The sequence below is a fragment of the Rhinoderma darwinii genome, chromosome 10 (assembly GCF_050947455.1).
Source record: "Rhinoderma darwinii isolate aRhiDar2 chromosome 10, aRhiDar2.hap1, whole genome shotgun sequence".
NCBI lineage: Eukaryota > Metazoa > Chordata > Amphibia > Anura > Rhinodermatidae > Rhinoderma > Rhinoderma darwinii.
The window spans coordinates 44,532,759-44,590,419 of record NC_134696.1 but is presented as its reverse complement, the minus strand read 5'-3'; the positions used below and the strand labels follow the sequence as shown (position 1 = coordinate 44,590,419).

At 40.7% G+C, this 57,661-nt stretch overlaps 3 protein-coding genes across 3 annotated transcripts; all 3 read left to right on the top strand.

Moving 5' to 3' along the window:
* Positions 1 to 3,656: 3,656 nt before the first annotated feature.
* LOC142662005 (uncharacterized) lies at positions 3,657 to 7,568 on the top strand. Its single transcript, XM_075839804.1, has 4 exons — positions 3,657 to 3,754; positions 3,870 to 3,966; positions 4,965 to 5,091; positions 5,912 to 7,568. Exons 2-4 carry the CDS (start codon positions 3,924 to 3,926, stop codon positions 6,837 to 6,839), a joined length of 1,098 nt encoding a protein of 365 aa, XP_075695919.1. The 5' UTR covers positions 3,657 to 3,754; positions 3,870 to 3,923; the 3' UTR covers positions 6,840 to 7,568.
* A 14,665-nt stretch (positions 7,569 to 22,233) lies between these two features.
* LOC142662004 (uncharacterized) lies at positions 22,234 to 26,958 on the top strand. The gene is made up of 4 exons (XM_075839803.1): positions 22,234 to 22,336; positions 22,591 to 22,682; positions 23,348 to 23,474; positions 25,564 to 26,958. The coding sequence occupies exons 2-4, from the start codon at positions 22,634 to 22,636 to the stop codon at positions 26,489 to 26,491; spliced, it is 1,104 nt and encodes a 367-aa protein (XP_075695918.1). The 5' UTR covers positions 22,234 to 22,336; positions 22,591 to 22,633; the 3' UTR covers positions 26,492 to 26,958.
* A 3,531-nt stretch (positions 26,959 to 30,489) lies between these two features.
* On the top strand, positions 30,490 to 35,889 carry LOC142662003 (uncharacterized). The gene is made up of 4 exons (XM_075839802.1): positions 30,490 to 30,591; positions 30,783 to 30,882; positions 32,577 to 32,703; positions 34,824 to 35,889. Exons 2-4 carry the CDS (start codon positions 30,837 to 30,839, stop codon positions 35,749 to 35,751), a joined length of 1,101 nt encoding a protein of 366 aa, XP_075695917.1. The 5' UTR covers positions 30,490 to 30,591; positions 30,783 to 30,836; the 3' UTR covers positions 35,752 to 35,889.
* Positions 35,890 to 57,661: the final 21,772 nt, after the last annotated feature.

Here is a 57,661-nt window from a genome sequence, read left to right as displayed (position 1 = left end):
AGGGGGGCGCTGTGTGGTGCCATCTACAGAGGGCCATTTTTCCATCTGCTGAAAATTCTATCTTGAAATGCTAACATATTTTTTGCCACAATAATGTGTTTACTAATAAGTCCTAAATGCTAGTATTGTTATTTGCATGTTCTTAAATAGATATAGAATTAATCTACATAAAAAAATAAGTGAATCTGTTAATAAATTGTATTACCTATCTTGTGCTGATCCTGAGTTACAGCCCATATTATAGACCAGAGCTGCATTCACAACTCTGCAGGCTACGGAGATGAAATCTGAGACCATTCATTGCTCACTTAGGCCTGATTCACATGAACGAGTCTGTTTTGCGTCAGCAAAAAATGGACCGTATTTAATGCCTTTTAGTTCCATGTGCCATCAGTGTGCGTTTCGTGGGGCATCAGTTTTTAATGTCAGTGTTGGTGCACATTTTTTATTTCATTTTTTTCTCAGCATTTCTTTAGCAACTGGTGCGTGAAACCCGGACAGCACATGGATGATTTTCACGCACCCATAGATTTCAATGGGTGAAATGGTCCGCAAAACGGACCAGGATATTACATACATTGAGTTTCACGCAACAGAAACATGCTGCGTTAAAAATCACGGATGTCTGAATACACCCATTGAATAGCATAGGTCCGCGTGCTGTCCGTTTTTTTAACACAGCACATGGACGTATACAATGTTCGTCTGAATAAGGCCTTACAGTCTGTAAAGAGAATTCTCTGGTCATTTGAAGCCAGACAGGCTTGTTAACTATTTCATGCAGTAACCAGCAGAACTTGGATTATAATACAGGCTATTTCAGCTCTAGCATTTACAAAGTTGCTTTCTATGATGATTTATTCTGTGTGTACATTTTTGCGGTGTGTAAATTTTAAAATTATGCTGAAAGAAGGATATTTTCTTTAGCATTTTCATGTTGGCAATATCTCAGGAGAATTCTTTAACCCCCTTCCTGTCAAGTGCAGTAATACAACGTCACAGTTACAGGGTCATTCCTACGAACCTCCGTACTATTACAGCACAGTTGTGCCCGCACAATCACTAGTAGATGTTGGCTGTCAATAGCAACTGTGGCACCCAAGCAGTTTAACAGAGTGAGGGGAACACTCTGTCAGCACATCAGCACCTCTGCGACATGATAGTGGGGTGATAATGAGTTGCTATGGTAGTGGGGTCATAACAAAAGCTTCTAATGCTTTATATACCTATAATTCCATACCAGTTAATGCATCTTTGTCAGGCAAAAATGTTTTTGAAAACAATTTCCCCAAAGCATTATAAATGCGATCACGTGATCACAGCTTCAAGTCCCCTAGTGGACTAATTTTATTTTGTAAAAGTAGTGAAACCTAAAACAAAATACATACTTGGTATTACCATAACTGTAATGACCCATAGAATAAAGTTAACATATTATACTGTATATACTGCATGGCAAATGTTGTGAATAATAATAATAAAAAAAAACTATGACAAATTAACTATTTTATCCCATTCCTCCCATACCAACCAAAGAAGGAAAACAAGAAATGATGAAAAGACGAAAAAAATCTTTGCGTCCTGAAAACCCAATATAGGCCGTATCCTTAAAGAGGCTCTGTCACCACATTATAAGTGTCCTATCTCCTACATAAGGAGATTGGCGCTATAATGTAGGTGACAGCAGTGCTTTTTATTTAAAAAAACGATCTATTTTCACCAAGTTATGACCTATATTAGCTATATGCTAATGACTTTCTTAATGCACAACTGGGCGTGTTTTTACTTTTGACCAAGTGGGCGTTGTGGAGAGAAGTGTATGACGCTGACCAATCAGCGTCATACACTTTTCTCCATTCATGTAATCAGCACATAGCGATCCTGCGTTGTTCACTATGTGCTGATTACATGAATGGAGTATGTGCTGTCTTATACTAACACATTAACGATACTGAAGTGTTTAGACAGTGAATAGACATTCCACGGGATGTCTATTCACAAATCTCTGCACTTCGTTAACGTTTCTGTGGTAGTTAAAGCAGAGGAAGCATAATCAGGTGATGACAGGTTACAACGAGATTACGCATCCTCTGCTGTAACTACCACAGACAGAGTAACGAAGTGCAGAGATTGTGAATAGACATCCTGTGCAATGTCTATTCACTGTCTAAACACTTCAGTATCGTTAATGTGTTAGTATAAGACAGCACATAGCGATCTAAAAGGATCCCTATGCGCTAACTCATGAATGAAGAGGATTGTATGACGCTGATTGGTCGGCGTCATACACTCCTCTGTACAACGCCCACTTGGTCTAAAGTAAAAACACGCCCACTTGGGCATTAAGCAGCTCATTAGCATAAATCTAAAATCGCTAATAAAGTGGTGAAAACCTACATTATAGCGCCGTAGGAGATAGGGCACTTATAATGTGGTGACAGAGCCTCTTTAAGGGGTTGAAGAAATAGAAATGTTTGTTATCGGATTCAGGTTTTGTTTATATTATACCATTACAATAGTGGGTATAGACAACTCGTAAATCATTCATGCCTCATCTCTCTTGTGCTTTTCTGTGGAAGAAAGAGACCGGAAAGCATGCGAGCAGGACCATGAGACATATGATTGGCACATACAACCTGCTCTAAATTTATCATTGTTGTCACTATGACAGATATATCAGGATGCTGCCGATTGTTCTGTTCCCTATTTTCGAAAACTGGAGAAGAAAACAGCTTGTCCCCATGCCACCAATGGCAATGGCCATTGTCAAATGGACAAGGCCTGAAGTCTTAATTTAGATGACTTTTCCATATGTCCTTTTAGGGTCTATTGATTGAGATCATGGTCGGGGTTCTTTGCTTGGGTAACCCTTCTATGTTCCCCAGCAGAAAGTCGCTAATAGGAATGTGTGCCATGTAATCCTACATTTTCCCTGCAGAGCAGCCAGAGGTTTACCCAGTTTCTGATCAGCGTCATTCTGAGAAGGGGTTATCTAGTTGTATTACAGGGCTAAATCAAGACTAGTTATATCAGATATTATCATTATACTTATACCATGAAGTCATCAAATCAAAGTTCCATTATTGTGATAAATAGAAAGGGTTAAAAATTGGTTAAATATTCCTGTGTCGACCAGCTAAGATCTAGCCCTTACAGAGATTCGCTTAGTTCCAGGGATTGTTGATTTACCACATATTCTTGAAAATGCGAAATGAAGGTCAAAATGTGATTCTATGTATTTTGGTAGAACAAAATGTACAAGTTTAAGTTTTTTTGTTGTTATCTGAACCATTCTCTTGGTAAACAGTAAAGAAGATTCGGACTGACTGTGAACATAAATTGACATTACATTTTGCTCAAAGGAGATTGGCCTGAATTGTACCAGTTGTTATTGTGAATGTACCGAGATGTGACACGGAATAACCTTTAACTCATAGACAAAGAGCTTTTGTGATGGTTGTTACTTGTTATTTTTCTGTCAGCAACTGAGCAGTTTTTGAACAAAAACCAAATAATGCGCCCCCTCCCCCTCATCCATCATCACGACTATGACTCAGTGTCCAGGATTTACTGATCTAATCAAACTTCCAGCATCACTCTAAAAACAAGGACACGTCAGGAATTCCACGTTGTAAAGCTGATCTAAAGTCCAGAACACTGCCTTGAAGCACCGCCACAATATAGGGAGATAGTCTAATATAAAGGGCAGCTTGTAGTTTCAACACCTCATCATCATCAAACTCCAGAAGATCAGGTAAGGAGACCGGACAATAGAAGGGACAGCAAATATGGAAGGGGATTGAGTGGCATTAATTGTATATCTTAACAAAACCCGCTCAGTTCTCCTAACGATAACTTTTATTTGACAGATTTATAACTCTGCGGATCGAACAACTTGTTTTTGACCCATCCAGTGACTCAACATGTTGGTGAGAGTAGCATTGCTCGCTCTGGTCTTGTGCACAGGTCAGTATTGGTTGTGTTGTTCTAGATGATCTGTAGCTGTCTAATGAAAGAACAAGAATATTTGAGTGTCCTCGACAATATACAAAATTGAAAGCTACGTATGTCACTTAATGCTGCCCATTGGTAGCCATATAAATTCTCATATAAGTTTAATTAACATTCATAATGTTCTACTCACATCTCACTTTATCTCTACCTTATTATAAATATTATCATACGGTTTGTAATTATTTTTAATGTTTTTTTGTTTTTTTCTAAGTTAATTAGTACATCATTCTCCAGCTATTTCCTATGTCACTTCTGTTAGACAGGTATCATGCCATACGGCAAAAGACTCAAAATCTGTACTGTTGCTTATGCTGTGCAATTTGTGAGGTCGCTAATACACGCTAGTCAGATATCTGAAGAAACTAAAATGAAATGGAAAAAAGAACACGGCGCCACATAGTGCAAAGTAAAAGCCAGGTAGAACAAAGGACCACGATAGATGTGACAATTACGCTCACCTTGTGTAGTGGACACCAATAGGTGTCATAAAGGCATGGAAAGCTGCAGCCAGGTCCAAAACACAGCCGGTTCGGTGTTGAAACGCGTAGCCTGTTTGACAATAAAATCCTTTATCTAGATGTTTGCCTAAGTCTTCATATTGCTCACTTCCATATAGCAGCGCCGGTGGTCCCAATTTTTCTACGTTAATCATCCCCAGATATCTGAAGAGGAAGAGATTTTGGTGGTAGATGGATGGCAGGAAATAAGCATTATAATTGCTATAGAATTTTGTTTTGCAGGAATTTTTTTTAGAATATTCAAATAATTTGTATAAAAAAAATGATTATGCTTTACCAGCAGAATAACTAAAAATCCTATAGGGCTATGTATGCTCACTGCACATAGTTATGCTCCCACAAAAACTGACACACTGAAAGTAAAAAAAAAAAAAAAGGCCATTACTTTGCCTTGAGGTCTCTTTCTAATAGTCTTATATTTTTTATTCTTAGGATCCCAGGCTGATATCAGCTCTGACCAAATAACCAATGATTTCTGGAATTACTTGACCCAGATGACCAGTGGTACGAAGGATAAAGTGGAGCAGATACAGCAGTCGGACATCAGCAAACAGCTAAAGTAAGTGGGCAGTGTGGCCGCTTGCCTAATGGGTATGAATTAAAGTTATTAGAGTATTAGGAAACACTATTAAAGGGGTTGTCTCATGAAGGCAACCCCTTTTACAATTGAAGACAGCTTGGCAATGGGGGATCGTGTGCCCGGCCCTACATGTAGTATGACATGCCGGCCATTCAAATAAATAGCCGATCATGTAATAAATGGACAGTCTGGGTCCACTAGCTCTAATAGAGCATATGGACAGGGATTGTCTTAGATCTACCCTTCCTTACAGACTTTTATGATGAAAAAGAGGATTGGATCCTGGTACAGAGGAGAGGGAATGTTTCAAAACATACAGGAGAGCAGATCCCCCGAACGTGATGTACCAGAAGCCAAACCATAAACACAGTTGTTATTTTCAACCTATAACATCTATCTGGCTATCTATCTATCTATCTATCTATCTATCTATCTATCTATCTATCTATCTTAGTAAAGCCCATGTCATACTTTAAATTTGCACTGGGCAAAACTATAGATTACGTTCAAATATAGTTATTGGATACTGTAGATATAAAAATCGTTCTTATGTATGACTATTATCCAATTCATGCCCTTTTAAAAATATTTAAAAAAAATTGTGGATTTCTACATATAAGTGTAGTTTCCTTTATTTTTTTTCGATTTTCAAATTTTGATAAGGACAACAGATCTGGAAAAGTCAAACACTAAGAATGTTACCCAGTCTCAAGATGTCATACATGCCCATCTAATGGGTACATTGCTACTACTAATGTTGATCTTTTTGTAGTCACTAAATCCTTTTCTTCCTTTACAGTGTTCTTATTGAAGAAAACCTGAAGAGTGTAAATCTTTATGCAGGAGAACTACAGCAACAGCTTATTCCCTTTGCAAAGCAGATACATGAGCAACTAACTCAGGATTCAGAAAAGTTGAGGGAACAAATAAGAAAGGAATTGGAGACGTTGAAGGTCAAGTTGTCTCCATATGCAGATGAGGTGCACAAACAACTGAGCAGGAATGTAGAGGAGCTTCAGATAAAACTTGCACCATATGCAGAGCAGCTACGAACCCAGCTGGATAAAAACACCCAGATGATAAGCGAGCAGCTAAAATCTGTAACCAAGGACCTAGAAGCCAAGATCAGAGATAATGCAGACCGCGTACAGACATCACTGACTCCATATTCCCAAGAGCTCAAGGCTACAATAGACGACAATGTGGATCAGCTGAGAAAGCAAATTAAACCCATCACTGAAAAAGTCAAAGATAATGTTGATCAACAACTGCAAGAGCTATATAAAAGCCTGACCCCCTATGCAGAAGATGTGCAAGATGAGTTGCGCAAGCAGATTAAGACCATGGACTTTCAGATGAGGAAGAATGTTGAGCAGATGGAAAGCAAGATCTTGGAGTTCACTGGGCAACTGAAAGAACAACTCTACCCCTATGCCGATGACCTAAGAAGCAAGCTAAATGGAGATGTGACAAATGTCAAGCAGACATTGGAGCCATACCTTACTGAGATGAACCAGAAGATGGACCAAAAAGTAGAGGAGTTTAAAGACACAATGAGCCCTTATGTTGATGCCCTCAACAAAGCACTTGTGCAGAGAGTGGAAGACATGAAGAAGAAGTTGGGAGAATACACTGTGAGTGTACAGGATCAAGCGGAGTATTTAGAGAAAGATGTTCGAGACAAGATCCAAGATTTCATCAATAAAGGCGTTTCGACGGAAAACTAGATTTTTAATACATTGACTTTATGCGGGAAGAACGACATCACGCAAAATAACAACAACCAATTGGACATGGACTTTCAAAACTGACTTAACAATGCAGCGTAAAGCTATAACATTCGGTCTTTACATGTTGTACAAAAAGCCTGTAGTGGTGACTAGTTGACATAATTCTTCACTCATATTGTATTTTTTGTCTTGTGTCTTGTGCATATAAAATGCATAGACTCACTTTAGCTTTTTCTGAAGCACAACAACTAGTATAATAGTAAAGGTAGAAAGGTCCACGGCATAGAATTTTCATTTATTGTTACGGAAAAACAGGTAAAAGCAGTAAGGCTTGAGCTCCACATCTATACTGCTCTTACCTGTTTTGCCGCAATAATAAATGAAAATTCCACTGAATGGTGAGTGCCGTGGACCTTTCTACCTTTACTATTGTACCTATACTTATCTCATCCTACCACTGAGCACCGCCTGTTGTGGATCTAATTGAATCCATTTAGACTCATGTGGTCGTTTGATTGCTGAGACTCATAGTGCTTCATAGTGATCTTTTTCTTATCTTGGACATTTACAACAACCAGTATGTTTCCTATATTTTACTAACAATGTTGGAATGTGTTGTCTTCTATGGTAGTGTGCGATATTATTTTCTATTTTATCTCAAACTGTTTAATCTCAGCACTTTTAGTTTTACTTCTGTAAAATAAAATGCAACAGAGCAATGCACAATGTGTTGTGTTATGAATGATTCTGAAATAATAGTTTAATTTACTGACATCTTGCCACAATATCCATAGATGAGCAAAACTAATTTTTTTTTGATAATATCTAGAGCCTTAACCCATTCCCGTATAATAAAAACTTTGTGGTAAGCAGGTCATTCCCGCTAACCACTCTTCTATCACGACACAGTGATGTGCAAGCCATAGTTAGGGAGTGTCGGCGGTTATATACTTTAGGGTTATTTTACATTCCATGGTCAATAGCGATCTTTGCACATAAGGGTTTTGACAGGGGAGGGGCTTACTAAATGGTAAACAGAGTAGGAAAAAATCCCCAAAAACAATAGTGAAATTGCTATTTTTTCAGTCTCCGACCCCCCAATTATTTTTATAAAAGCCCAAATATGGTGCCATTAAAAACAAAAAGTCCTGCAGAAAAACAAGCCCTCATGACGCTACATCGATGGGAAAAAAAAGTTATGACTCTCAGAGTGTAGCAATGCAAAAAAAAAAAAAAAAAATGGATGCTTTCTAAATTGACCATGTCCTTAAGTGGCAAAAGTGAATGTCCACCTCTAAAAACAATTTACCAGTTTACGTATAAAGGGGCTTTAAAGAGGCGTTTATGGCATATCCACAGAACTAAAGTGTATTTTGAAAATTTGTCAGCTGGGAATCGGTGAACATGCGTCACCAGACCCCCATTCTACCGATAGGTTAAGGTTCCAGTCATTTATGGCATATCCTGTAGATATGAAATAAATGGCCAACATGGAAATACCCTTTTAATTATCTTATACTGATCATGAGTTACATATTTTATTATTATTTTTCACAAGTGAGGTCACAATTCTAAAGGCTTCAGAGCTGAAATGTCCCAGTATTACTTTTTCACACGATAAGGAGAAGATTTAATACAGTGTAAACTTAGTCAAGGAAGTCAGAAGATACGCCAAATTTATTATAGTGGCACATGTTTTAGGATAAATTTGACGCGTTTAATTAGACATTTTAGAAACTTTTCCTTATAACCCCTCTTGGTTGGCTTAGTTGACGCCAGTGTTTTGCAGCAAAATTGTGGCACACGGGGGTGCATTTTTTTTCTTATTCAAAGTTTTTATTGAGTTTCAATACACAAAGTTACAAGACATAGTGGAGGGAAGGCCTCCACACAATAAACAGACGAACAACAAACAAGGTCAAGGACCAAAGCAAAAAACAACAAAAACAAAGATCAAAAATGTGCATCACAACTCCATACAAAGGACATTGTTCAGTATATGTCAGCAGCATGAATGAGCCAAGAAACAAAACATCAGAACATACATTGAGGCCACTGAATTCAAGCGGAGAAGGAGAGGCACATTACCCTAGACAGGGAAAGAGAAAGAATAGAAAAAGGCCCCAAGAGAGGGAGGAATAGAGGGGAGGGAAAAGGACATGGGGATCCTGGATTCCTGTTCCGGGGCTTTATGAGTGAAAACAGCAGCGAGCCAGCACCACAGTACACTTCACAGGGGCATAGGCCGACTCAGGTTACCGCCGTGAGGTAAGAAGAGGAAGAAAGGAACACTATCCATGGAGACCATGTAGACGTGTATTTTACCACAGCTGCCGGGGAGTGAGCCACCAGGTGTTCCATTCGCTGTATCAAGGCAACCTCCCGAAACCACTCATCTAATGTTGGGGGTATTGCCGTTTTCCACGGAGGTGCATTTTAAGCCACATCCCTTTCTGTTAAACCCCACCTTATCCGTTAAGCCGTGTCTAAAACAATTAATAAATATGGTGCACATCATGTATGCCAGAATACTGGCTCAATTTGAATAGTAAATCTCCTCCAATATCTACACTGAACACTGTGTTGAATGACAACAAGAGGTTACTACAGCCCTGCACTGTAATACAAGCTGTAATATATGTGACGTATGCCACTGTATGGCATCGGTCAGAGGTATACGTTAACCATTTCCTGCACCTTTACGTAACTGCACGTCAAGGTGAGCAGTAACTTTGCGCACCTTGACGTGCATTTAGGTCTGTACTTTAACAGTTAACAGTTAACCCGCTGCGCGGTGCTACACCGCAGCGGCGGTTAACTGTGCAGGGTGTCTACCCTGCATTCCCTGTTGCCGATCAGCGGCCCATCGCCGCTGATTTCGGAAGTTACCTGGGAGAACCCGATTAATATTTGTTTTCAGTGGCACAAACTGGGCCCAACATATTGTGCACTAAAATGGCATATCAGTGGAAAATTTTCATTTTCATTCCGCACCATCCACTGCGCATTAACCACTTTGCGCACCACAACTTAATAGCACGTCGTGGTGCGAGGGTGATGTATGGAGCGGGCTCACACTCTGAGCCTGTGCCATACGCTGCGTGTGTCAGCTGTATATTACAGCTGACACCCGAGACTAACGGACAGGAACAGCGATCGCGCTGATACAGGAGCCTGTAAAAATTACAATATACTGCAATACATTAGTATTGCAGTGTATTGTACCAGCGATCTAATGATCTCTGGTTCAAGTCCCCTAGGGGGACTAATAAAATGTGTAAAAAAAAAAAGTAAATAAAGTTATTAGTGAAAAAATGTCTAAAAGAAAACCCTTTTCCCATTTTTTCGCTAAAGTAATGTCAAAAATAAAAAAAATACACAAAATTGGTATCACTGCTCCTGTAAAAGCCTGAACTATTACAATATACCATTATTTAACTCGCATGGTGAACGCCGTAAATAATAAAGAATTTAAAATGTTTTTTGGTCACCTTGGCTCCAACATTTTTTTAATAAAAAGTGCTCAAAAAGTCGTACGTACCAAAAAATGGTACCAATGAAAACTACAGCTCGTCCCGCATAAAATAAGCCCTCACACCGCTCAATCGACCAAAAAATTAAAAAAAAGTTATGCCTTTCAGAATGTGGTGAAACAAAACAGTTTTTTTTTTAAATAAAAAATGTTTACTTTGTAAAAGTAGTCAAATATAAAAAAAAACTATATAAATTTGGTATCACCAAATTCACGGTGAAAGCAGTAAAAACAAAACTCAAAAAACTAAGGAGGAATAACAATTTTTTCCAATTTCAGCTGGCAAAGAATTTTATTTTCAGTATCCCTGTACATTAAATGGTACTTTAAATGGTGTAAATAGAAAATACAACTCCACCCGCAAGAAATAAGCCCTCACACCGCTCTATTGACGGAAAAATAAAAAAAGTTATGGCTCTTGGAAGGTGGGAAGTGAAAAACGAAAATAAAAAAGCAAGAAATGGATTAGTCCAGAAAGGGTTAATTCATTTCTAATAAAAAATACATTTATGACCACATGTGGGCTATTGCCGTACTCGGGAGAAATTGCTTTACAGATGTTGGGGTGCTTTTTCCTCCTTTGTGAAAATGAAAAAATGCAACATTTTAGTGAAAATAATGTTGATATTCATTTTCATGGCCTAATTCTAATAAATTCTGCAAAAGACTTGTGGGGCCTAAATGCTCACTATACCCCTAGATAGATTCCTTAAGGGGTGTACTTTCCCAAATGGGGTCACTTTGGGGGCTTTCCCCTGTTTTGGTCCCTCAGGGGATTTGCAAATACGACATGACACCCGAAAACCATTTCAGCTAAATTTGAGCTCCAAAAGCCAAATAGAGCTCCTTCCCTTCTAAGCCCTGCTGTGGGTCCAAACAGCAGTTTATTACCACATATGGATATTGCCGTAATCGGGAGAAATTGCTGGGGTGTTTTTTCTCCTATATGCCTTGTAAAAATTTAAAATTTCTACTTTTTTTTTTTTTTTAGAAGTATAGTAGATTTTCATCTTCACAGACGAATTCAAATACATTTAGCAAAAAAACTGTGGGGTCAAAATGCTAACTATGACCCTAGATAAATTCCTTGAGGGGTGTAGTTTCCAAAATGGGGTCACTTTTGGGGTGTTTCCACTGTTTTGGTTCCTCCAGTTCATTGCAAATGCGACATGGCACTGAAAACGATTCCAGCAAAATCAGCGCTCCAAAATCCAAATGACGCTCCTTCTCTTCTGAACCCTGCTGTTGGTCCAATCAGCGGTTTATTACCACATATGGGGTATTGCCGTAATCGGGATAAATAGCTTTACAAATGCTGGGGTGTTTTTTCTCCTTTATTCCTTGTAAAAATTAAAAATTTCTATGTTTTTTCAGAAAAAAGTTGATTTTCATCTTCACAGACTAAGGGCTTATTCAGACGAACGTGATATACTTCCGTGCAACACGCATGATTTTCACGCGCCTCGCACGGACCTATATTAGTCTATTGGCCCATGCAGACAGTCCGTGATTTTTACGCAGCGTGAGTCCGCTGTGTAAAACTCACGAAATGCCATATATTTGTGCGTTTTTCGCGCATCACGCACCCATTGAAGTCAATGGGTGCGTGAAAATCCACTTCCAGGGACGCGCGTGATTTGAGCAACAGCAGTCAAAAGTATGAATGAGAACAGAAAAGCACCACGTGCTTTTCTGTTTACAAACAGAGTGTTATGATGATGTCGACTGCGCGAAAAGCACGCAGCCGCGCACCATATGATCATGACACACATAGCTGTTAAGTGCCCTTTGCGCATGCAAAACGGCGCGTTTTTTGCGTGCGCAATACGCACGCGCTGGTGTGAATCCGGCCTAATTCAAATACATTTATCAAAAAAACTGTGAGGTCAAAAGCCTAACTATACCCCTAGATAAATTAATTGAGGGTGTAGTTTACAAAATGGGGTCACTTTTGTTTTTATTTTTTACTGTTTTGGCACCACAAGACCTCTTCAAACCTGACATGGTGCCTAAAATATATTTTAAAATAAAGGATGCCCCAAAATTCACTAGGTTCTCTTTTGCTTCTGAGGCCTGTGTTTCAGTGTATTACCACACTAGAGACACATGTGGGATATTTCTAAAAACTTCAGAATCTGGGCAATAAATATTGAGTTGCATTTCTCGTGTAAAACCTTCTGTGTTACAGAAAAAAACTGTATTACAAATGAATTTTGGCAAAAAAAAAAATGAAATTTGTAAATTTCCCCTCTACTTTGCTTTAATTCCTGAGAAACGGCTAAAGGGTTAAAACACTTTCTGAATGCTGTTTTGGATACTGTGAGGGGTGCAGTTTTAAAAATGGGGTGATTTATGGGGACTTCTTAATATATAAGGCCCTCAAAGCCACTTCAGAACTGAACTGGTCACTGAAAAATTAGCCCTTTGAAATTTTCTTGAAAATATAAGAAATTGCTGCTATAGTTCTAAGCCTTGTAACGTCCTGGAAAAATAAAAGAATGATCAAAAAACTATGCAAACATAAAGTACACATATGGGATATATGAAATAGTAACTATTTTGTGTAATATTACTGTCTGTCTTATAAGAAGATACATTTAAATTTAGAAAAATGCTAATTTTTGCAAATGTTCTCTAAATTTTGGTGTTTTTCACATATAAATATTCATTTGATTGACCAATTTTTTTTTTTACTAACATAAAGTACAATGTGTGGGAGTAGGGGGAAAATGTAAAAATGTGCATAATTGTATTTTCTTTATTCCTTACTTGTATGGAATTTTATATTGTATTGAATAAAAAAAATAAAAAATAAAAGTACAATGTGTCACGAGAAAACAATTTTAGAATCACTTGGATAGGTAAAAGCATTCTCAAGTTATTACTAAATAAGGTAACACGTCAGATTTGAAAAAATCGTCTTTGTCCTCAAGGCCAAAACAGGCTCAGTCCTGAAGAGGTTAAAGGCTATGTACACCTTTGAAAAAAAATATCCCTCGTAGGATGCGCCCTCAACTAAAACCTACTATGCATATGCAACATGAGGAATTTCGCTCTAAATATGAGCAATTATCCAATAGATATGCCCTTCTGTTAAATATGGATGTTCTACAAAGGGATCTTATCAAATTAAAAAACAAGGTACAAGAGTTGGAGAATACGCTGCAGACATTAATATCTATTGATGAATTTGGATTACACATGGATAAATTGCATGCCACATTGACCAAAGCAAGGTTGGAGACGGAAGATACCAAGAAGAGAACGTGGTATAGAGATCAACTTGATTATAAAACAGGCCAAGTCTATACATGGGATAACTCCAGTGAACGTATTTAGGGACCACCAAGAAGGGATCACAGAGCACGAGATTTAAATAAGAACTTAAACAGTTAAAGTCGACATCAGGAACAGGGTCAGAACCACTATTCAAATCAGGATGATTTTTTAGGAATCAGCAATATGGAAACTATAAAAGAAAGACCACTAGGAGAGCAAGACATAAAAGACATCGAGGAAGGAACAACCCATTCACAGAAACAACAGTGTCAATTAAGTCAGAAGACTATATACAACAGTCAAAAAAAGAACCCATTGAAACTGTGGTAAATATCTCCTCTCATACATTATCTGACTTTCAATTACAGCTTTTGGCTAGAGGCCTTACATTTTGTCTGAGCCAACGGATTGATTGGTTCCAGTTGGAACTTGATCTGTATAATTTTATCAGATCTATTATACTAAAGGTTTGGTTTAATTCTCAACCATGTGAAAACGTATTAGAGGTTGAGCCTAAAAATATCTGTTTAAAGAGTTTTGGTTTATTTAATAGGAGTAGTTTTTAACCTTCTATTATATCACACTCTATTGAGACATATATTGAATTGGTTAAAAAAGATTTGCTTGAATTACGAACGCAGACCCAGGATAATAGTTAGAGACATCCAAATATTACTACATCTGAGATGCTGGCACTTGATGAGTTGGTCCATAACCACAACCTCACTATAAAACCCGCTGATAAAGGGGGTGCGGTCGTGGTTGTGGACACTAATACATACATGTCTGAGGCATATAGACAATTGAGCGACACTTATGTATATAGATGACTAAATCATGATCCTAGATGGGATATAGAAAAGAGGATTAAAATGGTTTTGACTCAAGCCTTTGATGAGGGTGTTATTGATTCTGCATTACAAACTTTCCCTGTTATTGAACATCCAAATACTCCTTGCCTTTATTTGCTTCTCAAGATACATAAGGGTCTGGTGAATCCACCAGGCCGCCCTATTGTATCTGGGAGCGGCTCTTTATTGAGTAACATTTCTATATTTGTGGACAGAGCACTAAGACACTTTGTTATAGGGATTAAGTCATAAATCAGAGACGCCTCAGATTTTTAATATAAATTAAAACAGGTGACACCTCCTCCGGGGTCACTTTTAGTATCTTTTGATGTGGTGTCTCTTTACATGTCTATTGGACACGATAGGGGTATGGAGGCAGTTTGATGTAAACTCAAGGAATCAGATTATAAAGCCCCATGCTGTGAGTTCATCATCACTTTATTGGATCTTATTTTGACATCTAATTACTTTATTTTTGATGAGAAGTTTTATATTCAACAGAAAGGTATGGCTATGGGGTCTAACATGGCCCCTACTTATGCTAATATTTTTATGGATATGATTGAGGAGATGTTCGTCTATGTATCCCACCACTTCACTCATGTCTTAGGGTGGTGGCGGTACATAGACAACATCTTTCTCATTTGGACAGATATTGAAACTTCTTTAGAGTCATTCCATCTGTTTCTGTATTTGATTGATAAGAATTTTTGGATGCTACTGTAATGTTGGATGGGAGTACATTGACCACTGAGTTGTACACAAAAGATACTGACCGGAATACACTTTTAAGATTTAAGAGTTGTCACCCAAAGAACATGATACGATCTTTGCCATATAGCCAGATGATGAGAGCAAAACGTATTGTTGATGACCCGACTGATTTGGAACTTATGATCTCCAATTTCTTACAGTGGGGGTATCCTAGACAGTTGTTGCATGCCCATAAGGTAAAAATTAATAATATCCCTAGGGAGTCATTATTTACTACATCAAAGCATGGGAGAAAAAAAACTGATTCCCTTCATCTCCACTTAAACTTAGTGGTAATTTTTCAAAAATTTTGAATAGACATTGGCCAATAATCAAGAACAGCTATAAACACATAGGTGAATTGAACAGTCCGCCACTTATGTTTTATAGACGAACCCGTAGTTTACGTGATAAACTAGTGAAAACAAGGGTAGGCAAGACACCAATCAGTGGTAAACAAACTCTACTTAGATCGTTAAAACCAGGTAACTTTCCATGCCACAAATGTATCAATTGTGTTCTTATGTGTAGGGATAATGTATTTGAACACCCCGTAACGCATAAACAATATAACATCAGACACTACTTGACCTGCGACTCAGACTGGGTTATCTATGTACTATGTACTTGCCACCTACTGTATGTGGTGAAACCACGTGTGATTTTAAAACCAGATTAAATAATCACCGATACTAAATTAGAAAATAGAAACGTGCTTTGCCCGTGGCAAAACATTTTGCAGAACAGGATCATACAGAGAAAGACTTAAAGAGGCTCTGTCACCACATTATAAGTGCCCTATCTTGTACATAATGTGATTGGCGCTGTAATGTAGATTACAGCAGTGTTTTTTATTTAGAAAAACGATCATTGAATGCAGACTTAAAGTCACTTTTTGCACAAAGCTAGTGAAAGCTTTCTGCAGATAGACTACATAATAATTTCTCCGAGAGAGATGTCCCTGTGTGCTCCCCACTGCATTGTGTCGAAATGACATTGTCCCTGGCTACATTCCCCAGAGAAAGTTGGACAAAACAGGCAGGTGACATACTGGATGCACGACAGCAATACTCCAATTGTGTGGCTTCTCACCTCCAGGCTCTTGAGGTGCCACATGACAGAGCTTGACAGTACACGTATAGTAAGTTGGTGGGGGTGAGCAGCAAAGAAGGTGGAAATTATTGAAGGACTACCGAAGAAAAGGGTGAGGAATAAACAAATAAAAAAGATGTACCAGCAGTAGTCAGCAACTGCAGACTCACCAGCTCTGCGCCCTGCCCCATACTGGTTGTGTTATACCTACAGGAAGACCTGGATGAACAGGCTAAAGGGACAGCAAAATGGCAGATGAGGTTTAATGTTGACAAGCGTAATGTTACACACTTTGAGGCAACAAATATTCTCTGAATGGATCACTATTGGGTGAGTCTACAATGAAGAAGAATTTGGGTGTAATTATCAATAGTAAACTAAAATATAGCATGCAATGCCAGTCTGCTCCATGCAAAGCTAACAAGATACTGTGTTGTTTTAAGAATCACACGGCATCTTGAATAATCAGTCCAGTTTTGGGCACCAGTCTGTAAAAACAATTTAAGGCTGGGTTCACACAAAGTTTTCTGCAGGCGGAAAATCTGCCTCAAAGTTCTGTTTGGAAGTTTGAGGCAGATTGTCCTCTGCCTGCACTCCAATTTTCGCTGCGCTTTTTTGCCCGCGGCCATTGCGCGCCGTGGGCATAAACCACCGCGAAATACGCTTTCTCTGCCTCACATTGATTTCAATGGGAAGTAAAAGACGTAACCGCGCAAATATATGGCATGTCCCTTCTTTCTCCCGCGAGAGAAAACCGCCTCCGCCTCCCATTGAAATCAATGGAAGGCATTTTCGGCCGTTTTTGGCGACTTTTGCGGCGCGGTTTTCACGTCAAAAAACTTGTCAAAAAACTCTGTGTGAACCCAGCCAAAGACAGCTGGAGGCAGTTAAAAAAAAAGGACAACCAAATTAATATTAGGAATGAAATGTCTCAGTTATGAAGACGGATTGTCAAAACTAAATTTATTTACCTTAGAAAAAGCTGGAGGGATTATATGAAATCTTTATATAAATATGCAGATGGCTCCTTTCAAAACCAATGTGATAAGTTATTATCTCTGGCGGACCCTACAGAGTACATGGGGTTACTATTGGCGGATAATGCAAGTACAATTTTATTATAAAGTTTGAAAGCATTACTTGACTGTCAGAACTGTAAATCTAAGTAACATGTTCCCACAGGATTTGTGTGGATAGATTTAAGAAAGGGTCAGACATCGTTCTTGAGAAGCACAATATACAGGTATACTGGTATTAATGTACAATGTTGATCCAGGGATCTGTCCAATAGCCAATAGGAATCTTGAAGGTTTTTTTCCCCACTTTATAGCAAATTGAACTTTGCCATTCAGTGGTGGGTTTTTTTGCCTTCCGCTGGATCCACCGGGTTTCTGTAAGTATAAAAAGTTGAACTTGATGGACTTAAAGCTTGTTTTAACCCTCTAACTACACTTTTAAAGGCACGACTCCAAATTGAAGGGTCAATGTGTGGAAAAATATATCTATGTTGACAGGATCCAATACATAAAGATAATCATAGGAACAGTATTCTGTGCAGGATTGTGAACAAAATTAAAGGAGTTGTCTGGTCATGGGGCAGTTTCTCCTACTGATGACCTATCCACATGATAGGTCATCAGTATATGATCGGTGGGGGTCCAACACCCGGACCACGCACCAACACTGATCATCTGATGCGACTGCCTCCAGCACCGGGACTTATACAGTTTTCAGTGCCGGAAGCTGAAGGTTTCTGTACACTGTGTAGCGGCCATGCTGCAGTACTGCAGCTCTGCTCCTTCACTTAGATAGGTCATCAGTATGAAAAACCGTCCCATGACCAGACAACCCCTTTAATTAGAAAAGTATACTATTACACAGTTTTTCCCGATGACAACAATATGTTCCTTGTATGTATTGTCAATTTAAATGAATATATGAAAACAACAATATGTGAAGGAGTGTGCAATGTGGTGCAGTGCTACAGATAAAGCATATTAAAGGTAAAAGTACAGATACTTGGAAGAAGTGTACACGAGCAGGTTAAAGAGCAATTCCAGTCACGATTGACAACAACATCAATTTTGCAGTAAACATTCCTAGGGTAAGTGGTAAGTGGACATTATTACATATAAATTCTGCTTAAAACCTTTGTTCTGATTAAAGGTTACTGCCAGACAGCAAGTGTTTCATTTCTCTAAAGCGTCACCACTTTACATGGTGCCCATTGTGTTCAACTAAGTACACCGGTTAACAGTTTTTTGGAATAGAGAATGATGCACCTGCTTTAAAAATTTGGTGCGAGCTAAAACAAAAACTAAAAACTGAGCCAGGATTAGAACATGCAAAAAATTGTGCCCATTGTGTGATCCAAATCTGCTTAAAAAACACAGCAAATTTTTATAAATGTTCCCCAATGTTTTAAGACATCACTTTAACCAGGGGCAGACACACACAGCACAGGGTCCTATTCAAGAACACCATATGGGCCCATAGCTCTCCAATAGCTCATCATAAAGGACTTCCTTAATTCTCTTTAACACTCCACCAGTAATTGAGAGCGATGAAATTCATTAGCTAATTCCATTACATGCAACATAATAGACAGGAGGCAGCTGCTTTAAGGCCCGCTAATTTAGAGTACTAGGCCCCTGTGCAGCTGCACAGGATGCACATATGATTAGTCTGACCCAGACTTAAACCCTTGGGCCCTATTTAATGGCCGTTAAATAAGACCACAAATGGGGCTATTCACACGGACAATTTTTTGATGGCACGGTAAACCGGGCCGTCAAAATATGGAACATGTCCTATTATGGGTCGTTCTCAGCACTCTGGCCGGGGATTCCACTTCAGGAAAGACCCTGATGTCACCATTCATATATTGATAGTGAGGTTAGGGGCTTCTCCTGGAGCGAAATCCCCGGCCATAGCATCAGTGGGATTTTGATCCATCACAGGGGCTCCCACTAGGAGTGGAAGATTCTGGAAGATTCTGCTTCTGGAGGAGCCATGACGGCAGTGTAAGCACCCAGCAGCTAAGTGGGCCCCCCATGGTTAGCGGACCCCGGCACTTGCCCGGGTTTGTCGGGTGGTGACGCCGGCCCTGGCCCCGTTTATTTAGTGCCACACAACCCCCCCTTACCAAATTCTGCAATTCTTCGATGTCTAACGCTACTGGCAAAAATTCTCCTCCTCCACACATGCACTTCGCGCTGTGAGGAGGAGGGAACGAGCAGCAGAAAACGCGGCTGCCACTCGGATCGCATCCAAGTGACGTCCGTGTTTTACACTGCCCCATAGAGTTCTACTGGAGCCGTGTGGCCGTGAAAACAGCCCAAAATAGGGCATGTTCGATTTTTTGACGGCCCGTAAAACAGGCTGTCAAAAACTCGGCTGTGTGAATAGCCCCATTGGGGTGAACAGTTTTTAATGAAGCCAAGTTTCCCTGTTGTGTGAATAGGGCCTTAATCTTTTTATCTAGAGACTGAACATTTATTTCCCTACTACACATGTTGCTTTTCTTTTTATATCTTTTATATAGGGGTAAAAAAAGACTGACTATAAAAGCATTGCACAAGGGGCCATGGAAAGATAGCCCATATATACCCCCTCTGTCACATGCAGTTCTGATTAAAGACAAAAACAAAAACGAGATAAAACTAAATGTGTTTTTCTAGCTCACATGTAATATAAACATGATGGTTGGTAAGGAGCCCATGATCTTTTTTGACCAGGGCTTAGAACACTAACAGCCCATCCCTTGAGTGAACATAGACAGTGGTGTAGCTACAGGGGATGCGGAGGTACCAGTTGCACCCAGACCCTTCACTTTATACGAAGACACCAGTATTATAAATGGCACATGGTAGATGGATGTCTCTGTTACAGATTTTACATTAGGGCCCAGGAGTATCAAGTTACTCCTCTGTACAGTATAAATGGACCAAAGCCACAAATCACAACCTAGTACCAATTATTTATCTCATGTTGGTCTTAGATTACCAGGATTCTGTACAACATGTATGACACACTAGAGGAAATCCTACCAGTCAATCAGTAATGATGATTTGGGGGTCAGAAGACAGCACATACACAGTGCAATATGGGTCGTCAGGGTCACATAATTAAACATGGCCACTATTCATCCTCTTCATACTACATTATTCATTCAACAAGCTGGTATTAACTTCTCGGTTTTACAGGTATGACCAGCTTTATCTTCTTATGGTGATCATTGCTTTCACAGTGTTATTCAGTAACATGCTCCGTATTCCCCAACAGCCATGTACCTGAGAACAGATATGCCAGTCTTAGTAAAATCCCTTGTGTGACCTCAGAGATAAAGTGGTTTTGTTCCCCTTAGTAACCCGAGTTTAGCTTTTATTTACTAAAGTGCACCGGGAAAATAGTGAACTGTGATCTCTGATTGGTTGCTGTGTTTTCACACTTAAGACCTTATGTTTTTATGAAGGCCTAATTGAAAATAATTTTTAAAAATTCAAATATACTGTATTCTTACCTTTTTCAACATCCACCTTTATACACAGACCATTAATATGTGTATAAAGTATATAAACTAATAGTAATTTATGTATTACCATGACAAACTGCAGGATAGGATGAAAGGAAACTTGTACATTCACCCAGGGCTTAGCTAGGGGGCAGCTGACAGGCATGTGCCTTGGTAGCTGGGTTTCAGTGTGGGCAACAAGTCACTTTGCCCTGGCTAGGTACCAAAAACGCTGCATCTGTGAATCGCAGTTGACGTACTCACAGCCCCTCTTTAGTGGTAATGGTTGTTCCATGTTTTCGGGCAGCTCTCTTGCCTAGCAATTGCTCTCTCACCGATAGTTTCCGCCCTGGCTTCTGTCTCTCTACGGCCCGGTAACTCACTCCTAAGACACTGGACCGACAGTTTACGCCAGGCGACCAACTGGACATGGCAGCTCTTACTCTTTTATGGTTCCACTCTTTTCGACTCTACTATGGTACCAAAAACAGCCACTTTTCTTTTTCAATTCTAAACTCCAACTTAAACTGAGATGTCGTGTCAGCCTATTACGTTAATTTCAAAACCCCCTTTGCCATCACAGTGCCCTCTGGGGAATAAGAACATAATATGACATCATACACATTTAAGGAGAAACAATATTTTATAATATTGGGACCCTCGAGTCTTCCGCATCAGTTTTCTGTGTATTTCTAGCAGAACCGTTAACACACATAGCAGACAACAACTAAGTACAATCTCGAATGTGCGACAGGATAAATTAAGTGTCATATGCCCCGGACACACCTCACAACTGCATTCTAAATCTCTGTACCAGGTGAGGGGAAGCCTAACTACGCCTCTGCATCTGCCTTTAAAAAATAAATTAATTAAAATACGAATTACTTCAAGCTGCCTTTCCAAACTGCCCGCTCTTCAAAACATATTATTAACAAAGACCATAACAGCAGCCAGACCTTTCTAACAAAAGTTTTTGCAAAGTTAGCTTTTTGATTGAACAAAACAGCTGTGACACAAAACTTTTGAGACAAAGCAAATAGGTTATGGCCCCAACCACAACCCAGTAGACCTAAAATGATGACCTAAAATGATGCTTCTTTTGACTCATAGTTACTTAACCTTAAGCCTGTGATTTTGCTGGAGTCCACATACGACCTTCAATAGCCATAAAATTCTAAGTTCACAATCTTTTGTGGTGGTTCGGATAATTTCACTGTCAGCAGCACTTACGGATTAAGAACACAAGCTCAGCACTCTTCTATTTCATCATGATTGTGACTCAGATCATTACTCACTGAGCTTTCAAAACTTCTAACATCACTTTAAATACAGAGACACGTCACAAACTCCACATTGAAAATCTGATCTAAAGTCCATAAAGCTGCCTGGAACAAAGCCAAAGTAGAGATGCTCCAATATAAAGGGCAGGCTGTGGCATCAACTTCATCCTCAGACCCTAACAACAAGGCATCAGGTAAGGAGCAATCTCATCCTCTCTTCTTGAAGAAGCAGACAGGCAGAACTTTCATATTTATGAGAAGATCATAGAGAGATACAGACTGTATTCATATGTGTCATGCACAAGTCTCCTCAGCTGTTGGGAAACTACAACTTCCAGCATGCCATGAGCCTTAGGGAGATCCACCTGTTACAGATTTTGTATGTCTTCTTCTACAGGTATATATGCAACAGTATAATTTTCTAAACATAATTCTTTTGTTGATACAGATTTTCACCACTGAGACAAGGTTGACCTATCCAAAGACTCAACATGCTGGGGAAAGTCGTAGCATTGGCACTAGTTGTGTGTGCAATCACAGGTCAGTAAATGTCTAAATGAATAGTATCAGAACAGAGGCGTAACTTGAAGCTCCTGGGCCACTAAGCCAAAACTGTATGTTATGTGGCAGAGGGGCCTTTGGGCACCTCAGTTTCAAGGACCTGGTTGGGACTGCTACGTCTACACTCCCTATAGCTACGACCTTGTAGCTGAAAACTGATGGGTGAATATCATAAAATTGATATTGAAAAAAGAAAACGGTGAACCAAATATGCAGTAGCCAAAAAAGACAATTATGAAGAAAACCATAAGAACCCTCAGAACTATAGTATCTTAACATATCCCTGGAATATGGTAGCGTGATGAGGCCATAGCTTTCTCATGTAACTGTTCATTTCCTTTCTGTGATTTTTCTATAGTCCTGCCTTTGTTTGCTGGTTTAGTTCTTTGTAATATACAATATATTTAATACAACAGATCCCGTTCTTATGTTCTCTCCATATGGTCTGAACAGGTTTTTTTTTTTAAATGTCCTATACCAAGTAGGTATAAATACATGTAAGGAAGTCAGTATTTTGCTTATTTATATACTTGTATATAGCAGTGCATGTAGTTACCGTACTTCTCAAAGAATTTAAAAAAATATCAAATTGATATAAACTCTATATGATGAATAAACTACAACTTTCTGATATATTTTCTTAGGATCCAAAGCTGAGGTCAGCACCGACCAGATAACTGATGCCTTCTGGAATTTCTTCACGCAACTGAGCGGCAATACTAAAGACAAAGTGGAGCAGATACAGCAGTCTGACATCAGCAAACAGCTAAAGTAAGTGGCCAAAATACCTATTAAATTGTAATCACTATAGACTGAATGGACTGTTTGTAATCACCGATCTAGTACATATTTTATTACTGTTCTAGAAATATTAGACAGTTGAAAACAAACTTAAAAGGGGTTGCCTCATGAAGACAACGACTGTCCATAAGCCCTATAAGGGCATATGTCTTATAGGGGTCCCCCACTCGGAATTCCCTTCTAGGAGCAAGAATGGAGAGCCACTCTGTAAGAGCAGCCCCCACTCTGGCTGACCCGGCCCATCCATGTATTATATGGAAGGCCGTGATGTAGTGCTATATTTTTCCTGCAGGGGTCGTGCAGGGGAAATATCTAGCTGGAAGCAGCTTCCTCTGCGGCCATCCAAGCTATTTGACGGGGTTAGAGAAGCTGGACCCATGAGAACCCATTTAGGGAAAGTGATTTTTTTTGCTTTCATTAAACAATGGAGTCTGTTATACTGAACCCCAAAATCAACGGTTTGATAAACAAGCTTTCTTACAGCCTTGAGATACAATTACATGTATAACCAACATGCTGCCAGCTGACCAGTTCTCCTTGAGACATATGATAGAGATCTTAGCTTAAACGTCAAATCTGTGTTTATATGCATTTATATGTGACTCATTATCTATTGATTTTTTTTAATTGTTTTTCAGTAACTTCATTTACTTCCCTGGTTTCTTTTTATCATATATACTATGGCCCTCATTAATCAAAACTGATTTACAGAAAAACTAGCCTTGATACCTATTTCCCCCAATCACAGTGCGCCTCTTATTTTTCCCGAGACTTTTGAGAAATTAAAGCTGTATTGTGATTGGTTGCTAAGAACAATGTTAGTTTTTCTGTTAGAAAGTTTTGATAAAAGCTACCAATATCTTCCAGCTTATTTGTACATTGATATTGTCTAGCATTTTTTTTTCTCCTTTTCTATCTCATAATGTTACTGGTTAATTTTGATATTCTTGTTTTGGCTCTACACGGGTATCCATCAACCTATGTTTATGCTCTCTGGAGGATTTCTTTCAATCAATTTTACTCTTTTTATATATATATTTATATATATATATTCTTCATTTTGAGTTTATACTTGTTATATATTTTTTATCTTTGTTGTTTTTTATCTTCTTTTTCTTCTTAAACATATTTTCACTATCTTTCTTAAAGAGGTCCTCTTTGGACATTTCCTTTTTTGTTAGAAGGGTCCTTAGTGACTCAGCAAAAAACTTCTTTAGATCTCCATTTTCTAGTAGAGATCTGGTGGTATTACATGCTATACTATTGAAAAGCTGGGGGTGCTTAGAAATACATCATGTCAATAGCGGAGCCAGATTATAGGAAGGGCAAAGGGGGCAGTAGCCCAGGACAGAGCCTCCACCACACAGGGTCTTAAAACCTTCCAGTTCCCAACAGTGTTTCCCAGACAAGAACAATGAAAAGGTTTTAAATGTACCCTCATGATTGTAAAAGTTTTAATATGTGGCAGAAGAGGTGAATAAGCAGTTTTTACTAATCGATATTACTAAGGATTGGAGGTCATTTCTCTTTGCTCAAAGCTCCAATTCCCCATCGGCCTGCACTGCTACATATGTGCATATTTATTGACACAGAATAAAAATACTGGAAGTTATTGGTTGTGATGCAGGTGCTATCCGTTCACACAGCCGTGGAGTTAAATTATAAAATTATGGCTGCCTGCATCCACCACTAGGGAGAGCTCTGAAGACAGATTTATACAACTCCTAACAAGCTCAATAATAAATCACTTTTCAATAAACTTCTAAGCGCCTACTAGTGGTGACTACTGGCTGCCAGAATTTCATAACTTATATTCTCTATGGTAGTGTGAAAGGAAGCAAGAGGAGGTTTGGAGCTCCGTAACAAAACAAAAAAGAAAATAGATGTATAAAACTATTTAATTAAGTTAATCATCATAAAATTATGGACCTTTTTAGAAAAAAAAGGTACGCTTTAAATCTAGAAAAAAAATATAGCAATGTCTACAATATTTTAATGCATTTGACAGGAATATTATTTATTTTAGAGGTCATTTCTTATATTTTATTTCCTTCCACAGTGTTCTAATTGATGAAAATCTGAAGAACATCAATCTTTATGCAGGAGAACTGCAGCAACAACTTGTTCCCTTTGCCAAGCAGATACATGACCAACTAACACAAGACCCAGAAAAGTTAAAGGAACAAATAAGACAGGAGCTGGAGAAGTTGAAGGTCAAGCTGTCCCCATATACTGATGAGGTACAACAGCAGCTGAGTAAGAATGCAGAGGAGCTACGGATAAAACTTGCTCCCTATGCTGAGGAGCTTCGAGCCCAGCTGGATAAAAACACTGAGATAGTCACTGAGCAGCTGAAGTCTGTAACCAAGGACCTAGAAGCCAAGATCAGAGACAATGCAGACCGCGTACAGGTATCACTGACCCCATATTCCCAGGAACTCAAGGCTACAATTGACGACAATGTGGAACAGCTGAGAAAGCAACTTAAACCCATCACTGAAAAAGTCAAAGATAACGTTGATCAACAACTGCAAGAGTTATATAAAAGCCTGACCCCCTATGCAGAGGAAGTACAGGAAGAACTGCGTAACCAGATTAAGACCATGGATTTTCAGATGAAGAAGAATGTTGAGCAGATGGAGACCAAAATCATGGAGTTCACTGGGCAGCTGAAAGAACAACTCTACCCCTATGTCAATGACCTAAGAAGCAAGCTAAATGGAGATATGACAAATGTCAAGCAGACATTGGAGCCATACCTTACTGAGATGAATCAGCAGATGGACCAAAAGATTGTAGCGTTCAAAGAAACAATGACCCCCTATGCAGATGCCCTCAACAAAGCACTTGTGCAGAGAGTGGAAGACATGAAGAAGAAGTTGGGAGAATACACTGTGAGTGTACAGGATCAAGCGGAGTATTTGGAGAAAGATGTTCGAGACAAGATCCAAGATTTCATCAACAAGGGTGTTTCGACTGAAAACTGATACTTCATCAGACCTGAAAAACAATGCCACCTGCTATGATAACACTCAATGTTATAAACTAGTGCTAGTATGTTAATATTAGTAGTGCTGTTCTCCTATTACATTTCTCGAGCTTGCGTTATACTTATACATTCTTAAAATAAGTTTACACAGTTACAAGCTGAAGGTTTTTTCTGACCATAGGATATTCTTTGTCTCTACTTTGTTGTTTAAAATACTGTCAGTGGTCATAATCTAACTTATATCACCTTTGTAGTTCCAATAGCAAGATTTCCCTTTTAATGAGCCCTAGAATTGTACATGTATTCTGCCTGCACCAAAGCTGAACATCAGACATGCGTTATGTTACCTGTATCATTGTATTATTGCAAAGTTACATTTTACATTTCATTTTTCCATCATTTCTAAACATTAAATTTGTGACTGCACTATTTGCATTCTGTTCAATAAAATATAACTCAGCAATACATGTTATGTCCTGACTTGCCTAAAGTGTACCTAACTATGCTCCTGATTCCTCCCCCTGCTCACTGCTCCCTTCTCCATAGACTTGTATGCAGTGTGCCTCCTTTCTAACTCACTCTGTCTCTCTCTGCTCCCTCCTCCTGCTTCCCCCTCCCCTCCCCATAGACCTATATGGGCAGGCAGCAAACAGACACCCCTACCTTCTGCAGCCTGTCAATTATGCTATGTAACCAGGGACAGACAACAGAGAGTTGGATAGCAGATTACAGGAAGAGAGACACCCAGTGGCAGTAACATTACACAGAATTTGCATGGATGAAACAACTGAATTTTAACAATAAGTAAATTACAACGTTGATCTATATCAGGTATACTATTAGATCAGCATAAGTTGTTTGAAAAGTTAGTGTCTATTTATGTAATCAGAGTTCAGTTATGGCCATACAGTAAAACAGAGTGTTTCAATGTTTTGCTTTCAACTCTATCTATAGTTCAAAATGTTCACTAAATATACACCTGGTCTGACCAAGCGTAGACAGCCCAGATGTTTTTTGACATAGAAAATATTGCATGGGCTTAAATTAGGCCACTTTTCCAACTACAAACTGTCAGACACATGGAAAACAGGCAAAAAATAGCACCAAGATAATATCTCAATATGGTGCACAGCCCGTAGTCTTTTCTTATAAATTTTTCATCAAATATTAGGATTAAGATTAAGAGGTTTGATGCATATTTTTGGATAAAACTTTCCTGTAATTGTGTATACAATGTCTTGAGCCTAGAAGTTTATATAAGAGCCATATAGCTGCCTATACAAATTAGATTAATGTCAGCAGATACCATCATAATCTGAGGAATCTGCCCACAATGTAGTGAGTATAGGGGCTTCCTGACGGAAGATGTCGGGGGAAATGATAATTGTTGGATATCGACCATGCCTAATCCTTCGTTCTGCCTGAAGATAAACCACTGTCAGAGATATCTGTCATAGGTTGTCTCGCTCTCCCCACTGAAATAGACATATTGTTGGCTGATCCGAGTGTATATGTTTACGGTCTGGTTGGGGAGATAGGTGTTGGTGGAACAAGCTCGTACGACTAACAGATATCTTAGGTGTATGGCTAACTTATTTCGATTATGAGAATCTTTTAGGAAGGATAAAGCTTTTATAATTTCCCACTATCCATAAAAAAGAAACTGGTCATCACTTCTAAGATGGACAAAGACATTAGATATGTGTTGGTAGATCCAGATAATTTTGATAAGATCTGTAGACAATCTAATGTCTATTCTGGGCCATAAAATGGCTTGATCCTCCAATATATATCTCATGTCTTTAGCCAACTTTAAGGAATAACACTGTGTAATCCGTGTGAGACTCTAGTGGATCTTATGAATCTGCATGAGTTTAAATAGGAAAACCGCACCTACAAAGCTCAATATTTCTCCTATTAAAGTAAAAACGTAATTACAAATGACATACAAAATTTTATTTACTAATGGTAAGAAATAAGTTATAGGTTTTGTACAATAAGAGTTGATCTTAAACACAGATAAAGATGTTAACCTGGTTTAAGAAAAAAAAATCCTATTCAATATGGGCACAGCAATAACAATGTTTTATATATATATATATATATATATATATATATATATATATATATATATATATATATAAAAATTCATTATATGGTACATCTTCTTGTAGGTAGGGATACAATATAGCAAAAAAGCATAAAATGCCGATTATTGTTTCAAAAAGGGGATTAATATTATTATAGAAATATAATCATGTATTTCATTGTATGTAACATACCTAAAGTAGACTTTGCCCAGCAACTTGTGTCTTGCCTGTTGGCTTCTTCTTTACGAGCTGATATGGTTTACTTAGTGCAAAGCCACATTTCTCTGCGCTAAACTGAGGACCAGTTGAGCCTTGAGCTGAAGACCTGAGTAATCTGAGACTGACTGGTTGCCACCTGACATCCCATTTTAGAATGCTGTAGCTGTACCCACCAACCAGTCTTTCTCAAATAACGCTGCTCAGCTGAAAACTGAATTATGACCATGCAAGAAAAGAAGTGGAAAAAAAATCAAAACAGCTTGGCATGTCATTAATCATCTCAGCCTGTCCTATTAATTCGATATTTTAAAAATATTTCAGAATTCTTGCCCAACTCTTAGTTTTGCTATATACAAATAATGTTAAAGCACAATGTTAAGACTATGGATATAAATTATAAACAAGGGTTCCCATAGCAAAGCATTGTACAAGACCCTTTACAAATCAGCCAATTGACCCTTCAAGTGTCTACTTGCTTATTTTTATTCTCTGGTGGGCTGCGGTATATCCAACTCCTAGTGACTTGGCCTGATGAAGACGATAGTCCAGCGTCGAAACGCGTAGGCTATTTCATTGCCTATTTAAATCATTATTTTAATCAAAAACCCAATAAATCCCTTTTATTACCTCCTTGTCTGGACTTGCATTTGATGTTAGCAGCGCTGTACTTTGGTTCACAAGTTTTCTCCTTATATATATCAGAAGTTTGGATTGGTAGGGGTCCGGGTGCTGAGACCCCCACCTCCGCTGAAACGATGGTGTAGAAGAACTCAGCTGAGCACCCTGCATCATTGACTGCGATCGGCACTCGGCACTCTCCCTGTCAGGTTGAAGACATCCCACATACACATTCTATGAGAGCCATCTTCAAACTTCTGATATGTCTCTATGACATATAAAAAAGTTGATGAAAGTAGTTACTCTTTAGTTACTCTTTAACCATTTGGTCCACGGTAAGACGAGGGAGGGCCAGGAGTACCCTGAACATGGAGACACCACACGATGTAAGGTACTCAGCTAACCAACTGGTTGGATGTCAAACATTTTCCTTAATCTCCAATGAAGGCCAAGCCCACTTGCCGAACCTTTAAGAACTACTCAACTTTACAACCACTCAATCTGCCCTTGTCTAAGAATGTTTTAACCCCAGAGCAAATATTAGTTTTTTTTTAGACGAATCAAGAAAACCTGATGAATAGATACTCTGTATCCTCGTGAATATAGGGCGTTATAACAAATTGTATTCCCGAGCAGTGGTATGATAATGCCAACTTAATGGTTTGATACGTCTTGTTCCAGTTTCCACAATGATTTTACTAAAAGGAAATAACATTATAGTAATCTTGACCCACTTAGCACTTTCCCATAGCTAACATATGCAAATCATCCAAATAAAATAACAGCTCATTGGACTCACAATTAATTAGCCTAAATTGTATCCTTTAAGCCTGTTATTGTGTATAAGCCCAGATACGACCTGCAATAACCCGTTACTCAAACACCACAAGCATTTGTGATGGGGACTACTTGTTATTTCACTGCAACTACTGAATAAAACCACTAAGCGGTCTTCTCCTCCTTCATGATTATCACTCAGAGACAAGACCTCACAAAGCTCTTCAAACTTCCAACATCACTCTGAAAAGAGGGACACATTAATTATTCCACATTGTAAAGCTGACCTACAGCGCACAAAGCTGCCCTGGAGCATAGCCAAAGTTAGAAATGAACCCATATAAAGGACTGCTTTACATCGACTTTAATACCGACCCAAACACCAGAGGATCAGGTAAGGAGCAATCTCATCTCCAACTGCAATAGTTACAAGAACTAGACAGGGATGAAAACCAAATGTATAGAGAACTATTATTAATAAATATAATCATCACCATGATAAGAAATAGTTTATGTTTCAGTAATGTGATTTTGACGATAGAGCCTTTCAGCAGATATGTCTAACATGATTCCTTTTTTGTACAGACTTACATCATCAAGAATTTTTAGGATTTCCGTTGACCCATCCTGTGACTCAAAATGTTGGTGAAAGTGTTTGTACTCGTATCAGCTGTGTGCATAACAGGTCAGCATATTTCTAGAATAAAACCAATAACAGGTCTGTGGCAAGGGTTAAAAAAATAAAAGTATAAAATAAGTATAAAAGTCTAAAGATATTTTTGAGAAATTGCAAACACCAGAAATGTAATGCGTAGCACTTTTATCCATCTTTAAAGGCATTCTCTGAGTCTTGATGACCTATGCCTGTGTAAACAATGAAGGAGCCACAGGAGTGGTGTGGACCTTTCATTTGCACTGATTGGCGGAGGTATAGGATAGGCCATCAATGTTTAAAGGGGTTGTCCTATTTCAGCAAATTAATGTTATTTTTTTGTATATAGAAAATGCGTTACATTTTCCAATATAATCTCTGTATTAATTGTTAACATTTTTAAAGATCTCTGCTTGCTGACATTCAGTAGGAACATTTGTTGTTTACTTCCAATAGATAAAATTCTGTCCATGGTCATGTGATGGACACACAGGTGCTGGGATCGTTAGAAGACACAACTCTGATACACATACTGTAACGATCCCAGCACCTGTGTGTCCATCACATGACCATGGACAGAAATTTATTGACTGAAAGTAAGCAATGAACGTTCCTACTGAGTAACAACAAGCAGAGACCTTGAAAACTGTGATAGTTAATACATAAAATATATTGGAATATTGTATAACTTTTTTATTTATACAAAAAGTAATATTAATTTGCTGAAAGTGGAATAATTCAGAGAGCTCCGTTAACTGTTCATTTCCTGCCCGTCTCTGTCGTTAATAACCATGCTTTAAACCCAACTGCTTCCTGCATTATATGTTGAACTTTGCCTCATTAGTGTCCAGCAGAATCAACAGAATGGTAAAGTAGAAATAAAGTATAGAGAGGAAAGCACGGAAAAATATTTCTCCGTCGTTTTTTCATATCTAAATATATTTAATTCATAGAAAAAAGTAGTATCAAAAGAACATACTATTGATCAAAAATGTACAGCAAAAAGTGATATCACCCATTGTGCCATAGTCCGTTCAGAGAATCCGGTTCGATTTCTTCAGTTTGCAGGACTTTTTGCTGTACATTTTTGATCAAGAGTATGTTTTGATACTACTTTTTTCTATGAATGAAATATATTTTGATAATTAAAAACGTTGGAGAAATATTTTTCCGTGCTTTCTTCTTTAGACTACGTTAATCAGAGACACAGGAGGGGTCTCTTATAGCACGCTGCACCCATTTGCCCATTTAAACAAGGTCTACAAATGATATTGCTTAATGTGTATAATGTTTAATGAATATAAGATTCCTGAGAATTTTCCTATAACCGGTCATTTGTTGTCTCCATTAAGTTATGTGTGTGTAATATGTATATCTGACTTTGGCAAAGGGGCTGTTTGCCTTCTGACAACTTCTTTTTAATTTCCCTGTCATAGCATGTTTAGCAAACAGAAGAGAACCAGAATTTACGATCCTTCTGCATTACTTATAGATTAGGGAACATAAAAGATGCACAATGTACATGTTTATTGATGTTCATTGGTACCCTGAGGGGATCCCCACCACAAACAGCTAATCCGGGGCATTTCAGTAGCTGGACAATCCCCCCCCAGTCGACTGAGGTTGGGGTTGTCCAAAGTGAACCACATGAAATTGGAATAAATAAAACATACAGTTGACAGTTTTGGGCTTTTAGATTCGTTTTAATATAATGTGTTCTCTGTTAGGATATCAAGCTGATGTCAGCACTGACCAGATAACTGACATTTTCTGGAATTACCTCACGGAGCTGACCAGTGGTACTAAGGACAACGCGGACAACTTTCAGCAATCGGACATCAGTAAACAGCTGAAGTAAGTGGGCAGTGATCAAAACACCATCCCTAACATACAGAATTGGTATATCATAGATCATGGGTGGATGGACTTCTGTGGCATGCCAGCTACTTTTTGTGAAGTCTAAACAGTGTTTCAGTCACAGATGCCCCATAACAGTAGGGGCTACAAAAAGTTCTCATACCTCAGTGTTTGCCACAGGTGCCCCTCATAAAAGTGTGTCAGCCATACTGTAGATGTCCGCAAAACAGATCACCAGCCAAGGATTTTACTTACAAAAGTGTGCCAGCCACAGATTCCCGTAAGAACGCCCGTTACTGTTATGTTATGAGACATATCAGAAGATCATTTTGACCACATTTCCCATTTCATTTATTAATATCCAATGAATATTGTAATGTCAGGGTAGGGAGACGGACAGGTGAGCCCTAATCTACCCACCACTCAGTCCCTGCCTACTTGCACAGTCCGTCCTAGGCGACAGGGCGTACAACTGGGCGACGGTCCCCACGCTCACTATGTGCACGACAAACAAAACAGACAAGGGAACACAGAAGCAAGGGAAGAGGGGAAGTTGCCCACGGAAACACCGTGAGCAACAGAGTAGTGAACGAGCCGAGTCAAACCAGGAGAGTACGCGGTAACAAAAGCAGAACAGGAGAATAGTCAGTTAAGCAGGGTCAATATGAAGCAGAGGTCAATGGTAATAGCAGGAACAGCAGAGCCAGGAAATACAAGAATCACAGGCAAAGGACAGGAAGCAAATGAAGGTATTCATAGACCAAGGGCGAGAGCTAGAACCGTGTGGCCAGGCTGTGATAGGTTCTCCCACTCCTCAACCTCCCAGCCTGAGTGGTAGCAGATGGAGTCACTCTATCAGACCTAGGAACAGATGCAGACTGATTAATCACGGGCGTCGACACAGAAGCTGTGTCAGGCAAATCCTTTACAAATATATTGCATCACATCGACATTCATGTAAAAGGTATTTCTGTCTTTCTAAAAATAAAGTTTGATTTTATTTTGATGTTCAATTTTATTTTGATGTTGAAGCTCAGTTTTTAAGCTTTTAGCTATTATATTTAAGGATTTAAGTATTATGAACAATTCCCTAACACAGAGTTGGCCTTTATCAGATTTACTCGTTTTCTAAGAAGGAGCTATTCAGTTTTTTTGTTTCTTGTTTTTTTTGGGGGGGGGGCATCCTATTCAAGTCCTGCATGCACCGTCAGCTGAACATAGACATTGCTTCTGGCAAGCTGTATTCTGTGACTGGACCTCTCGCAGTGCTTGCCACAGTGTGTTAATGGGCAACAGCCTCTGCAAACACGCCGGTCATGAAATACATGTTGCATGAAATACATGTTGCTTTAAGTATGTAAGGCAGTCAGAGGCACAATTTAAAGCTCCAATGCCCTAAATCAAAAGCTACAATGCCCCCCCCCCAACTACCATGTGTTATTTGGGCACTCTCAGGCACTAGGGTCGGGTGTGACTGCTACCTTTGAAGACAGTAAGCTACACTCCTGTAGACAGTGTAAGGCCAGATGTGGCGTATTTGCTGTGGATTTGCGGTACAAATTTCACACTGCAAATCCGCAGCAATTTACAGTACAATACAAGTGGGTGAGGTTTTCAGAACACCATACACATCTAGTGGGAAAATCAGCATGGAAATCAGTGCATGGTGCAATTTTTACAAATCCGAAGCATGCTCATTCTTGTGTGTAAAAGCCGTGGATTTTCACTGCAGATTTCCCCATTAAAATGCATGGCATTAAATCCTGCAGATAAAAAAATTGTAAATCGAACTCCCGTTTTAGAATTGAATGTGCCTTGTTACATAAAATAAGATCTGAGCTAATAAGCTATTGGCTTATTTCTCATGTGCAACTCTCATAAGCAGAATTAACATGTACAGACCCGGAATTGTTTACTGTGTCAGACAAGAATTACAATAATTGCTACTCACTAATATATTAAACAAAGGTTAATGTGGTTCAAATGAAACTAGGAAGTATGGTTTGTCAATCGTATGGTTAGACTAACCTCAGACTCCTACAAATGATTACTTGTTGGCATTGAGCCTCCGCTAATTGTTTCCAGTGTTGCTGCTGATTCAGTCTCTTCCTCCACAGGGCTCTCATTGAAGAAAACCTGAAGAGCGCAAATAATTTTGATGGTGAATTAGTGGGTCAGCTCATTCCTTTAACCAAGCAGATACATGATCAACTGACACAAGACTCTCAAACATTGAGGGAACAAATCAGACAAGAGTTGGAGAAGTTGAGGGTCAAGTTGTCTCCATATACAGATGAGGTGCAAAAGCAGCTAAATAGGAATGCAGAGGAGCTTCAGGGGAAACTGGCTCCATATGCTGAGGAGTTTCAAGCTCAGCTGGATAAAAGCACCCAAGCGCTCACTGAGCAACTGAACTCTATAAAAAAGAACCTAGAAGCCAAGATCAAAGAAAATGTTGACCGTGGACAGGCATCAATTGCCCCATATTCCCAGGAACTGAAGAGTTCAATAGATGACAATATGGAGCAACTAGAGAAACAGCTCAAAACTATCAACAATCAAGTGAAAGGCAATATTGATCAGCAAATGGAAGAATTGTTTAAAAGTCTAATACCCTATGCAGAGGACATGCAAGATGAGCTGCAAAAACAGATCAAGAACTTGGACTTTCAGATGAAGAAGAATGCTGAGAAGATGGAGAGCAAAATATTGGAATTGGCAGGAAGACTGCGAGAGCAACTCTACCCCTATGCTAATGATTTAAGAACCAAGCTGAAGGGAGATATGAGAAATGTCAAACAGACAATGGAGCCATACCTAAATGAGATTAACCAGCAGATGGACCAGAAGATTGAAGAGTTTAGGGAGACAATAACCCCTTATGCAGATGCCCTCAACAAAGCACTTGTAAAGAGAGTGATAGACATGAAGAAGATGTTAGGAGAACACACTGTGAGTGTACAGGATCAAATGGAATACTTAGAGGAAGACGTTCGAGACAAGATCCGAGACTTCATCATCCAGGGGCTTTCTGAAGAAAACTGATTTTGTGATGCTTAGACTTATGGTTGAAGAACAAGGACAGTTATGGTTACACCAACTTGTATCATCATTTCTATAAACTTTAATTAGTATGTAGTACAAATACAAAGTAGCAGCAAATAAACATTGAGATTCAAACTATTGAATGTTGCATGTAGTAATCTGACACACTGGAGAAATAGATCCAACAATGAAAAGTTAAAGGGACACTAACCTAGAAATTAATGATAAAAGTAGAGTCCACACTGTTCGGCAGTCTGCAGGAAATTTTCCATGTTCCTGAAACAGTCTTGTAGAAATCTTTTCAGACAACACAGGGGTCAATTTCTTGCTGATCTTTTCACCACTGGGGGGTAAGGCTTAGCCAAGGGCGGGGTTAAACTATCTATGTGTCCTATTGCAGACAGAGTAGATGGGGGAGGCTCCTGCAACAGCCAGTTGTCTTACAGCCAGACAAATGATTGTGAGAAGGAGGAAGAGAGGAGGAGATTGCTGGACTTGTTTTTATTTTTTAAGTATTTTCCTTGTATAGTGTTCCTTTAAAGGTGTTGTACGAGATTACAAAACATGCCTGCTTTATTCCAGAAACCAAAAATATAATAAACCACAGGAAGATGAGATGTTTAACTTAAAGAGGCTCTGTCACCAGATTTTGCAACCCCTATCTGCTATTGCAGCAGATAGGCGCTGCAATGTAGATTACAGTAACGTTTTTATTTTAAAAAAACGAGCATTTTTGGCCAAGTTATGACCATTTTTGTAATTATGCAAATGAGGCTTGCAAAAGTCCAAGTGGGTGTGTTTAAAAGTACAAGTCCAAGTGGGTGTGTATTATGTGCGTACATCGGGGCGTTTTTAATACTTTCACTAGCTGGGCGCTCTGATGAGAAGTAACATCCTCTTCTCTTCAGAACGCCCAGCTTGTGACAGTGCAGATCTGTGACGTCACTCACAGGTCCTGCATCGTGTCGGCCACATCGGCACCAGAGGCTACAGTTGATTCTGCAGCAGCATCAGCGTTTGCAGGTAAGTCGATCTTACCTGCAAACGCTGATGCTGCTGCAGAATCAACTGTAGCCTCTGCTGCCGATGTGGCCGTCACGATGCAGGACCTGTGAGTGACGTCACAGATCTGCACTGTCACAAGCTGGGCGTTCTGAAGAGAAGAGGATGTTACTTCTCATCAGAGCGCCCAGCTAGTAAAAGTATTAAAAACGCCCCGATGTACGCACATAATACACACCCACTTGGACTTGTACTTTTAAACACACCCACTTGGACTTTTGCAAGCCTCATTTGCATAACTACAAAAATGGTCATAACTTGGCCAAAAATGCTCGTTTTTTTAAAATAAAAACGTTACTGTAATCTACATTGCAGCGCCTATCTGCTGCAATAGCAGATAGGGGTTGCAAAATCTGGTGACAGAGCCTCTTTAAAGTCATCATTTACAAAATACAGTTGCTTTTTTTTTTTTTGTCTAAATTAGTCCAAAACTTCTGCACTGTATCACTGAATTATAAATTAAGTATATCCATTTGTACCACAACACATATCACTGACTGAACGTGAATATAGTGATAGGAACTAAAAATTCAAGGGGTTTTCCAGTCCCTAAAAAATAATGGCCAATCCTCAGGACAGGCCATCAATAGCTGATCGGTCGGGGTCCAACAGCTGGTCAGCTGTTTTAAAGGGGGTGCAGTGCTCGTACGAGCGCTGCTTCCCCTTCATTTCTACTTCAATGGGAGAAGAAGGCTGCAATACCTGTGAATCACTGCTACATGTGTGTCGAAGATTCACAGTGAGCAAGTAGAAATTAAGGGGAAGCTCGTACGAGCGCTGCAGCCACTTCAAAACAGCAGATCGGCTGGGGTCCAGGGAGTCGGACACCGACCGATCAGCTATTGATGGCCTATCCTGAGGATAGGCCATCAATTTTTAGGGACTGGAAAACCCCTTTACTAGTTTTTACTGCTCTTAATATCCGTATCGATCTCATGAGGATCCCCCAAATGTTTGGGGGGGGGGGGGGGTGAAACGCTTAGAAATAACAGATCTATAAGATGAGATAATGGTCTAATTCTGGACAGTATTGTTAATGTGAACACTACCAATCAGTGTTTACATTAGTGGGTGCAGTCAGGTACCTGGTAGTATGGAGAGGCTATATCAACTAATTGAATAGAGTTAGCCAGTATACCCAGAACATAATAGGGTTACTTAGGTAAAGGCACTCTTCTTTTTTCATCAAAAACCTCTCTATACTCAATTGTTTTGTCTTACACCTTTCTACACAGGGTCAGATTTTGGTATAGGTAGCTGGTCTGACGTGTATGCCCAGTAACTTTGTTTGAGGGTGATGTCACTAAACACAATATATTTTCATATATATTGAGTAAAAGTAGATTTTTAGTTCCCATCACTATATTCACGTTCAAAACTTCTGCACTGATTAATTTCATAATGTATTGGAGCTCTGATACTGCTTGGAGATTCTGATACAGAGCTCCACATTCCTTGTATAGAGAGGGTTAAAGGGTTATGTACACCTTAGACATCTTTTTTTTTGTAGTAAAATTGTACATCATTGTGATTGGTGCAACTTCCAAAATACATTTTAGTAAAAAATCTTTTTGAGATACAGCTGCTTTGTATTCTGTATACAGAGCAGCTGTATCATTCGCTAAGACCTGAAAACTGGTTCAGTGAAAGCGGTTCCTGCGTGTCTCTAAAAAGTAGGATCAAGCTGCAATCTATTACATCTATGTTATAAACTTAGGGACCGACGTATTCAGATGTCAGCGAACGATCCAGCTGCCCCCTTTGCAGAATACAGTGCAGTTGTATCGCAAAAATCTCCTCTATATCAAAGTTTTAGTCTCGGATAAATACATCAAATTTACTATAATTACAATAATTTCTACAACCAATATCCTCCGATATCCCATGATTACTTACTGTCACTATTTAATCATCCTATGTTATTACAAAGAACAATCTAATATCTGCTCATTCATTTCTAATATCTCATTAAAGGTATGTTTACTTGTAAACGGCATATATGTATAAATATAATGTACATAAAATCATCTTGTACTGATCCTGAGTTATAGCCGGTTTGCTTATAGAATTCTACTGCTTGTTTAATTAGAACTAGTAAAATATATGTATAATCCCCAGTATACAGTGCAGTGTACGCTATATAAATAGACCCCGTAGACTGAATGTTGCAAATGTCACACAAAAGCAAGGAACACCACTAGGCAGACCACTCACCACATAGAAGTCAGGAGGCCATATGACAAAGATAAAACTGGGCTCTCATTATGGTGCCAGATTTTGCCACTCAAACCATAAGGGACTGTTTCCTCCCATGTTTACTCCATTATTCTTGGGCCAATGCCCCACTCCTTTTTATTGCTAAAAAGTCAGTTAGTCTGTAGAGAGGAATCCTGGACAGGTTCTCAGCACCCAATAGCAAATGGTTTGGGACCAGCCAGGGCTTGGTCCCATCACTCCACGTGCCCCATAGTAGACACATGGCATGCTTCTATGAAATCTACGCCCTTGCCACTCAATACTGAAAGTGAGCACTCTGTGTATACAACTAATAGGAACCTAGCTCTATTCCTTGGATCTAGGCACTTTTGTATTATCATGAACTGGTATCCCCTTAATTCACTATGACTAGGTAATATATACATTGAGGGCTAAATATTGTATATACCGCTGAGCACCAGACAATAGGCACTGTACAGATTTATGGAAAAAATGATTTTAACCACTGGGCACTACATGCATGTGAGCGTAAGCACAAGATAATGGTAGTAGTATGAACAGCCCAGTTGTGGGATGCATCAAGCATCAGGAAATGTATAGTGTACATTGCATTATGCCACAGCAATAGCACTACTAGGCACAAGGGAAATGCCACCATGAATGCTATTGGGTACATTATTGACACTCTATAGAGTCTATAATAGTAAAGGGAGGAAACCTCCAGCTCACCAGTTTGTTGCGTCTCCTGACTCCTCGCTCGGATCCCCGCTACGGCTGGCGGTATATGCAGTAGAGAAACAGTGGAAATGATCCAGCGCTGAGTTCGGTCGAAAATTAAAAAGGAAACGGTGTTCCCATCTTTATTGGGGTGATATGAATAAAATTGTAGGGAGACGCAGTCCCAAGAAAAAAGTGAGTAGGCAGTAGTGCCCTGGCCTACGCGTTTCGAGCAACTCCTGTGCTCTTAATCATGGCAAAGAAATGTGAGGACATTTGCCGCCCTGTCTGCTTGATAAGCGTAACTAATGAGTACGCAGAAAGACAGGTGAAAAGTTAACCCTGGTTTCTGATTACCACCTCAGGTGTGATACACCCTGCGTAGAGACTGCGTGTATAGGTATAATCCAGGAGGTGTGTGTCATATATGGACAAAATAACAACTATATCTGGGCAAGCTAATCAAACTGTACTTAGTTAAATATAATATCATAGGTTTGGTAATCCATACAGCAGGCAAGGCACCTATGTCCCCACAATCCTCACAATGTATATCACAGTTGTTATAAATTCGATATAACCAAACCACAGGAGTTGCTTGAAACGCGTAGGCCAGGGCACTACTGCCTACTCACTTTTTTCTTGGGACTGCGTCTCCCTACAATTTTATTCATATCACCCCAATAAAGATGGGAACACCGTTTCCTTTTTAATTTTCGACCGGACTCAGCGCTGGATCATTTCCACTGTTTCTCTAGAGTCTATAATACTCGGCCTCACTGACTGAACATATTAAAAATTATTATTATATATGTTATTCATCTACCTTAAGACATATCCTTCTCTCAAATACAGGATACTTGTCTATGATGCCCTCTACCCTGCCAGGAAGACTATTGCTAAATATTGGATGCCACTTAGGGCCCTTTCTCTGCATGTCTGGATTCTGTTGGTGTTCTCTATTTCAGCCCTTATAACTTGGATTTGTAAACATATAAAGTGTAAGGCTGAGTATCACAAAATTTGGAAATGGTGTCTTACCTCAAATGGCAGCATGCTCTCCCTATTACCCATGAGCTACTGAATATATATCGTACCACCACTCTTTAGAAATCTTCTCAGTTGTAAAAGGTCTCATGCACATACTCCGTTTTGTTCGGAGCTGTGATAGGGCACCCATAGAATTGCGTCGGGCCTTTACTGTTACAACCATGTACCTCTGATTTCAAACATTATGGAGGTACACAGAAGTTTTCTTTGCTAGATTCTGACAAGTATTTCACAGAGACGTACAGAGTCCCAAGGAGTTGTCTAGGATTAGAAAAATATAGTTTTTTATTTCCAGAAACAGTGCCACCTCTGTCCAAGGACTAAGTAGAGAATTGCAGTTAAGCCCCAGTCTCTTGTATAGTTGTCAGCCCATGGACAAGTGCGGCACTATTTATGGAAAATAAGCATACCCTTTTTTCTCATATTAGACAACCCCTTTAACTACTTCCCACCCTGTGACGTACTATTATGTTGTGGGGTCTATGAAGGTCCCCTAACTGACGTAATAGTACGTCACAGAAATGATGCTGGCACAGGATCTGTGCCCGCGCCATCTCTTGTAGGTGACAGCCGACACCCCGCTCTAAATCCGGATATAACTCCGATCTCGGACGCTTAACGTCTTAGATGTCACAGTCAATGGCGACCGTGGTACCGCCGTTATTGGTACAGAGGAGGGGGCTGCCCCTGTAAGCTCATCGGCACCCCATGGCAGCCATGGTCCTAACAATGTTCCCCACGTCTGCTATGTATGAGTGCATATTAGGCCCTGCCTTAGGCTGCCTGTTAGATAGGCATGATGCATTGCAATACAGAAGTATGGCAATGTATTATTGAAGCGATCAGGAGATTGGATTTTATAGTCCCATAGAGGGATAAAAAGAAAGTAAAAAGCTCAATAAATTTATAAACTTTAAAAAAAAAAAAAATCCAAGGAAAAAAAAAGCAATTTCCCCTACAAAATTCTTTATAGTGTGAACAAATTGAAAATAGTAAAATAATTAAATGTAATTGGTATCCGAAAAACTAGTACTATGAATATAAAACTTAAATCACCCCACACGATGAACAAATTATTTATTAAAACAAGTGTTTTCATTGTGCAAAACGTAAAAATACTATATAAATTTGGTATAGGCGTAATTGTATCGACCCAGAGAATAAAGTTCTTATGTTAATTTTATTGCATGGTGAACGCCATAAAAACAAACCCAAAAAACAATGGCGGGATTTGTTTCCACCCCCCCTCCAAACAAAAAATCTAAATTAATAAAAGTTATACAATAAATTATATGTACCCCAAGATGGTGGCATTTAAAAAAAAAACTTGTATTGCAAAAAAAAAAAAAAAACCCTCATATGGCTACGTAGACTAAAAAAAATAAAAAATTTAATTGCTTTTGAAAAGCGGAGATGGAAAATATATTCCATCAGCTCTCCTGAAATATCTGTTTTAGTGAATAATTGTATTCCAGATTAAATAACAAATATGGAGCATCTTTTCTGAGAGGTATACGTTGTACCATTCCTCTGTTATTTCTCCTCGAATTTTATGATTAAATTGACAGCTGGGTGTTACCAGTTGGGTGTGTGTCCTTACCCAGACTGACAATGTCCAATCAGTTGTGACAGAGTGAGACTGTGTAGGGACACATACCATTGACAAGGGGAATAATAACACCCAGTTGTCAATTTATTCATACATTTCTAGGATGAATTACAGAGGAACGGCACAATGCAGAGTTGTAAGAAAATGTGTTCCAGAATCATTATTTCATGGGGAACACAAGTATTTACTACACTAGACATGTCAGGAGAGGTGACAGGTCCTCTTTTAGGGTCCAAACTGCAGCCCATAAGGCGCTGGGAAGACTCCCTGCGCATGCCATCGTGATGACGTCACTGCATCATGCTGGTTTGCTCAAGCGTCCCGCCTGCAAGGCTGTGCAGCGCTCTGTCCGTCGCCGGAACGGGGCAAGGTAAGTACAATATATTTTTTTGGGGGGGGGGGGGGGGCTATGTAGCAATATGCACGGGGGGATTGCTGTGTAGCACTATATACAAGGGGGGAGCTGTGTGGCACTATATACAAGGGGGGACTGGGTTGCACTATAAACAAGGGGAGGGCTGTGTGGCACCATATATACTGGGGGCAGTGTAGCACTATATACAATGGGGGACTGTGTGGCATTATATACAAGGGGCTCTTTGTGGCACTATATACAAGGGGGCTGTGTGTCACTATTTACAAGAGGGGTGGCTGTGTCGCACTATATACAAGGAGGAGCTGTGTGGCACTATCTACAAGGGGGGGCTGTGTGGCAGTTTATACAAGGGGGGGCTGTGTGGCACTATATACAAGGGGGGATGTGTGGCACTATCTACAAGGGGGGGCTCCGTGGCACTACATACAAGGGGAACTGTGTGGCACCACATATAAAAGGGGGCTGTGTGGCACTATATACAAGGGGGGCTGTGTGGCACTATTTACAAGAGGGGGAGGGCAGTGTGGCGCTACCTACAGGGGGTCTGCGTGGTACTATCTACAGTGGATCTGTGTGGCGCTCCTATCTTTAGAGGGGCTGTGTGTGGCGCTATCTACAGGGGACTGTGTTTGCCGCTATCTACAGGGGGAGTGTGTGGCGCTATTCACAGGTGGTGAGTGTAGCGCTCTCTATAGGAGGGCTGTGGGGTGCTATCTATGGGTAAGTGATGCTGTCTACAGGGGGCTGTGTGTGGTGCTATCTATAGTGGGGGTGTGTGTATGATGCTATCTACAGGGGGCTGTGTGGCACAATCTATAGGTAGGGCTGTGTGAGACGCTATCTACAGGGGCTGTATTTGGCGCTATAAACAGTGGCTGTGTGTGGTGCTATCTACAGCGGGCTGTGTGTGGCGCTATCTATAGTGGGGGGTGTGTGATGCTATCTACAGGGGGGCTGAATGGCAAAATCTATAGGAAGGGCTGTGTGAGACGCTATCTACAGGGGCTGCGTTTGGCGCTATATACAATGGCTATGTGTGGCACTATCTACAGGGGGCTGTGTGTATGTGGTGCTTCACTTTATATTCAGGGGCACAGTGTTTGGTACTATTTTATTCAGGGGCAGAGTGTATGGTGCTATTATATTTAGGGGCACAGTGTGTGGCACCATGAGAATTTTATCTTCGTTTATAGGTGTGGAAATGTTGAAAAAGTGAGAAGCCGAAGACATCTGAGCGGCAAATTCTGCAGAAATGGGTCATGGCCGGGAGAAGTCATCATTAAGTCTGGACCGGATGAAGAAGAAAAGTGTAAAAAAATACTAGACTCTAAGAAGCCGTGAAGTCACTGGATTTATAAAGAATCTGTCACCAATCCTGACATGTTTATTATAGGAAATCCTTGTATTGTCAGGAGGATGTGTCCCTGCACAGTGTGTTACTGTCAGTGTGTAGGGACACAGCCCTTTGACAAGGGGAATCATAACACCCATTTATTAATGCTTGAACAAAAAGGTAGTGCTAACAATAGTTACGGCGCAGCAGGGTGGCCGTGGAGAAGGGGTCCCAAGTTTGGGTAACAGCCCAGGGCCAATGGTGTACTTAATCCGCCACTGGGACAGACGGACTATTCAGGCATTGAGGCCATGCATGGGGGTTCATGACTGAAAAGGGCCCACAGCCTCTTAAACTGCAGAAGCAGGGCTTTAAAAATAATGTAAAAAGAAAAACATAACAAGAAATGCAAATCAGGAATCCTGAAAGGAATTCTGTCATAGCTATAGTGGTTTGTAAAAGGCCATGAACTCTAATGTCCAGGGGACCTACAACCCCTTTTAGTCCGCCCCTGTTTTACACTTATTAAACATTAAAAAAAACATTTTGAATAGATTTCCTGTATAAATTTAGCTTCCGAGCACTGACAAGGGGTGACCATGGATGTCGAGAATGTAGTTTTACATATGTACATCCATATGGCCTTCTATATTGACAGCATAGGATTAATTATATAAAGCGGGCTGAAGTATTGAAACATTTTAAAATAAGAAAAAGTTAGACATTTATCATTTCCTTTTTTATGCCGGTTATTTTATTTTAGGACTCTAGGTGGCAGACATGTATAAATAGTTAATATGGAGCTTCTTCAATTTACACTACAAAATAATATAATAGTGAAGGAATAATGACAATACTTAATAATGCATATCATGTTAATGACAAGTTAATAAAGGCAAACGTTTATTGTAAAACTATTGTAGACGATAAACTAATGTGTTTTGGATATTTTGTAGACTGTGTAATATTGAAATTAATCATGTGTGTCACTGTTTTATATATTTGTATATAAGTATTGAAATTGCTTTAATGTCTTTTATTAACACATTAATTAAGCTGTCAGCAATTTTAAGTAACAAAGCAATATCCTAAACGAGCATACATATAGGAGCATGGTTTAAATCTATCTATCTATCTATCTATCTATCTATCTATCTATCTATCTATCTATCTATCTATCTATCTATCTATCTATCTATCTCATATCTATCTATCTATCTATCTATCTATCTATCTATCTATCTATCTATCTATCTATCTATCTATCTATCTATCTATCTATCTATCTATCTCATATCTATCCATCCATCTATCTATCTATCTATCTATCTATCTATCTATCTATCTATCTATCTATCTATCTATCTATCTATCTATCTATCTATCTATCTATCTATCTATCTCATATCTATCTATCTATCTATCTATCTATCTATCTATCCATCCATCCATCCATCCATCCATCCATCCATCCATCCATCCATCCATCTATCTATCTATCTATCTATCTATCTATCTATCTATCTATCTATCTATCTATCTATCTATCTATCTATCTATCTACCTATCTTCAGTATTTTCTTCAAATGAGATGAGGTTGCCATTGCTAAATGTATTGGATGTTTTAAAATGTAAATATATGAATTTTAAGCCCCCACCATGAGACTGTGCTTGCAGATGAGGCAAAGTTGGCAATAAGCCTTGTCATAATCCAATAAAGTAGCAGTAACTCAATGCTTATAGGCATGCTCAGGATACCAACATGGGGTAGAAATCTTACCGATCTTGTAAAAGAGAACTTTAGGCACCAATTCAGGGATAAACTAATTTTATTGCTCCCCTGCAATTCGAAGTTGGGGACCTCAACCACCGTGGGAGTCCCAACATTGCCTAAGTGCACTGAGTCGACGGAGGACTACTCAGTTCTGCCTATCTGTGCTAGTAGCCTTCCCTTACTGCAGACACACATTGAGACAGATTGTCCAGGATGAGTGACTCTAAACCAGGCTCGACACAATGATTAGCTGTAGAGTTATAAAACTCCCCTGACTCACTGCAGAGTCTCCAGTGTATTTCTATGAAATGCTGCTCCTCACTGCCTCCTGCTTGTAAGAACTGGCAGGATGAAATCTATCACAAGCAGGAGACAGAGGAGACAGGCTGGAGCTGTATATCATAGAATACACTGTGACTCCTCAGTGGAAGGTAGGGGACAGTTGTTTTATGTCACTTTTATGTCAAGTTTTTTATCACCTGCTGCCAGAGGCATAATGGGAAATGTAGACTGCATAGGGGGAACCACATCAGGGGAGAAGAAGGAATCAAGATGGTAGACGAAGCATAAATGGCACATTAACTAAAAAGGGTCAATGGGAAAACGGCGTTCTGTTCAGACAGGCCGTTTTTTTAGAAAACAGCTCCAAAAATGGCCGTAAAAAACGCAGCGAAAAACGGGGCAAAAATTGCGAGTGGCTTAAAAAACATCTGAAAATCAGGAGCTCAGTATTTTCAGACATTTTTGAGTTTGCGTGTGAACATACCCCAAGGGTATCAAACTCAAAAACGTCTGAAAATATGGAGCTGTTTTCAAGGGAAAACAGCTCCTGATTTTAAGACGTTTTTTTAAGCCACTAGCGATTTTCGCGTTTTTGGAGCAGTTTTCTATAGAGTATATGAAAAACGGCTCCAAAAACGGCTGAAGAAGTGACAGGCACTTCTCTTTCGCGGCCGTTTTTTTACGCGGCCTTTTTTAAAAATGGCCGCATAAAAAAACGACCCGTCGGAACAGAACGCCGTTTTCCCATTGAAAAAATAGATGTGAGTTTTATTCACCAAATGCAACATTTCAGTCCAACAGGACCTTTCTGAAGCACACTTGAGAAAGGTCCTATTGGACTGAAATGTTGCAGTGGGTAAATAATGCTCACATCTATTTTAGAAGTGCTGCCTCGCCTCTCTTCTTTTTGTGCCTACATCAAGGGACCTTGCATCTAGTCCTGTTTTGAGGCATACACCCAGATTTTTTTCATCCAGCGCTGTGATTCTCTGTGTTTTTGCATAATGTGATGAGGCATGTCCATGGTAATCTGCGTATGCGCTCGTTTCCTGGCCGTTCAGCAATGCACTCTGGAGATTCCTTCAGCTTTCAGTGGGAGACGCCTGCGCTCATGACAGGATGGATGGAGGGGGATAGGACACGGCAGTCTCAGATCTTAGCAGCGTGCTGCTGTTATATTATAGTAGAACCAGCAAATAAACACAGCGATCCCCCTTGCTGTATATATGCTTGTACTGCTATCTTTGTATCTGCTGCTTCTATATACATACACATGTACATAGAAAGTGGCCACCACCTTTTATTGGATTCCTCACCAGCCACTTCGGATATCTGCATGTACATTGTCCTTGGTGATTGGGACCTTTACCAGCGCTACTTGCAAGTGGGCAACAGTTTTATGATGTTGGTCATTTGGTTCTCTGAGCTTGCAGTAACTTATAAGAACAGGTTGAATATTTACAAATAGCATTATTAAAGGGTAACTAAACTTTCAGAAAACTTCTGACATGTCATAGTGACATGTCAGAAGTTTTAATCGGAGGGGGTCCGTGCACTGAGACCCCCACTGATCGCTAAAACAAAGCGGCAGAAGTGCTCGGGTGAGCGCTGAGCCTCGTAGATTCTGATCAGCTTTTTTCGGAAAGCCGAGGAGTTGGTTTTCCGAGAAAAGACGATCAGAAACAAAGCAGCTTAGTGCTCACCCGAGCACTTCTGTCGCTTCGTTTTAGCGATCGGTGGGGTCTCAGTGCTTAGACCCCCACCGATCAAAACTTCTGACATGATGATGTCACTATGACATTTCAGAAGTTTTCTGAAAGTTTAGTTACCCTTTAGGCTGAGTTCACACGGGGCGAATACGCTGAGTAAAAGCATGCGGCAGATACGCTGCGTAAAAGCACAGGGAATTCCGGGCAAAAAAACACACCAAACTGTGGTGCAGTTTTTCGCCCGGAATGTCTGCTGCGGAAAACTGCAGCACTTAACTGGCCTGCTATCAGGCCAGCCTCCTGGCATGACGTTTGATCTCAGGAGACCGCTGCAGTCTGTGATTGGCTGCAGCGGCGGTCACATGGCATGAAGCGTCATCCCAGGATAACTTGTGGCGTCATCCAGTCCGGCCTCCTGGGATGATGTTTCATCCCATGTGACCGCCGCTACAGCCTGTGATCTGCGCTGGAGGGAGGAACACAGACTTCTGGGTAAGAATAAAAGTTGAATTTTTTTCTATGGAATCGCTGCAAACCAGCCACAAAAGAACGCAACAACTGCCATTTCTTGCGGGTTTTACCTCCTCATTGAATTCAATTGGGAAAATCTGCAGCAAATAAGCAGCGTTTATACATATACAATTGACATGCTGCGGAATAAAATTCTGCACCGCACGTAAATTTCTGAGCGTTTTTTCCTCTCAGTATTTACGTAGCGTTTGGATGAGATTTGTTTTATCACATACACTTTGCTGCTACTGTATTTGCTAGCGAAAGGAGACTAACGGAAAGCAATGGAAACAAAAGAATTACCATTGAAATCTTAATTGTAAGGCCTCATTCACACGACAGGGTCCGAGTGTCGGCTGGGAAAATCGGCCGTTTTTGGCCGATTTTCCCGGCCGGTTTGCATCCGATTTGCATCCGTTCCGATTCCGTTCCGGGCCGAGTTGCCGTTTTTACCGGCCGATTTGGACCCGATTTGCATCCGTTTTTTTCCCTGTCCGTTTTAAAATCGGATGAATTTCATTTAAATTTGTTGCCACACACTGCCCTTTGTAGATAATGCCACAGCCCCCCTGGTAGGTAATGCCACCCAGCCCCCTGCAGGTAATGCCACCCAGCCCCTTGTAGGTGATGCCACACAGCCCCCTGTTGGTGATGCCACCCTGCCCCCTGTAGGCGATGCCACCCAGCCCCCTGTAGGAATACCACCCTGTCCCCTGTAGGTAATGCCACCCAGCTCCCTGTAGGTAATGCCACGCAGCCCCCTGTAGGTAATGCCACCCAGCCCCCTGTAGGTAATGCCATCCAGCCCCCTGTGGATAATGCCACCCAGCTCCCTGTAGGTGATGCCACCCAGTCCCCTGTAGGCGATGCCACCAAGCCCCCTGTAGGCGATGCCACCAAGCCCCCTGTAGGCGATGCCACACAGCCCCCTGTAGGCGATGCCACACAGCCCCCTGTAGGCGATGCCACACAGCCCCCTGTAGGCGATGCCACACAGCCCCCTGTAGGCGATGCCACCCACCAGCCCCCTGTAGGCGATGCCACCCACCAGCCCCCTGTAGGCGATGCCACCCACCAGCCCCCTGTAGGCGATGCCACCCACCAGCCCCCTGTAGGCGATGCCACCCACCAGCCCCCTGTAGGCGATGCCACCCACCCTGCCCCCTGTAGGTGATGCCACCCTGCCCCCTGTAGGTGATTCCACCCTGCCCCCTGTAGGTGATTCCACCCTGCCCCCTGTAGGTGATGCCACCCAGCCCCCTGTAGGTGATGCCACCCAGCCCCCTGTAGGTGATGCCACCAAGTCCCCTGTAGGTGATCCCACACAGCCCCCTGTAGGTTGCACCCATCCCCCCTTCCAGGAGAAGTCACTGACTTCAATGTCCATATATGGACAGTGTAGTCACTGACTTCTCCTGAAGAGGAATTCCCTGCCACAGGTCGGGAATTCCGCTTCAGAAGTGAGTGACGTCACTGTGTCCATATATGGACAGTGTAGTCACTCACTTCTCCTGTAGCGGAATCCCCGGCCATAGAGTCGGGGATTCCGCTGCAGAAGTACGTGACTTTGCTGTGTCCATATATGGACAGTGTAGTCATGCACTTCTCCTGTAGCGGCATCCCCGGCCATAGAGTCGGGGATTCCGCTGCAGAAGTGCGTTACTTCGCTGTGTCCATATATGGACAGTGTAGTCACTCACTTCTCCTGTAGCGGCATCCCCGGCCATAGAGTCGGGGATTCCGCTGCAGAAGTGCGTGACTTCGCTGTGTTCATATATGGACAGTGTAGTCACGCACTTCTCCTGTAGCGGCATCCCCGGCCATAGAGTCGGGGATTCCGCTGCAGAAGTGCGTGACTTCGCTGTGTCCATATATGGACAGTGTAGTCATGCACTTCTCCTGTAGCGGCATCCCCGGCCATAGAGTTGGGGATTCCGCTGCAGAAGTGCGTGACTTCGCTGTGTCCATATATGGACAGTGTAGTCACGCACTTCTCCTGTAGCGGCATCCCCGGCCATAGAGTCGGGGATTCCGCTGCAGAAGTGCGTGACTTCGCTGTGTCCATATACGGACAGTGTAGTCACGCACTTCTCCTGTAGCGGCATCCCCGGCCATAGAGTCGGGGATTCCGCTGCAGAAGTGAGTGACTTCGCTGTGTCCATATCTGGACAGTGTAGTCACGCACTTCTCCTGTAGCGGAATCCCCAATCCCCGGCCGGGGATTGGGGATTCCGACTCCTACAGCGAGCAATAAAAGACCCTCCTCCTCCTCACATGCACTCTGCACTGTGAGGAGGAGGAGAGAGAGTGCGCGAGCGACGGTAGACCCGGCCATCACTCGGGACACATTCTATGGGAGCCGGGCGGCCGGGCACCCGGCCGAAAATAGAGCATGTCCTATTTTTTGACGGCCGGTTTTCCCGGCCGTCAAAAAATCGGTCGTGTGAATAGCCCCATTAGGGGTCTATTATTCCTAATGTTCCTGTTCCTGTTCCTGTTCCTGTTCCTCTGACGGAAGAGAGATAAACGTATACTAACGGTAGTGTGAAAGAAGCCTACAGGCTCATGGGTTCTGGTGAAAAGGTTCAGCATAAAACACTGCAACGTGTTTTGGGATTAAACTACATTTTCAGACAATAAAGTGAATAAATGATTTGTGCAAAACTGAAACGCTTTTGTTTTATGAAAAAAGAATTTGGGATCACGTGACCTATGTGCCTTCTCTTTCTTCATTGTAGCCTGAGAAATAGAGCACTAGAAAAGCCATTGTTACCCACAACTGTCCTTTATTTTTCTTTCCTTATTTTTATGCTATGAAGAACAAATTTAAAAAAAACAAAAACTGGACCCCTCCCCCAGCAACACGATGGCCAGTTGTCTCACCAACACTCCTTGTCAGTTCTTGTATAGTTCCTAATATACAGAGAAAGGCAGGGACGTGTTGTGCCTGTGGTTGCTAACCGCCGGCATGTCCTACTCACCGGCAGCCGCAGCACACTCTCATCTTGCCGGCATTGCCTTCCCCGGAGTCGACAGCACACACGGCTGCAGCTCCCCACTGAATCCTGTAGGGTGCGCACGTGCGCTCGATACCGGCCTTAATGCGCACCAGTGTAAGTTTCCCTAACCAATCCCTATGCACCCTGGACTTTAAAAAGGACTCCGCCCTCTTCTTCCTTGCCTGAGCGTTTTTGTGTCTGCCCATGTTCGTTTTGAAAATGGTCCCTTAGTTGTATCCTGTATCCTGTGTTCCCATATCCTGTATCCCGTATCCAGTAATTGTGTTTATTACAGTGCTAATTCTAGTGTCGGAGACGAGTTCATTATCTAAGCCAAGTGTCATCTGTGCCAAGTGTCATCTGTGACGTTTTTTTTTATATACTTGGGATGTGTTAATAAACACAACTATATTTTTGCCAAACTGATGCTGTCCTCAAGTTTTGTTTCTGTGCCAAGCGTCATCTGTGCCAAGTGTCTGCCAAATCTCCTATCCAGGTACTCTTGTCCTATAGACTATCATTGACTGTTGTTTGGCCAGCTGCTACTTCGCTACGGTGGAGTGGCCTAGTGGGTCCACATACCCCATAGTCATGCTAGGGCGGACATGCCATTAGCGCAACCTATGCAGCTGCACAGGGGCCCAGTAGGCCCACTGTTACCTTAAAGCAACTGTCTTCTGTCTGTTAGAGTGCATGTAAATACCTGAGATGATGAATTTAATGGCTAACAATTACTGATGGATTGATAGAGAGACATAAGGGAGTGATCTATAATGAAATTTTTGAGAGCAAGGGTCCCATATACCAATCTTGCACAGGAGCCCTCAGCTGGAAGGTATGACTACACTTAGTTTAACTGTAAACATAAATTCTAAACTTTACAGGAATGTAGGAAATATTTTATATTAAAATAAGTATATTAGGAAGTAAGTTGATAATTGTAATTTAAATCTTAAAAGTGGTCACCTAACTTGGACAAGTCTCTGTGGAATGAACGGTAAGCATATCTGAAGCTACCAGGGGGTGCACTCCTACTGTCTGGAAGCCAAGTCATGAGGCAGATCTCAGTGTGAGAGTCTCAGCCTGCTCAATTAAAAAAATAGGACTTTTCCTATTCAATGAATGGGCTGTTGTGCAGGAACACTGAGGTCATAGCTGGGCAGCTGGCATTAGCTGGAGGGAACAACTATGCGCTGTATATAACTATGGTCATCAACAATTAATTTAAGACAAATTAATAACTTTATAAAATTAGCATAGAAAATCAGGACACTTAAAATATTAAGAAAAAAATAAAGGAAATACAGCTACAAAAATGTAATTTGCTTATGGCCAAGAAAGACTATGCATAATTGTTAATTTGTGATTTTGCCAAAATTCCTGCCAGGGGTATGGGGTCATCAGATGAAATTAGTAACTGGTAGGAATCTCCTTTCCAGTGAATAGATAAACTTAGAACTTAGCAAACAATGTGTATCGTCCATGGCCGTGGGCCGTCGGGTTCACTCACCTCCCAACGCCCGCAGCCATTAATCTGTGAGCACTGGTCCCCATCTCCTTCCTAGGAGACGCCAGCGCTCACTCCCGCTCCGGTCCGCTGTGTCCCCTAGTGTGCGTGCGCACGATCATGCCCGCACTTATAGGGCCAGCGCACGCACATGAAAATCATCATCATCAACCCACATGATTTCCTGGTCTATAAGAAGGCCCCAGCCCTTCTGATCCTTGCCTGAGCGTTGTTAGTTTATCCCAAGTCTGTCTTGCAAATGGTCCCTTAATGTTTCCCGTTCCAGTTGTTACCCGTGCCCTGTTACCTGTTCCTGTATCCCGTGCGGTGTTCTTGTTCCTGTGCCTACTAGTGTTGGAGTCGTGTCCTACTGCACCTGCTGTCGTTTGTCATGTCCAGGGTCTTCTGCCACGTCTTGTACTGCCTGCCACATCTGGCGCAACCTGCTGCACCGACCGCCATCCGTGCTGAAGCCACATCCACTGTCTGGACTAGTTCAGGTACCCGAATGTTACGAACTGCTGTAGACTTTCGTATAGACTGAGACCTGGTCAGCTGTCTCTCCGCTGCGGCGGAGCGGCCTAGTGGGTCCACATACCCTGTGACCGTGACAATATGAAATAATCAGACATATTAAATAATCAAAACTTTTTCCCAGGTTAAGCTATTCATTGTATTCACTGTCACAGGTGTTGCCATTGCATAGGGGGACACATTGGGTATGCAGTTTTGCGGGACAATTGAGCCCATGGCTGTGGCCCTTAGTATGTTCCCCGACTTTGAAGGGTTTAAGTTTGGGAGTCTACATGAAAAGGTAGCACTATATGCAGATGACCTTCTGCTTTTCCTTGATAATTGGCCACAGAGTTGGAGATCGGCAATGGCTATAGTAGATGCTTTTGTCTATCTTTCTGGCCTGACAATAAATTTGACAAAATAAGTTTTTCTCCCCATAGGTAACTCACCAAATCCCCCGTCTATGGAAAATATCCATAATGGTAAAAACCTTTAAATATTTGGGTGTACAAATATCAGCTCAGATTTCAGAACATGATCTTTTGAATTTAGACCATTACTTTCTAAATTCAAACAAAAAATTAAGGACTGGTGCAAATTACCACTTATTGTCATTGGTCGAGCTAACCTGATCAAGATGATCTTATGCCCCTACTAATGTACTTGACTCATAATGCTTCAGGGTGACTTCCAGCAAAGTTTTTTCATTAGGTAATTTTTATTTTTAGAGGCTTGATATGGAAAAAAGGTATTCTGAGGAAAAAAGCAAGATACCTTACAAAGATCTATAGGAGGATGCATAGTTGACCAAACCAGTCATGTGGCTATATTATTTAGCCGCACAGCTACAACATTTAAGAGAATAGGAAGAAGAAGAAATAACATCCACTTCTTGTAGAATTATTCAGTATTTAAAGGGGTTCTTCCACAAAACACATGTATCCCTTATCCATAGGATAGGGGATACAGGTGTGATCGCTGAGGGTCCGACTGCTGGGATCCCCAGCAATAAGAAGAATGGAGGGTCAAAAGTCCCCCGAAGTGCTCCATGAAAATGGAGCGCTGGTACACATGCTCGACCAGCGCTCCATTCATTTCTATGGATCTTCGTCTCCGGCAGTTCCATAGAAATGAATGAAGCACTGGTCGAGTATGCGCACCAGCGCTCCATTCTCATGGAGCACTTCGGGGGACTTTCGGGCCCCCGTTCTCATCGCTGGAGGTCCCAGCGGTCGGACCCCCAGCGATCACACATGTATCCCCTATGCTATGAAAACCCCTTTAATACAGAATACACACTTGTTTTTGGCCCTGGAGGAAGTATCCTTCAGGAAGATGCCCAAATATTTCCCAACTTTATCCATCATCTACAAACTTTGACATCTGACAAGGATAAAGGATAATATAGAGCCCACACTAGTATGGCCAAACTTTCTCTATCCTGAACGAAACAAGTGGGCTAGATTTGAAGGATGGACAAGTAGGGGTATCAACTGCATGACTCAGCTTTCTCTAAATGGAAATTTTAAATCCTTTAAACAACTCCAACACGACTATGGTTTGCCTCAGAATGGGCTATCTCCTTTCATTAAAGAAGGGGAGATATTCTGCCCTGAATGGGGACGAACGATCATCAATAGGATCGTTTGTCCTTATATATTTGCATCTTGTCAATAGCACGTCCCCTGTTTACACAGGGAGAAGTACTACCAATCGCTTGCAGTTTTGTCGGCTTATCTCAGTCTTGTTTATGCAGGATAATTATCTGGAACGAGCGTTCGTATAAATGCTCATTCGCCCCATATCATTGGCCTGTGTAAAAGGGCATTTAGAGGCCCAACTTGAGAAACACCCAATGACCTTGCATAATAACTAGGAAAAAGTTGTAGGTACCATTACTGAAGACCAATGGCAAGTCTTTGTCCAAAACGTTTCAAAAGTTGCAGTAAGCGGGGCTCATAAGTACCTCCTTCATAGAGTTTGTAGGACAACAGTACATCTTTTAAGAATGGGATTTAGGACTGATGACTGATGTAACCGATGCCGCTCTCCTATAGCTGTGGGATTTTCCGTGCCTGCGGAGATACCGTACTTGATCTTTGTGGCGTGGTTGAATAAAGACCCTTTTCTGTGCTTACTGGGATATGTCTCTGAGACTCCTGCAACGAAGAGCCATCGTTTTGCTATCTCGCGACTGCTCTATCATGCCCGCAAACTGGTTGCTTTCCATTGGAAATCTCCAAATTCTCCAGTGGATGAATATGTAGCTAGGGTAAATTAACATGTAATAATAAAGAAGTTTGTTTACCTCAAAAGGGAAAATATCAAGAAGTTTAAGAATATTGGGGACCTATGGCTAGATATGCGGGATTACCCCCTTTGAGCCTTGCTAGGGAACAGTTACAGAGTATAAAACCATATACGATAGAATAAGGATATTCTAGCATATGGCTCTCTTAGGCTGCGTTTACATCTGCATTGTGGCTTCCATTCTACAGTAGTGTATCTGTCAGAGGACGACAAGAACGAAAGTTAACGTTTCCATATAAAAAAAACATTGATTTCAGTGGGCTTTATTTTTCCATCAGTTGTGCTCAGTTAGGTTTCACGTTTGTGCTATCCGCTGAGCGTATACGTTTTCTTTTATAAAAACGTACATCATTGAAAACGTATACAAACGTGTACCATTTTCTGTTTATGTCTGTGTTTTTTTATAGCCTGTTTTTTTTTTGTCTTTTTTTAAAGTGAACACTAATAGAAAAAACAAACAAAAAAACTGATAGATTTACTGTATGTAAACGGATACAAATAACTGCGCTATTGATTCCATTAAAACAACGGAACCCTGTCACAAAGGTGACAAACGGAAACCTTTATCAATGTTTCCATTACCATTGAGATCAATGGTGAGGGAAACGGAAGCTAAGGTTTCAGTTTGCCTTTCCGTTGAGGGGTTAACCCGACAGAACCCCTCAACGGAAGGGCAATGCTGATGTGAACACAGCCTCAAAATGAAAGCAAAAAAGATGCATAGATAAAAACGGATCCGTTAAAAACGGAGTATAACTGATGACAGACTGATACAAACAGAAAGAAAAGAATCCGGTAAACTGATCCGTCAAAAACAAACATACAGTGAAGGAAATGAGTATTTGATCCCTTGCTGATTTTGTAAGTTTGGCCACTGTCAAAGACATGAACAGTCTAGAATTTTTAGGCTAGGTTAATTTTACCAGTGAGAGATAGATTATATTAAAAAAAAGAAAAGAAAATCACGTTGTCAAAATTATATATATTTTTTTGCATTGTGCACAGAGAAATAAGTATTTGATCCCTTTGGCAAACAAGACTTAATACTTGGTGGCAAAACCCTTGTTGGCAAGCACAGCAATCAGACTTTTTAGTAGTTGATGATGAGGTTTGCACACATGTTAGATGGAATTTTGGCCCACTCCTCTTTGCAGATCATCTGTAAATCATTAAGATTTCGAGGCTGTCGCTTGACAACTCGAATCTTCAGCTCCCTCCATAAGTTTTCGATGGGATTAAGGTCTGGAGACTGGCTAGGCCACTCCATGACCTTAATGTGCTTCTTTTTGAGCCACTCCTTTGTTGCCTTGGCTGTATGTTTCGGGTCATTGTCGTGCTGGAAGACCCAGCCACGAGCCATTTTTAATGTCCTGGTGGAGGGAAGGAGGTTGTCACTCAGGATTTGACGGTACATGGCTCCATCCATTATCCCATTGATGCGGTGAAGTAGTCCTGTGCCCTTAGCAGAGAAACACCCCCAAAACATAATGTTTCCACCTCCATGCTTGACAGTGGGGACGGTGTTCTTTGGGTCATAGTCAGCATTTCTCTTCCTCCAAACACGGCGAGTTGAGTTAATTCCAAAGAGCTCAATTTTAGTCTCATCTGACCACAGCACCTTCTCCCAATCACTCTCAGAATCATCCAGATGTTCATTTGCAAACTTCAGACGGGCCTGTACATGTGCCTTCTTGAGCAGGGGGACCTTGCGGACACTGCAGGATTTTAATCCAGTACGGCGTAATGTGTTACCAATGGTTTTCTTGGTGACTGTGGTCCCAGCTGCCTTGAGATCATTAATAAGTTTCCCCCGTGTAGTTTTCGGCTGAGCTCTCACCTTCCTCAGGATCAAGGATACCCCACGAGGTGAGATTTTGCATGGAGCCCCAGATCGATGTCGATTGACAGTCATTTCGTATGTCTTCCATTTTCTTACTAT

Coding starts and splice junctions, on each gene's coding strand:
- LOC142662003 (XM_075839802.1), top strand. CDS start 30,837: ATGTTGGTGAAAGTGTTTGTACTCGTATCAGCTGTGTGCATAACAG. Junction 30,883..32,576: donor ATCAGCTGTGTGCATAACAG/GTCAGCATATTT, acceptor GTTCTCTGTTAG/GATATCAAGCTGATGTCAGC. Junction 32,704..34,823: donor GACATCAGTAAACAGCTGAA/GTAAGTGGGCAG, acceptor CTTCCTCCACAG/GGCTCTCATTGAAGAAAACC.
- LOC142662005 (XM_075839804.1), top strand. CDS start 3,924: ATGTTGGTGAGAGTAGCATTGCTCGCTCTGGTCTTGTGCACAG. Junction 3,967..4,964: donor CGCTCTGGTCTTGTGCACAG/GTCAGTATTGGT, acceptor TTTTATTCTTAG/GATCCCAGGCTGATATCAGC. Junction 5,092..5,911: donor GACATCAGCAAACAGCTAAA/GTAAGTGGGCAG, acceptor CTTCCTTTACAG/TGTTCTTATTGAAGAAAACC.
- LOC142662004 (XM_075839803.1), top strand. CDS start 22,634: ATGCTGGGGAAAGTCGTAGCATTGGCACTAGTTGTGTGTGCAATCACA. Junction 22,683..23,347: donor AGTTGTGTGTGCAATCACAG/GTCAGTAAATGT, acceptor ATATTTTCTTAG/GATCCAAAGCTGAGGTCAGC. Junction 23,475..25,563: donor GACATCAGCAAACAGCTAAA/GTAAGTGGCCAA, acceptor TTCCTTCCACAG/TGTTCTAATTGATGAAAATC.